Genomic DNA, 72,089 nt, shown 5'->3' on the forward strand with positions numbered 1-72,089 from the left:
CTTGGGGTTATGGAAGCTTTAAAATGACTGTCAAATATTTGATGACTCCATTAACGCCAAAGACAGTCAACTTATATGACTTTCCATGGATTTTCATAGTAAATATTTTCTTTATTATGATTTATTTACTTTTTCTTGAATAATGGTTTTGATTTATTAGCATTATTTTATAGGTTTGGGCATTTGAAATCATTCCTTATTTGAGACAAGAAGTGAACTACTAGGAAGAAGTGTTATTTCCAAGAATCCTGAGATGGTTGTTGGCCAAAACTGAAAAAAATGCAATATTTATTAATCTCTTCAACCCCCCAAAGGAAGCAGTAAGTCTAATTCTAATTAAATTTTTATTTTAATTAATAATTTTTTAAAATCGTTTAATCATCATTCTAATGTATGTACAGATTTATTTTAGATTGTGCATCCGTGACTTGTTCCGACCAATTGAGAGTTGAAGATGCCATTTTTTATTAATTTACAATCTGTGAAAACTCTATTGGACCCTAAGGTCATTGATAGAATTAAAAAGAAATTGTTTGGAGCAATAACCATCACAAAAAAAATAATAATTTTGGAGAGTGGGCTTGTTGTTGCTGATAGTGCTAGTGGTGATAGACCTATTGGTGGTGGTAGTGGTGCTGCTGCTGGGGTTAATGATGCTTCTCTTGCAGATTTTCCCCCTCTTAGTGGTGATAGAGCTATCTGGTTTTATAGATTTTCCCCCTCCTAGTGAATGTTCTGCATGCAAATATCAAGACTGTAAGGCAAAACTTGATGGAGTGATTAATGCTATTAATGCATTAACTACATTTGTAAGGGAATTGACATCTAAGAGAGGTGTCATTCTATCAAAGAGGATTTCATATCTATATACTCCATCAGAGATTAAGACGGCTAAGAGGAGAAGGAAAGATATTTTCAAGGCATCATCAAGCATCAAAAAAGCAAAATTGTAACTTCTCTATCTTTGTCTTGCACTTTTGATCAATGTACAAAGGCCACAAGAGAGCAACAAGAGCTGTAGAAGATGAATATATATCGTCTATCCCAACAAACAAGCAGACTACATATCTGTTTCAATAGATAAATCTGGTAAAAATTATCAAACATATATCGACATATGTTGCAACAGTTGACTAACATGTTGCATCAGACGCATTATCTACTGTAACATATATCTAATTTGTTTTAGCAAATCAAATAGGTCTTTCTCCTATTTTAATTTGTACCAACGGATGACCTATTAGATGCACCAGCTGGGGCATCTATTGGGAAAAATTAAATCAAGACTTCCTACTGTTTTAGTTTGTCCAAATAGATTAGTCATATGTTGCAACAGATGGGTCATCTGTTGGAAATTATCATACGAGTTTTCCTCCTATTTTAACTTATCTCAATAGATGATCCATCTGTTAAAACAGATAGGTAACATATTGGTACAATTTAAAATAGAAGGAAAACCTATTTGATTTGCTTAAACAAATGAGTTATCCTTTTTCATTTTTTGTATCTCTGTGATTAGCATTGTTAATTCTGGCTTTTCAGGTAGATGTCATAGTAGAAGCTACTACTAAATAACATGAAATCAAAATTGATAATCCATCAACTACCTCCAAAGACAAAGATCCACAATGACCAAACCAGAATTTCATAGCACCGGATGAAGAATAACTTGTCCATATTGAGTAGATCCTTACAGTGTGAGTCCGTTAAAGTAATTACCTCTCCTTAGGAATTGTTGGCACCAAAATTTAAATTGTTGATTTATTTGTTGAGATCTGTACCCATAACAATTTTTTCCATTTTATTTATTTGTTGATTTATTTCATATAATTTCTAAAGGCTTCGATTTATTTTATTTTGTCTATGTTATCCTTATATTTGAACTTATTAATTAAAATGGAATACTAGATTCAAATATTGAAAAAGATAATGTGTCTGTTGCAACAGATGACATATTTGTTAGAAATCATCAAATAGATTTAGACATATGTCACAACATATAGACCATCTATTAAAAATTATCAAACAGGTCTTACCACTGTTGCAATAGATAAACTTATATATAAACATCTGCATAAAGCAATAGATGACCAACCTATTGCAACAAATATCTGTTAGAAAAGATAGACTATCTGTTACACGAGTTAGACAATCTGTTGCATTATGAAAATTTCAATTTTCACCAAATATAAAAACTTGTCAAGAAATAAAATTGTCATGGTGTTTGTGTTTCTACATCTTTGTTTTTATACACAGACTCCAAGAATTTTGTTAGTACCCCATAGGACCAGACCTCTTGCGTATTTTCCATAGCGTTGTCACCTAGAAAGGCCATTGGCTCGATCATTTCTATTTCGGTCAGCAAACACTCAATGTGTGTAAGCACGTACGACCCACATGCTATACTAGTTTCTTTTTTTGGAAGGATCATTTCTTTCTTTCGACCTTCAAATTCTCATATTTCATGCAAAACTTTGACTGGAAAATAATCCATCAGTTTACTCTGCCTTAACAAGTTGGGGAACAACTCCAACAGTTGCTGCATGTAGGTGAAAAAAAGGGCCTCGTCGAAGATAGATAAATTGCAGTGATAAACCTTCATCTTTCCTTCACGGAGTAGTATCTCAAGAGCCAAAAAATGTTTGACCTCCTTGTTTATGACTGCAAGAATCCTCTTTACATTGGTCCAGTCCTTGCCATGTGGATATGAACTCTTCTGTCCTCCAAATTTAATCATATATTCATCCTATTCTAATGGAAAAACTAGCAAATCAAATCCCGCGCCATCGGGAGTTGACGCTTGCATAGTGAGCTTATCATACCTATACTTGAAATTATTGTAGAAGTTGAGATCCGTTATCCTATCGGCAGCATTATAAGAATTCAGTATGCTGATTTCCTGACCCTCATGAGGCAGAGAATTTCATAAACATATTGTGTTATAAGAAGACAATTTTTAAATAAGTTAGTAATTTTAATAAGGAAAAATAAAGTGGAAAGATGCAACGAGTGGACCTTCTGTTGTACAGGGTTCTTTGAATCAGTTAATAGATTAACCATCTAATGCAACTTATGGAATAAATTAGTAATCTATTGCATCAAAACCACCATCAGTTACACTAAAATAGCCAGCTATTGAAACAGATGACACATTTGTTGCGTAGCTTCTTCTACATAGAGTAGATTAGAACGCTAGGTTAGGAAAAGTAAACTTACCATATACACGTACCACAGGCACATATCTGTCATCTTTTTGATGTTGTGGGGGGAAAAGGTATTCATGGCGTAGGATTTTACGCATTTCCTGGACTTTATAGTTCTTCTCAAAACAACCTTCTATTTGGCATCATGTTCCAGATATATGTCCACCTTCTTCAACGGTCCCTAAACCTTAACAACTTTTGGAGGAGGAGGATTTGTAATTTTATTTAGTTTCATAATTGGCAGTATATGTCTAATTTCTCTCTTCTTCTTCCTAAACTGTACTATAGGAGTGTAGGGTTCACTCATCATCTTGGATGGTGTGACATGCCTCTTGAATTTTAATTCCTCAATAGCTTCAGCGATAATATCTATTTTCTCACAGAGTTTATCCTATCTGTCCTTGCACTCCTTGCATTTGCAATGAGAACATGAGGGTGAAGAGAGGTGAGAGGGACCACCATAAGGGAGAAAGGGATCGGTGTAAGAGTGAGATAGACCAGTGTAAGGGGTGATTTCAAACATATATATTTTTTCTTTAGCGTCAACATGCTCATCATCACGACTGGCATCAATATCAGTATCATTATGGTCACCACCAAACTCAACAACTCTACTAGCAACACCCCCATAAGAGGCACCTGGATTTGTTGTAGCAGGCTGGTCATGTAGCACCTCAACATTAGGCCCTTGCCTAATTGCTCTTCTTATGGATGTTGCTCTAGCTAATTCCTTCTTTATTAACTCCACTGTTGAGTCTTCTATTATATCAACAAGACCTAGAGTAATAAAAAAAGTCATCCCTATCTCTTGGTGAGTAGGTATGATCCATGGATGCACAATGTAAAAGAAAGGGTAGATACATTTAAATTAAATAATAATTTTCACTCAATTGGGAAATATGTCAACACAGACAACTTATGCAATAGATGATCATTACGGTGCAACATATGAATCATATGTGAAATACATTTACCATCTGTTGTATCAGATTACCCATTTGTTGCATAAGTTGTAGTGGATGGGTAATCTGTTAAAGTCAAGTTAACAGAACTAACGGAAAAAATGGGTAATCTATTGTTAAAAATGACTCATCTGTCGCAATAGATTACTAATCTATTCCACAAAATGGGAAATTTGTTAGGATAAATTACAACAGATTACCAATCTGTTGAAACTTATGAATCATCTGTTTTAATATCTTTAATTGAGTCAAATTATTTTACTTGAAAGAAGACTTACTGCATTATTCAGAGGGTTACAGTGATCAGCCTCCTTAATTCTCGTGTTGCTCTTTGAATCCAACCATCTAAGGATCCTTGGATGAGAAACCTCATACGGATAATTCTTGACCTGATTTCGGAGGGGAGGAATGGCTTTAAATGCCCAAGCCTAAAAAATGTAAAAAGGAAGCAAACAAAAAAAATCATAATAATTATTCAATATAAATTAATGCAAGAGTATATAAAAAGTGATTATATTTACCATAAAAGCACAAGAAAATCCATACAAGGTGATAGTCCTTGGGGATAGCTTTGTCAATAAACATTTGACAGTCAACTTGTAGCAGTCATATCCCCAAGGATAATTGTTGAATTTCTCAGGATCCTTGGCAAGTTCCAAAAAATCATCTTCTATGACTTCGTATATGTCTCTAGCCAATATAACGGAATGGGAAAACCAAACACATAATTTCTCCTTGTAATTCTTTAGTATGACTTTATCCTTGAGATCTTATAACAACTTCATGGCTCTGTAGCCACATCCAGCAATGTCCAACAACCTATCTATTTTTTTCTTGAGTTTGTTACTTTTGGTGGGTGGTCACTTAGATAATGCCTTGCCTTTATTTGATGGGGATGGTTTGGCTGTCCTACTTGCCTTGGACTTTTTGCGAAGTGTTTCCCTGATGAGAGGTTCTTTTGGATGATTGCATCTCAATCCTATCACTATGACAAACTCTTTCATGCCAAAACAAACTGGCATACTGATCTTGGGCGTATTTATAAGTCCAAACACCACTATTTACCCATATATTTACTTGTTTTGAGAATAAAAGTTATGTTAAATATTTTGAATTGTGAGTTAAATTATGTTTCGTGGCTAACCGATGTGATTAGAGATACAGGGTTAATTTTCTATGGATTTAGAAGAAAATGGGATACATATCATGAAGAGGCAAAAGACCATGTGGATTGAAGGCAAAAAACATATGGAGTATTGATGAGAAGAAAGAAGGAAACTGGAGAAAAAAACTAGTGACATGACACAATCTCAATGCATTGCATCAACTGGTTATGTATTGTGCCTTAGCCAGAAATTGAAGAATAAATGCTAGTGTATTGACGCGATGTCAATGCGTCGCGTCGATGTGTGATTTTTGTGCCTTAGAAGAAATTTAAAGAGTAACTTCCAGTGCATTTTTGTGCCTTAGAAGAAATTTAAAGAGTAACTTCCAGTGCATCGATGCGATGTTAACGCGTCGTGTCGATACATAAAGTTTTGACACTTAGCCAAATATTGAGGAGCAAATTCTAGCGACATGATGCAATGTCAACGCATCGCGTTGTGTGGTGAACAAATTTTCTTGATTTTCAAAGATGAATTCCAGTGTAACAATGCAATGTTCACGCGACGCATTGATTGGGTCAATGCAATCAGTGACGCGTCACGTCAAGGGTTCAAATCTAGTGAAATTTTCTCAAGTATAAAAGGAACACGTATTACAAGGACTTTTGGCAAGTATAGCAGCGGCAGAAACACATAAAATTATTTCTTTTAGGGTTCTTAAGATTTCTTTTGAACTTCTTTACTTTAACAATTATTTTGGGTATGATTAATTACTTATTTTTGATGTTTACTTCAAACAAGAGTTTCTAAACACCCTTGTTCTGGGGTTGAGGTCAAGAACATGATTATTCTTTGATATTCTTATTCATAATTTTTTTTGGGATTATCATCTGGGTTGTTCTTAATTTCTTGAGCTTACTATTTTGATGAGTGGCCGCCATTAGAATAAATCTATATTTCTATGTGCATCCTAGAGGAGAATCATAGGATAGAAGAAATTAAGGAGCAAGGTTCTTATCCTTTTATAAAACAAGGGGTTTGAATTAGCATCTAGGATAGGAATATATCTAGAAGACTTGTTTGGTTCAATTGCAACAAGATAAATTTATGAATCTAGAAGAATTATTGTAACTCTGCGGAGTTGTAGTTACAATATTCCATAGATAGAAGATTTGAGGTTGAGAGACCAAGATCGTCGTATAAACCTTACGAATCAACTACCCGATAACCAATTAAACTGTGATAAGAATAGAGAATTGTATGATTGTTCGAGATACCTCAACCCTAGCATCCTCATCCTAATTTATTACAACCGTTGCTTGCTTCTCTCTAGTCACAACTCATTAATTTTTGTTTATTAATTTACATTTTTATTCTTAAATTTACAATCATCTTGATACATTACAACACTCAATACCTAGTTGTCTAAAACTAAAAGTTGGTTAAATTTCTAGTTGTGTAGTCCTCGTGGGAATGATATCTGATTGTCTAAGTCTCAATACTACTTGTACGATCATATGCACTTGCGTGTGCATTTGAGAAGCCACAGTTTTTAGCGCCGTTGCCGGGGATTAGTAAATTGCTTAATTTTTGTTTTTTGATAATAAGTTTATGTGTTAACAACTTGATCTTAGCTGCTGAATTTTTGCTGGTTTAGCTGAATACTGGACTAGCTAGAGATAAAGAGTTGGTAGAGCCTTTTGCAGAACCAAAATTGACTATTCATCAATGGTGAAGAGCTTAATATTTTACTCAAATGGCTGAAATACGAGATCCTAATGTTCTTAATCCTAATGCTTCTATTGATTCAAATGCCAAAAATGTTCCCGCTCTGACTATTCCAGTTGTTCCTGCTCAACCAGCCACCAGACCTATTCGTGAGGTGGGAATCCCACTTACGAACCATGTGACTAATTTGAAAGCCCATGCCAGGAGGTCGATTTGAACGGAAGTAGAATATGATACAATTGTTGAATTCAGCAGGGCAATACCATGGTCTTTCACATGAAGACCTATAGCAGCACATTCAAACTTTCTTGGAAATAAGTGATATGTACATTTCTAAAGGGGTGAATGCTAATTATGTCAGATTGACACTCTTCTCTTTTACTCTAATGGGAGAAACAAAGAGATGGTTACATGCTAAACCACCATTCTCCATCACTTCATGGGAAGGTTACGCTCGAAAGTTCCTTATTTGATTCTTCCTATCGCAGAAGACTGTACATTTGAGGAGTAGGATCTTGAGTTTCAGACAAAAAGATGGAGAAAATCTCTACCAAGCTTGGGAGAGATTTAAAGGCATGCTCAAAAATTGTCCTCATCACCATCAATCGAATGATGTCTTGGTTCACACATTTATAGTAGGCCTTGAGTTTAATACAAAGATTTCCTTAGATTCAGAAGCAGGAGGCCAAGATTTGGAGAAAACTTATGAAGAATTGTATACATTATTGAATCAAATTTTAGAAGGGAATCCTGATTGGCATGCAGACTCAAGGAGCGCTCTCAAGAAGATTGCAGGGGTATTAGAGGTGGATATATTCACTGTATTACAGGCACAGATTGCAGCAATACAAAATCATATGACTACTTAGCTGAACAACCTAAAGTTAGGTGTGACACAACCAGCAGCCGTAATAAATGTAATTCAACAGGTAAATTCTTGGTGAGAAGTTTGCAAAAGTGGTGAGCACACAGTAGATGCATCTTCTATTAATCCAAATTCAGTCAACTATGTTGGGAATGCAAATTATCAAGGTCAACAGAATTTTGGCAACACGTATAATCCCAATTGGAGGAACCATCCCAATTTTTCAAGGGGTGAAAATTAGGTACAGAATGCAAATCAGTACAAGGGACCAGTGTAACCAAATCCATAGCCAGATTAGAACAATCAGGTGACCACTCAGACTAGCAATTTAGAGAAATTAATTAAGCAATTTATGGTTTAATAATCACAGTTTGCAGCAAACATAAAGAATCAACAGGCGTAGTTTGCAGCTGAGCTGAAGATTCAACAATTGCTTACAAGAAATCTAGAGTTGCAGTTGGGTTAAATTATAAGATCATAAAATACAAGGCCATAAGAAGCGTTACCTAGTGATACAGAGGCAAATCCTATGCAGATGAATACAGTTACAACAAAGAGTGGGCTGCAAACTAAGGAGACAATTCAGGAACAGGAAAATCCCATAGTCACGAATGACAATTTGAGAGACAAGGAAGAGAAGAAATTCAAAGAAAAAGAGGCAAATAATGAAATTAATATGGAAAAGAAGACTCTCCCCTTGCCCTTTTCCTCAAAGGGAAATGAGGTAGCAGGAGGAAGCAAGTTATAAGAAGTTCTTAGATCTTCTGAAGTAGGTTCAAGTAAATCTTCCTCTTCTAGACATTCTGCAGAGCGTGCCAAAATATGCGAAATACTTTAAGGATATAGTTGCCAATAACAACCAGTTGAACGAATATGCTACAGTTGCACTCACTCAAGAGTGCATCCAAGATTCAAAATAAATTTCCCATGAAGTTGAAGGATCCAGGTAGTTTCACCTTGCTGATTACCATTAGACAGACTATTTGTACACGTAGATTGTGTGACTTGGGAGCTAGCATACATCTTATGCCCATATCATGGTACCAGAAGATGGGTCTTGGGAGTACCAAACCTACAACTATTATCTTGTAGTTGGCAGATAGATACCTTGCTAGGCTAGATTGCATTATAGAAGATGTGTTAGTGCAAGTAGGATCTTTAAGCTTTTTGGTGGATTTTGTAATTCTAGACTTTGAGGCTGATCCTGTTGTTCCATTTATTTTGGGATGACCCTTCTTAGCAACAGGGCAGTAAATTATTGATGTAGTAGCTGGAAAAATAACAATGCGAGTGCATGATAAAGTAGAAATTTTTTATGTGTACAAAGCATTGAAACTGCTAGCCATATATTAGGAGTTGTCTATAATATTAGTTACTGATCTTGCATCGAATTGACATTTGCTGTTGTCTGATGATACATTAGAGCGAGCTTTGACGGGTTATGATCTTTATGGAGATGTTGAAGCATTTGAATTTGTCTAGGTTATGAATTTGGCAGTGGTTGAGACAAAGAAAGTGTCGTTCGAGCCTTTGAATAGGCCAATTGGTCCATCGCCCAAGGCCTCAATCGAAGAAGATCCTAACTTAGAGCTTAAGGTTCTCTCTCCTCACTTGCAATATGTTTTTCTTGGTGATCAAGATACGCTGCCTATTATTTTATCTGCAGGATTATCAGATGTACAGGTAAAGGAAGCTATAGAAGTTCTAAAGAGGAGAAGGAAGGCGATTGGTTGGCAGATGTCTGATATTATAGGAATTAATATAGCATTTTGCATGCACAACATCTACATAAAATAGGGTTACAGACCTAAAGTGTAGCAGTAAAGAAGGTTGAACCCTGTGATAAAAGAGGTGGTCAGAAAGAAAGTGATCAAGTGGGTAGATATAGGTATTGTCTATCCAATTTTTGATAGCAAATGGGTGAGTTTGGTGCACTGTGTAACAAATATGAGAGGAATGACTGTAGTGACTAATGATGATAATGACTTGATCCCCACATGCTCAGTGATCGGCTGGAGGATCTGTATTGATTATCGGATGTTAAATGAAGCAACTCGTAAAGATCACTATCCAATTCTATTCATTGACCAAATATTGGATTGATTGGTGGGGCAAGAGTATTATTGTTTTCTGGATGGGTACTCCAGCTATAATCAGATAATCATAGCACCGGAAGACTAGTAAAAGACAATTTTCACTTATCCATATAGTACATATGCATTTAGATGCATGCCATTCGGCTTATGCAATGCACTTTCTATATTTTAGAGATGTATGATGGTGATATTCTCCGACATGGTGGAAGAATTTTGTAGAGGTATTCATGGATGATTTCTCTGTGTATGGTAATTCTTTTGAAATGTACTTGCAGAATCTTGACAGAGTCCTAGCTCGATGCGAAGAAACAAACTTGGTGCTAAATTGAGAAAAGTGCCACTTTATGGTTAAGGAAGAAATTATCCTAGGCCATAAAGTTTCATGCAAAGGACTCGAAGTGGACAAGGAGAAGGTTGAAGTGATTGAAAAGTTGCCTCATCTAGTCATAGTCAAAAGAGTACAGAACTTTCTGGGACATCCAGGGTTCTTTAGACAATTCATTCAAGTATTCTCAAAGATTGCAATCCCTATATGCAAATTGTTAGAGAAAGAAGCCAAGTTCAAATTTGGGGCTGATTGCAATGCAGCTTTTGAAAAACTCAAGAAGAAGTTGACTGAGACACCTATTCTGATCGTACCAGATTGGGAGTTACCTTTTTAGCTGATATGTGATGCTAGTGATATTACTGTGGGAGTAGTTTTGGGTCATAGAAGAGATAAGGTATTTTGCTCGATCTACTATGCTAGCAAGGTGTTTAATAATGCTCAGGTTAACTATAAAGTGACAGAGAAAGAGATGTTAGTAGTGGTGTATGCAATTGACAATGTTTAGATCTTACTTTATTGGCACTAAGGTCATAATTCATACTGACCATGTTCCATTAAGTATCTAGTGAACAAAAAGGATGCAAAACCATAACTGATTAGGTGGATTCTGCTACTACAAGAATTCGATCTTAAGGTGCGAGATAGGAAAGGAGCTAAAAATCAAGTTGCTGTCTACTTATCATGGCTGGAAAATCGAGACCATATAGTTGATAACTCTCTTAGTAGTCAGGAAGAGTTCCCTGATGAAAAGTTGTTGTCTTTAGATGCAGTTGAGTTCCCATGGTATGCTGATATTTTGAATTTGATAGCTTGCCCTCCTAATTCCACCATACCACAAAAGAAGAAATTACTCTATGATTCTCGTGCCTACATTTGGGACAAACCGTATCTCTTCAAGCAGGGTCCAGATAGAGTCATTCGTAGGTGTATCCTAGAGGCTGAATTTTTAAAGGTACTACAATATTGCCACTCATCTCCATATGGTGGACATCATGGGGGTGTGAGGACTACGAGAAAAGTACTGCAATCAGGTTTTTTCTAGCCTACACTATTTATAGATGCAGTTTCTTTCGTAAAGAATTGTGATTAATGTCAAAGGTTGGGTACCATATCTAGGCGTCATGAAATTCTCCTCAATAATATTTTTAAAGTTAAAGTCTTTGATGTTTGGGGGATTGATTTCATGGTCCCATTTCCATCTTTAAAAGACAATTTGTACATTCTTGTAGCAGTTGACTATGTCTCTAAATGGGTGGAAGCTGTGGTGAGTCTGAATAATGATGCAAGAGTGGTTCTTTAATTTGTGAAGAAGAATATATTTTCCAGATTTGGTACATCAAGAGTAATAATCAGCAACGGAGGTACGCATTTCATTAACACTTTGTTCAAAAATCTTCTTGCTAAATATGGTGTTAGGCACAAGGTTGCCACTACATACTATCCCCAAACTTGTGGACAGGTTAAGGTGTCCAATCAGGAGATTAAGCAAATACTTCAGAAGACCATGAATGGGCAAAGAAAAGATTGGGCAGAGAAGCTAGATGATGCACTTTGGTCCTACCAAACAACTTACAAGATGCCCATTGGGACATCTCTATATCACTTAGTGTACGGTATTGGGCTGTGAGAAAGCTGAATTTTGAGATGAATGATGTGGGAGAGAAATAGTTATAACAGTTGAATGAGATTGATGAGTTTAGGATTCATGCCTACGAAAATGCCAAGTTATACAAGGAGAAGACCAAAAGATGGCATGATAAGCAAATTCAGGAGAGAGTATTTGAACCCGGACAACTTATTTTGTTGTTCAATTCAAGGCGTAAGTTGTTTCCAGGAAAATTGCGATCAAAATAGTCTAACCTTTTGAGGTGGGGCGTATGACACCCCATGGAGCTATGGAGTTGTGGAATAAAGAGAAGACTAAGAAGTTTCTGGTGAATGGATAGCGTGTAAAGCACTATTGGGTGGATCATCCGAATAAACACAAGGAATCTATCACTTTTGCTAATGAGTAATGATAAGCTGAGTCGTGCCACGACATAAAATATGGCGCTATGTGGGAGGCAACCCACAAATGTAACGTAATAGGCAGTTTAATTTTTAGTAGTTGAAGAAAATAAGAAAAATACAAAAAAATGAGTCGTGCCACGACCGAAAATAATGCATTTGGTGGGAGGCAACCCATTTTTGCTTACGTAATTTTGTTGCTTTTGATTGATGTGTAGGAATGAGAAATTTGGTGGAGATAGAGAAGAAGAGAAGATGGTGAACATGGGCCTTCGATTAAGTAAATAGCTATTAAGTGGTGAAAAAAGGTAAGGGGTAAGAAAAGATGCTTAAAAATTTGAGAAATTTGGCCTTAGAAAATTTTTTGGATGTAATTTCCAAAGAATCGACGCTAACTCGGTGCGTCGCATCAATGGGCATAAATTCCACACTTAGAAAAAATTTTCAAGGCTATTTCTAGAGAGTCGACGTGATTAGCGTCGCGCTGCATCGTTTGTCATGCAGTAAACACTTAGACTCAATATTTGATATAATTTCCAGAAAAGCGATGCATACTTGATGCGTCGCGCTGCCTGCAACCATCGGTAAAAAAATGTTAAACCTAATTTACCCCCCTATAAATACTACACATACCATTTTCAACCACCCCCTCACCTAACCCTAGTTACGCCGCCCTCTTTTCCCTAAAACCCTAAATTGCTCCCTTAGTCAATTCTTGTCAAACTATAATAAAGTTTCAACTTCATCTTCCTTTCTCAACCAAGAACAGGTAAGTTTTAATTATATTTTGAGTTTAAGTTTTATGAATCCATGTGCTTCAATATTGCTATAAGTTGTGTAATCTGAAACTTCGTATGAATTAAAATTTCAATCTTAAAAGTTCTTGTTTAGCTAAATTCAATCTACTTTGAATGTTAATTGTTAAAATTGGGTGAGAATATTTGGAGGTAAGGATGATATACTGTTGTTGTAGTTTGGTAGATTTGGGGAGTAAATGTGTACTGAAATGCAAATCATGGTTCAATTGACGTGGTACCTCTATGGGTGAGATGTAAATTAATTGTCTAATGAGTTGAATTTTAGGTTGAGTTTGATGCTCATTATATGATGGAATCTAAGTGTGGGGTGGATGTTGATCCAACACCACTTTAGTGGTAGCCATAATACACTAAATTGAGAGTAATTGACTGTGTTTAGGCTAGAACATATCGAAGGCAAGTTTGCACTAGAATTGAAGAGTGGTAATGTATAATGAAGGACGATGCATTCGTAGAACGACTTGTTTAGCCTTTAAGCCATGTAATGAAACTGTGCAACTCTAAGATGTCTATGTGTGTTAATGTTGGATAACTGATTGTTGGACTTGTGAAATAAATAGTGGAATTCTGAGTACCTTGATTCACCGATTTATAAACTTATGCTAGTAATTAAATGTGGGGTGAATTCCACACTTAATGGTTGCTAGTTTATAAGGTTTTGTTTTGATGAATTTTTAGGCTGATATGTTGAACAAGTAATATGTCTAGCAATGGAAAGAATATAGCTGGTATATCTGGGTCTATGCACAAGAGGAGCTGGCAAGCTGATCGTGCGCCTGTGACACCACTTGTTCCCAGGGGGCACCGTAGGTTCAGAACAAAAGTTATAGCAGAAGCGGGTAGAAAATGGTACTTACAGCACAAGGAATCCAAATATTCAGTGGATCCGTATATCAATAGGAGGGGTTTGATGAAGGAATATCCTTCAATGGTGAGAAAGATAGAGGCTCAAAACATTGATTTCTTATTTGAGCAGCCAAGAGAATGCAATTTGAGCCTGGTAAGGGAATTTTATGCTAACTAGAACCGAGAGAGTCTGAAGTTAAGGTGCGTGGTCAGACGATCACTTTTACGACAGACACTGTTAATGAGTTGTTAGGTGCATATGCACCCTATGATGATCTTGAACCACTGAAGAGGATGATAATCAAACCTCTATATTAACATAGACATCACCTTATGTGAGGCACTCAATTTATGATGAGGTGGATTCACCACAAAGAGGGAGGTATGCATGTTTCACTTCCATTTGCACATTTGAATAGAGGGCCCCATTTATAGGCTAGAATTATTTATGCTTATCTGATTCATGGGATGCATAAGAAGGAGGTAACCCATGATAGAGTATATTTAATTTATACCTTCATGCATGATGATGTGGACATCAATGTGGGTCCATTATTTTCTCAGCGATGAGGAAGGCCCGGTTCTTAGTGGGTCGTAGATATGGATTTGGTTGATTGCTGGCCAAATTTTTGAAGCAATAGGGTGTGCCTAAAGAGAATGTAGATTATTTACTGCCTGTGGGTGACATGACACTTGATATTTCTCGCACCAAAGGGCCTTTTCCTCATGGTACGAATTTGACTATGCTCGAGCATCAAGCTTGAAATGACGAAATTATGCCCAGGATGTACGGGTTTACTAGTTTGCTGCTGAGGACTTTGGGACGAGCAGTCACCCAATAGGAAATTTGTGTAGTAGAGCTGGAATATCCATTAGGGAGTCATGCGAAGACCATGTTGCGGATAGTTGATGATTTTGATGAGCCCATGGATGATGATGTCCATACCGATGAGGAGAAGTGCATAGCATATTCTGACGATGAGTCCGAGGAGGAGGAGCAATCTGATGATGATGACTTTGGTGGCAAGTTTGATGATGGAAATGATGCTGATGCCAATGACGTGATATCCATGGTGACATTTGATTATATAGGGAGTACTATGCCACTATGCCTTATTGCTAGCACTGGGATAGTGCTCGGCTTAAGTGTGGGGTGGTTGGTCTTTATTCATTTATATCTTCATCTCATCTCTTTTAATTTACCATCTTTGAACAATGTTGGTTTGTGGTTGTGTTGGACAAACAATTATCATCCCTTTTATGTTTTTGGAGAATTTGTAAGTTGACAAGTATTACCTATTTTGGCAAGATTTTATTTTTGTCTATGAGACTTACAATATTTTATTTTTTTTACCCTTTGTGGTATAATTTCAGATTATAGTAATTATGTGTTCCCTTTTTGGCAAATTTTGTTATGCAATCGTCTTAGTTAGTGCCTTCCCTTATGATTGATGGATGACAACCTTCTTAAGGGGAGTGCGTTGTTACAAGCTGAGAAAGTAGTAAGATCCCTATTGCAACCTTTAAGAAATGTTAGTGTTGGGAAACTTTTTTGTTTTTAAATATGAAAACTCAACAGTTTTAGTTGATTTGATTGACTTAATATTGAATTTGATAAGGTTCAAAAATCGGAGACCTTAAGGATCCCACTTGATTCTTAGCATGCACCGAGTGTATGAGAAATTGTTTATCGTCTGCATGTGTGGGAATGACTAGAACTTCTCCGGTGTGTTTACAAAGTGAAATAAAGGGTGTTGGGAGTAGGAAGTGATTTACGCATGTAAGATCCCATAAATTTTCATACTCGTTAGAGCTTTTAAAGTATGCCAAGAGAGGCTTAACACTTAGAAAATTTGGTTAAGTGTTGGAATTTCTTCATTACATAAGTGTAATACCCTATGTATTTCTAAGCTAGAAAATGAACCATTGTTCCTATGTATGAAACCTCCTATCCTGTGATTCATATTTGAGTACATGACTTACAATGAGTATCCTAGTAATAAGAGAGCTTGTGATGTATTAAGCGTGTTTATAAGAGTCACTTAGAGTAAGGCAAGCTAAGAGCTTTCGAATCCATCAAGTTTTAGTGTTTTATTTCACAAGGGTCATCTTTGAACAAGCATAACTTTCTGTATATGTGGTTTTACGGCAGATTAAACCCTCCAAATTGTGGAGAATCGAATTAGCTTTCCATTGATACCAATTTCTCCAAAATCCAACACCCGAGCAAGAAATTATGGCTTTGCAAAGTGAAGTGTGTCGCCTAACAAATCGCCTAAGGCTACTGGTTTAGGTATGCTATAAGGTGTCGACGCACAAACTAACTTATGCCATAAAGTGTGTGACGCACAACCTAATTTAGGTGATAAGGTGTACACCGCATAACCTAGCTTATATGATGAGGTGTGCGCCACATACCTTATGGTCCAAGTGACGTAAACACTTCATTTTGACCTAGATCAAGGGTGTTGAAGTCATTTCACACCCCTAAACCATCCCTAATCACTTCAAAAACATTTTGTGAGATATTAAATGAACAAAATCCTCTCTTTAAACCCTAAGTAATCAGTAACTCAAAATCTCTCCTCCGTTATCAAGAACAAGCCTAAGGATTTCTTCAAGAACCTTCAAGAAAGAGTCTTCTAGGTATGCAAATGTTGATTCTTGGGTTCTTTTCACCCAAGAATTTCAAGAATCCCTTTTTAAATTCAAAGATTATGATTTTTATGAGTTTTCATGATTTATGTGAATTGAATTTCATGTTCTAATTATTGTTGAGATATAATTTATGCTTTAAAATACAAGTTGCAAGCTTTGATCTTGATTCAAGTTGAATGGCATTATGTCCATGTTAAATCCCTAAAGGTGCATGTTGATTGATGTATTTATGATAATTTGGTGTAGAAATTGTTGAATAACCGAATCATGCACCTCATATGTTTGATAACATGCTTATGTGAAGGAATTAGAGCAATTATAGCATGTTGACTAGAAATCCCCAATTGTGTGTAAGTTCATGCGTGCCAAGTGTTTGTTGAAAAACCTTAGTGAATCAATTGTGACATGTTAGCATGAAATCCCCCAATTATGTTCTCTTCAATGCATGTTAAGTGTTTGTTGTAAGACCTTGTTGAATGGAGTATGAGCCAATAGCATGTCTCCCTAAACTATCACATGTTTATGATTTTTCAAGTGCTTGAAGAGATGCTTTAATGATTGTAATGGTAAATGAAAGTCCATGCTTATGATTATTTAAGATGGTTATATTTTACTTTTATGTTATCGAGTCTTGGGGGTATTTACACCCAAAAATCTAGCTGTAAGTTTAGAGCCCGTGTCAGTTTTCACGATAATCTCAGTCAAGGGACGATTCTTAGAACTCAGTCAGTTACAGAATTCAGTACTCTCAGATAGTTGCAGAACTTAAGAAATCTCAGTAATCTAAGAATCAATAGTATTCCAGCTTCAGTTCAGTACTTATCTCAGATCTTTGTAGTATTCAAGTATCCAGTTCAGACCTTAGTAGCATTAAAGTAATCAATTCAGAACTTAACAACATTCAGTTAGATAACAAACTTCAGTAGTATTTCGTCAGTCTCTGGAACCAAGTGAGATCAGCTAGATCAGTCAAGTAACATGATCAGTAACAGATTCAATTCAGTCAAGTACAGTTTAAAAAAAAGAATTAGTTTAGTGTCTTTCAGTTAGGAGTATGATTCAGCACCGAGCGAACCTAGGGATAGGGGCTCACTCGTTAGAGAGGACTAAGATCCCTAGGAGAAATCCCTAAGTTCTAGAACTATGTAGACAGTGTAGGTATGAGATGCCACCCATTAGATAGGATTGGCATACTCAGGGATCACCCGTTAGATAGGATGATCTCAGGGGTCACCCATTGCTAGGACTGACTCCACAAAAGTAAAGTTGTCTTTACCCGTGGAACGATACTGACACCCTTCCAGATGGGATTACAGGTTGGACACCATAAGTTAAGTTTCTAGGCATATCAGTTAGATGACTACTTACCACTATTTTAGTTTCAGAATCAGTCTCAGTAAAAAATTTTAGTTTGGTAGTACAGATTCAGTACTGTTAGATACAGTCGATCATTCTTAATATTAACAGATTCAGGGATCACCTGCTAGATAGGAATGATATATGATTTAGCCAAATAGTATCAGTATCATTAGATTTACAGATCACCCGCTAGATAGGACTGATCTTGGACTAAGTCAAATAATCTTCATTATCAGTATATTCAGAGATCACTCGCTAGATAGGACTGATCTCAAATTCAGTTAAAAATTCTCATTATAATAAAATTCAGAGATCACCCACTATATAAGATCGATCTCAACCTCAGTATTCAGTTATTAATATCAGTAGATTCAGTTATTCAGTATCTCAGTATTAGTAGTGAGTTCAAACATTAGTAAAGTAGTATCCGAGTCTCAGTATTCAGTGTCTCGATGATTTCAGTTATGGTTTGTGCATTCATGCATATGTTCTCATTCAGTATTCTCATGATTATTCAGTTAAGTAATTGTTCATGCATAAGCCCTTGCATTTAGCCTTACCGCATTTTGCATACATAGTGCATTCCCATGTACTAGCGCATTTGTGCTATGGTGTTTTACTTTACACCATAGGTTCAGAAGCACGAGATCTAGAGCACCCTTTGCAGCTCAGTTTCTGTCTGCAGCAGCAGACCTAGCGGTGAATCCTTATCATTCCAGGATGGTTCTTATTTTATTTTATTACCAATTTCAGTATTTCAGTAGTTGGAGTTTGTTGGGGACATATCCCATCAACTCCACAGTTCGGACAGTTTAGAAGCTTTCAGAATACAAAGTTTTCAGACTATTTATCCAGACAGATATTTAGTTTTGATATTGTTAAACTTTATTCAGTTGTATTTTAAGTATTTGAACCTTATGGAAAGTTTCCGCCAGTTTTCTGTATTTATTTTAGAATATTATGCAGTGCTCAGTTACAGATATCAAAAAGGGTTAGCTTGTGGTCCCTTGGGGTCATGATCACCGTGTAGTATCCAGGGCTCAGAATCCAGGGCGTTACAAGGCATTTGTTTGTTAACCAAATTTTAAGGACTATATTTGCCTACCCTTATGCATATTCATAGTCAGCCTCGTTGAGCCTATAGCCTGATTTTATTGGTAGCCTCATATGTAGCTGAATCCTTTTCTTTGATAAGACCTTAATTTGATCCATATTTCCTAAGCACTTTAATATTGAAATAAGGGGGAATTTGAAGTACAAAGAATGGAAAAGGGTGAAAGTGAAGCTCTAAGAGAAGTAATTTACACACTTAAATTCAAAGGTTAGGAGTTAGAAAATAATTTTTGATAAAAATTTCAGTTATTGTTACCCGGTTATTGCGTTACAATGAACCTGTTTTGGCCTTGGTCCGTTAAGGACAATGTGTACCTCAATTAAGGCAAATTACTTAGGTTGAGGGTGGCTAATATAAGGGTGCGTGATGAGAATTGGGATGTGAAGAAAATATGAAACGTGAAAGAAAATACTCCTACCAAAGTGTGATAATGTGCTTAGAAAGATCTGGGTGAACCAAGGGATGTGTAAAAAGAATGGGCAAGAAAAAAAGTTAGGTTGACAGAATATGATTTTGATTAAAGGGAGTTATGTATTTAAGTGATTAGGGAGATTAGTCACTATTTCCAAAATATTTCCTACTCATCCCTTAGCCTACATTACAACCATAAAAAGACCTATTTGATCCTACATTGTAACATTCGACTACTAGTGGAGTAATACACTAAGGGCAAGCCTATGGTTCATCTCCTAATATATATGAATTCTTCGTTGAGAGCTAGTGTTTGAATTTTCATATTCCTATTCTGATTAAGAGTGTTAAATTGTTAGTGATATGGAAAAATTTTCTTGTTCTGAGGGTGCACGCGGATGAAAGTTCAGATTACTAATTGAGTTTTCTGATTTCGTGCCTATATTAAATTTTCCAATAAATTGAATGTCACTTTTGGGATAGTAAGATGTGAAATAAAGGTTCATGTGCCCAACACTAGCATCATTCTTAGGTTTCAATTAAAGATTTGATGATTGTGTTGCTTGAAGTTGTTCGCGGACGAACAAGGTTTTAAGTGTGGGGTGGTGATCTTGGGTGTATTTATATGTCCAAACACCACTATTTACCCATATTTGGACTTGTTTTGAGAATAAAAAGTGTGCCAAATATATGGAATCATAAGTTAAATTATGTTTTGTGGCTAACTGATATGATTAGAGATACAGGGTTAATTTTCTACGAATTTAGAACAAAATGGGATACATATCATGAAGAGGCGAAAGACTATGTGGATTGAAGGCCAAAAACATATGGAGGATTGATCAGAAGAAAGAAAGAAATAGGAGAAAAATACTAGTGACACGAAGCAATCTCAACGCGCCGCATCGACTGGTGATATATTGTGCCTTAGCTAGAAATTGAAGAACAAATTCCAGTGCATCAACGGGATGTCAACGCGTCGCGTCGATGTGTGATTTTTGTGCCTTAGAAGAAATTTCAAGAGCAACTTCCAGTGCATCAACGTGATGTCAACGCATCGTGTCGATACTTAAAGTTTTGACACTTAGCCAAATGTTGAAGAGCAAATTCCAGTGACACGACATGATGTCAACGCGTCCCGTCGTGTGGTGAAGAAATTGACTTTTCTTGATTTTCAAAGATGAATTGTAGTGTAACAACGTGATGTTGACTCGATGTGTTGGTTGGTTCAATGCAATTAGTGACGCATCGCATCAAGGGTTCAGATCTGGTGATGTTTTCCCAAGTATAAAAGGAACACGTGAGCATAATTACAAGGACTTTTGGTAAGTATAGCAGCGGCGGAAAAGCATATAGTTCTCTCTTTTAGGGTTCTTAATATTTCTTTTGAACTTCTTTACTTCAACAATTATTTTGGGTATGATTAATTACTTATTTTTTTATGTTTACTTCAAACATGAGTTGCTAAACACCCTTGTTCTAGGGTTGAGGTCAAGAACATGATTATTCTTTGATATTCTTATTCATAATTTCTTTTTGGATTATCATCTGCGTTGTTCTTAATTTCTTGAGCTTACTATTTTGATGAGTGGCCACAATTAGAATAAATCTATATTTCTATGTGCATCCGGGAGGAGAATCTTAGGATAGAAAGAAGAAATTAAGGAGAAAGGTTCTTATCCTTTTATAAAACAAGGGGTTTGAATTAGCATCTAGGATAGGGATATACCTTAAAGCCTTGCTTGGTTCAATTGTAATAAGATAACTTTATGAATCTACAAGAATTGTTGTAATTCTGCAGAAGTTGTTGTTACAATATTCCATAGATAGAAGATTTGAGGTCGGGAGATCAAGATCGTGGTATAAACCTTGCGAATCAACAACCGAATAACCAATTAAACTGTTACAAGAATAGAGAATGTATGATTGTTCGAGATGCCTCTACCCTAGAATCCTAATCATAATTGATTACAGCCATTGCTTACTTCGCTCTAGTCTCAACTTGTTAATTTTTGTTTATTAATTTACATTTTTATTCTCAAATTTACAATCATCTTGATACGTTACAACACTTAATACCTAGTTGTCTGAAACTAAAAGTTGGTTAAATTTCTAGTTGTGTAGTCCTCGTGGGAACGATATCTGACTGTCTAAGTCTCTACACTACTTGTACGATCACGTGCACTTACTTTGAGACGCAACACATACCATAGTAGTTGATCCAGATTTCATCCATCTTTTTGCCCCTCTCCTTCAAATCTTTATCATCCCCCATGTACTTGATTCTGTGCTTGAGAAGACCATATACCACGCCTATTTTGAAATGGGCATTGTTGTCCTCAGGCAACTTAATAAAGCGTCCAAAACAACTCCTCTTACTAAATTCCTCTAGGTTTTCCTTCTTCATAGTATCCCTACATTCATCAAAAGGTTTCCCCAACTGAGGTTTCACAACAAGATCACCAGTTAGTTCTGTAGGGTCATCTATTGGCATCTCAACTTGAAACCTATCAATACTAATAGTTTTGACAGGATCATGCTTTGATTTCGATCTTAATTCATGCCCCATTGGTGATGCATTATCATCATGTTGATCTTCATTATCTTTCTCACTTTCTACTTTATACTTCCTCTTTTTCTTGTTTATCTTCTTCTTCTTCCTCTTCACTTTTATTTTCCTCACCAGCCTCTACATACCTTTCTCCACCTCCCTCAACATCATTTTCATAAATTTCCTTCGCTTTACTTTTCCCTGACTTAGATTGTTCAGGAAGTTCCTCCGGATCCATCTGTAATCTAGCCTTTTTTGTTACGTGGTCAGAAGTTAATCCACTTTCAGTTTCTTTTCTTTTGGAAAACTTCTTTTAACTACAAATAACAGAAAAACAAAAAATACATTACATTTGACATCTACATAATTTTTTAATAAAGGTAAGACAAATTTCAATAATTGTTTATACGCCATATTACAAAAAAATTCCAACATATAACGAATCAGTTGGAACAGATGAATCATCTGTTACGACAGATGCATAAGCTGTTGCAATAGATAAATTTTTAGATGGATGAGATCAAAACAGTCTTGCTACTGGTTTGTCTTATGCCAATAGCTGAAAATATTGTTCCAACAAATAGGGAATTTATTTGAAGACCTATGTTAATATCTCCCAACAGATGTTCTACCTGTTGCAACAGATGGACCAACAAAACCACCACCACCAATGCCACCAATACCAGCACCACCTTCAAGACCACCACTAAGACCACCACAAAGACCACTATCACCACCACTAAGACCACCAACACCACCAAAACCAAGACCACCACCAACACCACCACCATGACAACAAACACCACCAGCACCACCTATACTAACATCACCACTAACACCACCAATACCAACATCACCACCACTAACACCACTAATACAAATATCACCACCAACACTACCACCACCACCAACACCACCAACAAAACTACTAACACCACCAACATCACCAATACCACCACCACCACCACCACCATCACTACCACCACCGCCACCACCAATACTAACATAACCACTAAAACTACCACCAACTCCATCAATACCACTACCACTACAACCAACACCACCAATACAAACACCTAAACCAACACCACCACAAACACCATCCAACAATACACCGACAGTCAGCAAAATACTGTGATAAAATCTAGGGTTTTATTTTTTTTTATGATTTTATCATCAAAACTCAAAATTGTTAGCCCATTCTCATAGATAATGCAACTAAAAGTATCCTTTTTCATCATTAACTAAAAAGCCCTTATTTTCTGAAAAAAGAACAAATGTAGAACTCTTCTCTAACACTATTACCTGTGAAGATAGAAAAAATAATGGATACAAGCAAGAATGAAGTCAAAAATAACAATGATATGGTTAGAAATGAAAAGAAAAATGATCTGTTATGAATGGTTGAGCAATATGTAGAGTAGTATTTGTTTGTATTATTGAGAGAAATAAAAGAGCGAGAACTCGAGATTTGAAATGATGAAGCATTTTTGCCGCAAATAGATGATTTGTATGGGTTGATTTGTATTTTGAAAAAGAATGACACGTTATAAGAATATTAATTTGGTCTGAATTGATCCTAATTAATTTTTTAAAAGAGAAATTTTAACCGCTTCATCATAATAAATTGTATTAAGTTCAATTGGAACACTGAAAAATTTAATATTATCTTAATAATAAGCTAAATCAATTTAGGTATCTCAAATAATGAGTTAATATGAATTATTTCAATTCAGATTGATCAATTGACGGCTCGGGTCAGGAGGAACGCAATACCAACATCATGCAACTACAACGACTCAATTAAAATTGTAGTTGACCCACTATATCATCCATAATTTTAGATAAATTAATTTAGGTATCTCAAATAATGATTAAATATGAATCATTTCAACTCAGATTGATCGGTTGAAGGCAGGGGTTAGGGGAAATGCAATACCAACATCATGCATTTGCAGTGACTCAATTGAAACCTTATTTGAACCTGTGAACTCATCCATAAATCTAGCTAAATCCATTTAGGTATCTTAAATAATGAGTTAATATGAATTATTTCAACTCAGATTGATCGGTTGATGACTTAGGTAAGGAGAAATCCAATACCAATATCATGCAACTACAGCGACTCAATTGAAACTGTAGTTGACCCTATTAAATCATCCATAATTCTTGCTAAATTAGTTTAGGTGTCTTAAATAATGAGTTAATATGAATCTTTTCAACTTAGATTGTTCGGTTGACAGCTCGAGTTAGAAAGAATGCAATACCAACATCATGCAATTGCAACAACTCAATTGAAACTGTAGGTAACCCAATGAAATCATCCATAATTCTAGATATATTAATTTATTTATCTCAAATAATGAGTTAATAGGAATTATTTCAACTCAAATTGATTAATTGATGACTCGAGTTAGGGGGAACGCAACATCATACAACAGTAGGGACTAAATTAAAACTGTAGTTTACCATGTGAAATCATCCATAATTCTTGCTAAATTAATTTAGGTATCTCAAACAATGAGTTAATATGAATCATTTGAACTCAGATTGATCGACTGATGGCTCGGGTCAGGAGGAGCATAATACCAATATCATGCAACTGCAATGATTCAATTGAAACTGTAGTTGACCTTGTGACCTTAAACATAATTCTAGCAAATCAATTTAGGTATCTCAAATAATGAGTTAATATGAATCATTTCAATTTAGACTGTTCGATTGATGACTCAGGTGTAACACCCTAAATCTGGTACCCGAAACGCTACATGGGGCTCATGACCCTGAAAGACCACAAACTAACCCATGATTGATATTTGTTCCTGTATACTGTATGATATACTGTATAATGTGAAAAAATGAACTGAAAGGCCATAAGGTTCAAACTGTAACATGATATCTAATAAAATGTAACATCAGGGATGGGGTATAAATGCCTAAAACAAAACTGTCTAAATAACTGTAGTCTGAAAAGACTCTAAAATATAACTGTCTGAATAAGGAGATGATGGGATATATCCCTAACTAACTCCAACTAATAAACTAATTAATGAGATAATTAAGAAATGTTCATATCCTCAAAAGATGAAAACTCACTGCTAACTCTGACTGTGGAGACTAGAATGCTATTGATGCTCTAAAGCTTGTGCTTCTAAACCTATGGCGTAAGATACCATAGCGCAAATGTGTCAGTACTTTGAATGTACTAGTATTCATGTGAGGTAGGCTGAATGTAATGGGTTTACATGCATGATCTATACTAACTGACTGAATAATATGAACGTGCGAGTACATGCATGTATACATAATCACTGTAACTAGGGTCATGATAACATGATAACTGAGTCTTAGTACTGTTAACATGAGATACTGATAACTATATAACTGAAATAACTAATATTGAGTGACTGTATCTGACAGTCTAGCTTCTGATGGAACTAGCTGAGTTCCGTACTATTCTGAGTTAACTGTATCTGAAAGCCCTGAATTCTGTAGAACTATCCGAGTTTTATTATTGAGACTGAATGACTGTATCTCACATTCTTGATTCAGTAATTGAAACTATGGGAAGTAGTCATCTAACCGACATGCCCCTAATACACCATTATGGCTGAGTTGGGGTCCAATCATTAACCACAATTAGAAGGGTGTCAATACCGCACCATTGGTAAGGAAAATCTGTGAGTAACCCTCATATAACAGGTAAATTTAGTGAGAACGGTGGGAAACCTCATATAACTGGTTAAGCCACCTCATCTACCCTCATATAACAGGCTATGATGTCTCAACCAAACCTGGTTATGTAGTTTTGGAACGCAAGGATTGTTACTAAGAATCACACCCTCATATAACAGGTGAGTTTTCATCCTTGGGTTAACTCGATGCTAATTCCTACTCCCATCTGAATAGATACTGAACATGATTAATGGAATTGGACTAAACTAAATTCATGCAGTTCTGTTAGCTGATGAAATACTATTAAGATTACTAAATTACTGAGCTTTCCTGAGTCACATGACTGACTGAGTTCTATGGATCATGTCTTGACTGAGGATATCTTGAAAACATGACACGAACTCTAGGCACACAACTATATTTTTCGGGTACAAGTACCCCCCGGACTCTATGGAAGTAAACTGATAAGGCATGACATTATTGAATACATAACCAACATCAATAATACATAATACAATAGTTGGAGATATTTCATGGCCATTAAGTTATCATAGCTTGGTATGTGTATAAGATAACATGTATACAGAGTATAATTTCATAAGGCTAACTCATGAGCAATCCAACCAACAATTTCAATACATAAGAACAACATGGAAGTCATTTTGGGCCACAATTTAGCTATAGTGCATAATTTCTATCCTCCTAGGCATTTTATCAAATACCTTGCATGCAACCATAGGGAATAGATATAATCACAAAACTGACACATTATAAATAACTCAATTTATAGATTTCACTCACATGTTAATGTAGTTTCATGAAAAACACATAAATATTCCAACTTGGGAATCATATAACAAGATAAACATGGTTACAAATAACCTACAACATAAATATCATGATTCATAATTTAAAATAGGGTTCTTGAGCTTTATGGATAAAAGGAATCCATAAACCAACACAACGCATACCTTAGTTCTTGATTTAGCGAAGATTGATGGAGAGATTTTCTTGAAATTGAATCCCCAATTGAAACCCTAGTTTGTGCTTGAGAGAAAATTGAGAGAAACTAGTATATTTTATGAGAAGAATGACTAAATCACATGTTATTGGGTTTAAATAGGGATGAGAAATTTACCCTTTTAACCCTGGATACGTCTTTTAATTTTAGTGAAATTTTCCTGAATTGAACCCCTGGCGCGACGCAGCGCTATCACGTCGTGTCATTGGAATTTAACCACTGGGAAATTGAGGGATGGTGCAACATAGAGCCATTGTATTGCCATTTCATTTGCAACCTGGAAGTTTGGAGCAATGGGCCATTATCGAGGACCCCTACTGGAATTTGACAATTGTCATTTTCTCCTTTGGCGCAGTGCACCACTGACATAATATGGCACTGTTTTATGACGAAAACTTGAAATAGTCATAACTTCTTATCCGATTATTAGATTTAGGCAAATTTTATATCGATGGAAAGCTTATTGAATTTTCCACATGACGTAAAGTGAAAATCTTTAAAATTCCTAATGAAATAAATATTATTCAATTTAGAAGCTAACACTTGACATTCTTGAGACAAAAATTTAGTTAGGAAACTTTGAGGTATTACAATATCTCCCCCTTGGGAACATTGGTCCTTGAATAAGACTGACTGAGAGAGGGGAAACGATAATCCAAAGTACATACTGAACATGAACAATGAAACATGATAGACATAACTGACATTTTAGAGATTCCTACTAAGCATGCATATCTGATGCATGATTTCATGACTGAGTTGATATATGAATGCATAACTGAGAGTATTGATAAGCTGATCACACATATTTGATGTGTGAATACATGACGAAATTAATTACTTGACTAAGATTTTTAATAACTGAGTCTTCTTACAAGGACAATGGATGTTTGATGCATGAATACATGACCAATCTGATGCATTAACATATAATTGAATATGCAATGGTACTTAGTACCCAGTTTAAGAATGGAATCTTGAGCAGGAGGCTGATATCAAGTCGTAACTAAAATCTGGACATGAAAACTAAAAATTTTAAGGAGAATTATTACCTTGAGCTAGATTTGAGTTGGCAGAGATGAGGTGAGGATACTTGGTTCGCATATTTGCTTCTGCTTCCCAAGTAGCTCCCTCAACGAACTGATTTCGTCAAAGAACTTTGAGTAGAGAGATTTCTTTATTCCTCAGTCTAAGAGTCTGATAGTCTAGGATTTCGACTAGAATCTCTTCATAAGAGAGGTTGTTATGAACATCTATACTTTGAATAGGGACTACAACTACTGGGTCACCTATGCACTTCTTGAGCAAAGAGACATAGAAGACTGGATGAACGACGGCTAGATCTGAAGGGAATTCGAGCTCATAAGATACTTTACCAAAGTGACTAAGAATTTTGAAGGGACCGACATATCGGGGACTAAGCTTTCCCTTGTTGCCGAACCTCTTCAGTCCCTTCATGGGGGAGATATTTAGATAGACATAGTCACCAATCTCAAACTCGAGATCCTTTTTATGCATATCTGCATAAGACTTCTGTCAGCTCTAAGTAGCCTGGAGTCTTTCTCTGATCAACTGGACTTTCTCTGAGGCATCAAATATTAAGTCAGGCCCTATAATTGAGGCCTCACTAACTTCAAACCAACCGATTAGAGATTTGCACCTCCTACCATAAAAAGCTTCGAATGGAGCCATCCAAATACTGAAATGATAGTTATTGTTGTACGCAAACTCAATAAAAGGCAAGTGGTCATCCCAAATACCCTTGAAATCAATTGCACACTCCCTTAGCATATCTTTTAGGGTCTGAATGGTCCTTTCTGCTTGACTATCTGTCTGAGGATGAAAGGCTATACTGAGATGAATTTGGGGACCAAGACCCTTTTAGAATATTTTCCAGAAATTTAAGGCAAACTGGGTACCTCTGTCTGAGATGATAGATAACAGAACACCATGCAATTTAACCAACTCTCTAATGTATAGTTTGATATAATGCTTGGCTGAATAAGAAGTATGAACTGGGCGAAAATGAGCTGACTTGGTCATCCTATCTACAATGACCCAGACTAAATCATGCTAACAACGAGTATGAGGCAAACCCCTCACAAAGTCCATGTTCATTTCTACCCACTTCTAAGAAGGAATAATGAACTCCTGCATAGGTCCACTAGGCTTCTGATACTTTATCTTAACCTGCTAATATGTAGATCACTTAGCCACAAACTCTGCAACATCCGTCTTCATCCCACTCCACCAATAGATCTTTGTAAGTCGCGGTACATCTTTGTGGCCACTAGATGAATAGATTAGCGCGCACCATGCACTTCTGCAAGAATTCACTACCTTAAGTCATCTACATCTAGAACACACAAACGACCCTAAGAACACAGAACACCATCTCCCCCTTGGGAGAAAACCTTCACTTTCTGATTTTTAACTAAATCTTTCAACTTGACTAAACTAGGATCTCTATCTTTCTTATCTTACACCTTGGAAGCTAGAGATGATTCTGAACTACTCTGAACCCATATATCACCCTCCTCTGTATTGACTAAGCGAATGCCTAGTCTGGCAAGCTAATAGACTTCCTGAGCTAACTTCTTCTTACTGTCCTCAACATGATCAAAACTACACACAGATAGTCTACTGAGAGCATCGGCCATCATATTGGCCTTTCCTGGATGATAAAGGACACTCATGTCATAATCTTTCAAGAGCTCTAACCACTTTCTCTGATGAGGATTGAGATCATTTTTAGAAAAGATATAATGAAGGATCTTATGATCTAAGAACACATCTACATGAACTCCGTATAGATAATGCCTCTAAATCTTTAAGGCAAATACTATGGCTTCTAACTCAAGATCATGAGTAGGATAATTCTTCTCATGGGGTTTAAGCTGTCTGGAGGCGTAGGCTATGACCTTACCATGTTGTATGAGGACACAACCCAAACCTACTCTGGATGCATCACAATGCACTATAAAACCATCAGAACCATCTTAAAGAACTAGGACTGAAGCTGAGGTGAGTCGAGTCTTCAACTCCTGAAAACTCTTCTTGCAAGGATCTGACCACTAAAACTTGACATTCTTTTGAGTTAATCTAGACATAGGGGATGCAATAAAATAAAATCCCCAACAAACCACCTGTAATAGCCAGCCAAACCCAAGAAACTCCTGATATCCAATGAAGAGACAGGCCTGGGCTAGTTTCTTACTACTTTGGTCTTTTGAGGATCTACTCTAATGCCATTACCTGAAACGATATGGCCAAGGAATGCTACTAGCCTTAGCCAAAATTTACACTTACTAATTTTGGCAAAAAACTGATGATCTCTATGAGTTTGAAGTATGATTTTGTGATGGTCTGCATGATCATGCTCACTGCATGAATAGACCAGAATATCATCTATAAAGACTATGAAGAACATGTCTATGTATTGCTTGAACACACGGTTCATCAAGTCCATGCAAGCTGCTGGGGCATTGGTAAGACCAAAATACATTACTAGGAATTTGAAGTGACTATACCAAGTACAGAAGGCTATTTTTGGAATGTTATATTCTCTGAATCTGAGCTGATAATAAAAAGATCTAAGGTCTATCTTAGAGAAATAACTGGCACCCTAAAGTTGGTCAAATAAGTCATTGATTCTGGGATATGGATACTTGTTCTTGATCGTGACTTTATTGAGTTGACTGTAGTCTATGCACATTCTGAGAGAACTATCTTTCTTTCTCATGAATAAGACTAGTGCACCCTATGGGGACACACTGGGTCTGATGAATCCCTTATCTAAGAGATCATTCAACTTCTCTTTCAGTTCTTTGAGTTTTACAGGTGCCATTCCATATGGCGGAATAGATACAGGCTGAGTATCTGGAAAAAGGTCAATGTCGAAGTCTATTTCCCTTTCGGGAGGAATTCCTGAAAGATCTTTAGGAAAGACATATGAATATTCACTTACTACTGGGACTGATTCAAGACTGGGAGTTTCAGAACTAGCGTCCTTAACTCAAATAAGATGATAGACACATCCCTTAGATATCATTTTCCGTGCCTGAAGGTAGAAAACAAGCTGACATCTGAAAGTAAATAAATTACCCTTTAACTCTAGGATGGGTTTAATTGGAAACTGGAACTGGATTATTCTGTGTCTGCAGTCAACTATGGCATAGCAGGAATAAAGCCAATCCATGCTGAGAATGACATCAAAATCTATCATTTATAATTCGACTAAATTAGTTGAGGTAACTTTCTGAAATATCCTAACCGGACAGTTCCTGTATACCCATCGGGCTATAATGATTTTACCCACTGGGGTAGAGAATGAAAAGGGCCCTGCTAGAATTTTGGGACTGGCTCTGAAATCAACTGCTATATAGGGAGTAACAAAATAAAAAAAAACACCTGGATCTAGCAAAGCATAAACATGCATATGAAAGATCTATAACGTACCAGTAACCACATTAGGAGAATTTTTCTAATCTTACCGGGACTGGAGAGCATAGAGTCTATTTAGGCGCTGCCTACTAGTAGCACTGGAAGTGGCACCCTGCTGATTTGGGTGATCAGACTGAGCTTAGGAATGGTTTTGCTGACCCTAAGGCCTGGAAGGGGACAGTCTCTGACTCCGTGTCCTAGCTTGCCATATCCAAAACAAATACCACTGCCAGCTCTACAATACCCTGATAGTGCTTGCCACAAGTCTGGAAAAAAGGATAGGTGCGGGCACTGCTAATATTGCCCTAATACTTAGATCCTAGAGCTCTATCTTTATTACCATTCCTGAACTTAGGATCTAGAAAACTAGCTGAAGAAGTAGCTGTAACTGACGACTTAGAACAAAACTGAGAATAATTTTCTCCTTCTAATTTAGGCCGAGCAAAGTTGAAACTACCTGTCCTTGCTCTCTCATAAGCCTGGCTAAAGTCATGTCACTATTCAACATCACTGACCTACACTCATTGACCACACTATCATTCACCCTAGAAACAAACTTACTCATCTTGGCCCTGCTGTCTGCAACCACATGAGGGGCATATCTAGCTAATTGAGTAAACTTAAGAGACAATCTTTCACTGTCATATTTCCCTTCCTTAGGTTGATGAATTCTAATACCATAGCCTCTCTTAGCTCTAGGGGAAAGAACCTCTCTAAAAATACAGTGACAAACTCCTCCTACTCTATAGTTCCTGCATCAACCAAACTCTCTGACTTCCACTGCTAGTACCAAGTGTGAGTAAGATCCTACAACTAATATGCAGCTATCTCAGCACTCTCAATAGCTGAAACCCCCATAACATCAGTAACCTTCTAAACCTGATCGATGAATTCCAGAGGGTCCTCATCTATCTTAGACCCGAGAAAGGATGAAGGATTTATTCGTGTAAAGTCCCAAATCCTAGCTGCAGCTAAATTAGCCACTTGGTTGGCCAAAATGAAAGCTGGTCATTCATTCTAAGTGGCAACTGACTGAGCAAGAGTATTGACTTAAGATTATGCTCACTGGCATGACATGAAAACTGAAAGAAGGAAAACTGTTCCAAAAATATGTCATAGCCTCCTGTACATAATTGTGGCACGCAATACATCCACAAGACTCTACTAGATACCGCTTTTAGGCTTCCTAGGACACTATTGAACCTTAGGCTCAGATACCAAGTTGGTAATGCCACGAATATGGTACCCAAAATGCTACACGGTGCTCATGACCTCAAAATACCACAAGCTAATCCAGGACTAATATCTGTGACTGTATACTGCATTATATACTGTATAATGTGGAAACATGAACTGAAAGGCCATAAGGTTCAAACTGTAACATAATATTTGATAGAATATAACATTAGGGATGGGGTATAAATGCCCAAAACAAAACTGTCTAAACATACTGTAGTTTGAAAAGCCTTTAAAACATAACTATCTGAATAAGGAGATGATGGGACATGTCCCCAACTAATGAACTAATTAATGAGATAATTAAGAAATGATCATGTCCTCGAAAGATAAGGATTCACTGCTAAATATGACTATGGAGACTAGAATGGTACTGATGCTCTGGAGCACGTGCTTCTGAACCTATGGTATAAGATACCATAGCGCAAATGCGTCAGTACGTTGAATGTACTGGTATGCATGTGAGGTAGGCTAAATATGAAGGGTTTACATACATGATTTATACTAACTGAATAATATGAATGTGAGAATACATGCATAAATACATAATAAATGTAACTAGGGTTGTGATAACATGACTACTGAGTCTGAGTACTGATAACATAAGATACTGATAAATTTATAACTGAAATAACTAATACTGAGTGACTATATCTGACAGTTTAGTGTTTGATGGAACTAGATGAGTTCTGCACTATTTTGAGTTGATCGTATTTGACAGCCCTAAATTCTGTAGAACTATCTAAGTTCTATTACTAAGACTGAATGACTATATCTGACAGTACTGATTCTGTAATCAAAACTTTGGGAAGTAGTCATCTAACTGACATTCCCTTAATACACCATTATGGATAAGTTAGGGTCCAATCTGTAACCACAATTGGAAGGGTGTCAATACCGCACTACTAGTAAGGACAATCTGTGAGTAACCCTCATATAACAAGTAACTTTAGTGAGAATGGTGGGAACCCTCATATAACAGGCTATGATATCTCAACCTACACTGGGTATGTAGTTCTGGAATGTAAGGATTGCTTCTAAGAATCACACCCTCATATGACAGGTGAGTTTCCATCCTTGGGTTCACTCGGTGCTAATTCCTGCTCCCATCTAAATAGACACTAAACATGATTAACTAAACTAGACTAGACTGAATTCATGGAGTTCTGTTAGTAGACAGAATACTATTGAGATTACTGAATTACTGAGCTTTCCTGAGTCACATGACTGACTAAGTTTTATTGATCATGGCTTGACTGAGGGTATCGTGAAAACTTGACACGGACTCAAGGCAAACAACTATATTTTTTGGGTACAAGTACCCCCAGGACTCGATGGAAGAAAACTTACAAGGCATGACATTATTGAATCATTGACCAACATCAACAATCTATAATACAATATTTGGAGATATTTCATGGGCATTTGATTACCATAGCTTGGTATGTGAATAAGATAATATTTATACATAGTATAATTTCATAAGGCTTACTCATGAGCAATCCAACCAACAATTTCAATACATAAGAACAACATGGAAGTCATTTTGGGTCATAATTTAGCTATAGTGCATAATTTCTATCCTCCTAGGCATTTTATCAAACAACTTTCATGCACCCATAGGGCATAGGCATAATCATCAAATTGGCACATTATAAATAACACAATTTATGGATTTCACTCACTTGTTAATGTAGTTTCATGAAAAACACATAAATATTCCAACTTGGGAATCATATAACAAGATAAACATGGTTACAAACAATCCACAACATAAATGTCATGATTCATAATATAAAGTAAGATTCTTGAGCTTTATGGATGATAAGAATCCATAAATCAACATAACACATATCTTATTTCTTGATTTAGCAAAGATTCATGGAGAGATTTTCTTGAAATTGAATCCCCATTGAAACCCTAGTTTGTTCTTGAGAGAAAATTGAGATAAACTAGTATATTTTGGGTGAAGAATGGCTAAATCACGTGTTATTGGGTTTAAATAGGAGTGAGAAATTGACCCTTTTAACCTTGGATGAATCTTTTAATTTCAGGAAAATTTTCTCGAATTGGACCCCTGGCGCGACGCGGCGCTATCGCGCCGTGTCACTAAAATTTGACAACTAGGAAATTGAGGGATCGCGCGACGCGGAGCCATCGCGTTGCCACTTCATTTGTGGCCTGAAAGTTTGGTGCGATGCGCCACTATCGCGGACCCTACTGGAATTTGACAATTGCCATTTTCTCCTGTGGCGCGGCGCGCCATTGACTAATATGACGCTGTTTTACGATGGGAATTTGAAATAGTCATAACTTCTTACCTGGTTATTGGATTTAGGCAAATTTTATATCGATGGAAAGCATATTGAATTTTTCACATGACAAAAATTTAAAATCTTAAAAATTCCTTATGAAATAAACATCATTCAATTTAGAAGCTAACACTTGACATTCTTGGGACAAAAATTTAGTTAGGAAACTTTGAGGTATTATATCAGGCTAAGAAGTACGCAGTACCTACAACATGCAACTGTAGCGACTCAATTGAAAATGTAGTTGACTCTATGAACTCATCCATAATTGTAGATAAATTAATTAAAATTATAGTTGAACCTATGAATTCAATTGAAAATTGTATTAAAATAGATTTTCAACCTATTGCAACAGATAACTTATCTGGTGTAAATTGTCAAATAGACGTTACCATCTGTTGCAATAGATGACTGAGCTATTAAAAATTGACAAATAGATATTGACATTTGTTGCAACAGATCACTTACCTATTTTAAGTTCTTTTTTATTTTAAAGTAATTTTCTATTTGAAATAAAAAAGATATAATACCAAGATGGTAAAAAATAATTCTTGTTTAACTCAAAAGTCACCTCCTTGAGTTATCTTATCTTGTATTTTTAATATCACCGTCTCGTGCCCCTCAAAGTTATTAATGAATATTCAAACCCACTTCTAGAATTATATCTCCTTCAGCCATAAATTAATTCATCTTTCTTCTTGTAGCTAATCACAATCTTCTACTTTTTCTTCTTCTATTTTGTTTCCTCTTTTGCATGAGGATCCTTATAGATATCAACCAATATATATCTTTTCTCGAATGAAATTGGTGTTTTGATTCCTTTTGCTTTTGACATTGCAGGTATGGTTACTATTGCTCTTTCCTTCTCGTCTTCTTCTTTGCATGTTAGTTAAATTAGTTATTTACTCCTTCCGTTTCAAAAAGAATGACCAACTTTCCTTTTTAGTCAGTTTAAAAATGAATGACCCCTTTTCTTTTTAGCAACTTTTTAATTTTAACTTTCCACGTTACATGTTTAAGATTACAAGATTGAAGGACATTTTGGTATATTTGACATATCTTTAATTTAACAGCACAAGATTCAAAAGTTTTCTTTATTTTCTTAAACACCGTGCCAAGTCAAACTAGGTCATTTTTTTTGTAGAGAAGGGAGTACATCTTTTATTTTTATTTATTTACCCATTACCCGTATCCTGTTTTTTGAGGAAATTAAAAGAAAGGTGACTTTTAAGTCTTGAATGAACAAATGTTTTTATTAAATATAAGAAAAGTTATCTGTTGGAAAAACTTAAAAAGCCTTGTTGGCAGTATCATTTTTTGTCTGTATTTTATTGGTTTCTTTATTTTTTATGCTGGTGTTGGTGTTGTTGGAACATGTGGTGTTGGTGTTGTTGATGGTGTTGGAACATGTATTTTTTGTATTGCTGATGGTGTTGGAACATATGGTGTTGTTTCTTTGTTGTTGATGTTGTCTTTTGTGTTGGTGGTGTTGCAATAAATTCCCCAACAATTGCAACTGATAAATCAACTATTGGGCGAGACGGAGCAACTGTTGGAAGAAATCAAACCAGTAGCAAGGATTGTTTGATTTATTCCAACGGATGACCCATCTATTATAACATGTCAGCCATCTGTTTTCACAGATGCATCGCCTATTTCAATAGATTCTTTATCTGTTCAATAGATGAGTAATCTATTACAACAAATGGGTTATCTGTTGGAATGCATGTTGTAATATGTTGTATTCATTCAATTTTATGTTACCCTCTTTTAAAATTATGTAGACATCAATTGTAATGTTCTTTTTGTTCTTCTCTTGTTTGACATTATTTATTTTTCTCTATTTTGCAAATAAAAGAAAGTAAAAGTTAATCAACTTTTGTTCGACCAACATAAAAGGCTAGTGTAAAATGGGTTCGGAGGAATAAGCTACTTGCAGATGGAACCACTTCATATGTTTGAGGTATGTATTACTGATCATGTTATCTTGAAAACATACATAAAGTACACCAATTTTGTGAATGAAGTTTTTGTCGATTAGGCATTGATCATTCATACAAAATATCTATAATTTTACAGTTAAGTTTGATAGGTCCAAACTGATAAGGCTGAGGGACCTTGTAGATGGTGTCGATAACTTGTTACGGTTTAATGATGGTCTTGCACATGTTTATATGACAAGTTTGGTGAAGGGATCCAGTTTTGGAGGCATTGAAAAAAGATTCAATAGTGATTGGATTGATTATATGGGTTTAATAGACTTTTGAAAGGCCTCCAAAGTGTCACACTACTTTAATCAAGAACGAAAATCAATATAGTTATTGTCCTAGACCAAATTTATATAGTTGGGTTGGTCGGGGTGATAATTTTACAACAGAAGGTGCAGTAGGAGAATACCTTCGAGGGAAAGGGAGTTGATGAAGATTATATCATCTTAGACCTTATTAAAGAAGAAACATAGTGTACCCAAGAAAGTGTAGTGAATCTGGAAGATGAAATTGACATAAAACATGAGAAAGCTAAATTAGGTGTAAACATGAAAGTTTAACCAAAAATAAAAATCCATCAGGCTTCGCTCTCAAAATAAATATACTGTAGCTGGATACTTTTCTAGGGAAATGCGACTAGTTAGCGTGGTTAGAATGATCACATCTAGAGAAAATAACAAAACACCAAGAAGCAGCTTTTCGGGCACCTAGGGTTGAAATGATGTATAGTAAAAAAATGAAAACTTGTGCCAAGAACTTCTGAAATTTTGATAAGAAATCAAGATAAGACGATAATTTTAGAAGTTACACTTGCATCCTAGGACTTCAGTTTGTGTCTCTGGTCACGTCTGTCGCAGTAAAAACAAAAAGGCCTAGAAGTTCTACCCAACTTCATACCTTTTTATTTTCACTACTATTGACCTGATCAGAACATAAAAAAGGCATGGGATGTAAGTTAAAATTCAGAAATTTCTGCCTTGGCTTGATTCCTTATTTTAACTTCAAAACTTCTTGGCGCAAGTTTTCTTTCTTTAATGTACATCATTTCAACCTTTGGTGCCTGACAAACTGCTTTCTTGGTGTTTTTTTATTTTCTCTAGAGGTGATCATTCCGACTACGCTGACTAGTTGTGGTTCCCTAGCAATGTGTCCATCTGTAGTATTTTTCTTTGGGAGAGACAACTGATAAATTTTCATTTTTGGTTACACTTTCATATTTGCACTTGATTCAGATTTCTCATATTTTAAGTCAATTTCATCGGCCAGATTTGCTAGAATTTCCTTGCTTTCTACTTTATGTTTCCCCTTCAATTAGGTCTCAGATGATACAGTCTTTCATCAAATCCATTTCCCTCATCGGTATTCTCCTACGACTCTTTCTGGTTTATAATCATCTTTTCGAACAACCCATTTACATAAATTTGGGCCAGGAGAATTTTTGTTGGTTTTATGTTATTGTTTGCTGCAGAGAGAGGCTTCGAAGGACTTATGAAAGTCCAGTGTACCCTTAAAGTCAGTCCAATCATTATTGGATCTCTACAATGCCACCAAATATTGATCCCTTCTCAAAACTTGACACTCATAAATATGAGCAACAACCATCATTAAATCGTAACAGGGTATCAGCACCATCTTCATGGTCACTTGGCCTTATTAATTTAAATAAATCAAACTTTAACTGTATAATGCAGGATATTATTTGAATGATCAATGCATAATCGGTTAAAAACTGCATTCACAAAATCATTGTACTTTAGGTGTGTTGTCACTATGACCTTATCAGTAATACATAACTACCACACATGAATGTGGATCCATCCATCTGCACACACCTTATTCTTCTTACCTCATCTATGGCTTAATTTGAATAAACAGATTACTAACCTGTTGCAACAGACTGTTAAAATTATCAAACAATTATAGACATCTATTACAACACATGATCAAGTTGTTGCAATAAACGACTTATCTTTTGGAATTAATCTAACAAATATATACATCTATTGCAATAGATTGCCAATATATTGTAAATTATCAAACAGAAAGAATATATTTTGCAACAGATTACCCATCTATTGGATTTATTTTAAAGCAATTTTCTTTTCAAAATATAATAAAGATAAAATGTTGTATTAAAATCTATTTTTTAATAAAGATAAATAACTGAACAGTCGTGGCTTTTTTACTAACCAATTCAAATTTAATCCTCTATAAATAGGTCTCTCCTTACTCCTTCAATCTACTCCACTTATATATATGGCTGATCAGAATTTGTATAAGGTGATTATGTGCATCTCCTTATGGGAACTTGAAAGGAAGATTCATGAACTCCGGTGGGAGTTGGGCTCCATTAGAGAAAGACCGAGGAGGGCTTTGTTGCTGGTGGATGACAATTTGCCAGTTAAGAATAATAATAATAATAATAATAATAATGAAGATGATAATAATAATGATGATGATGATGATAATGATGATGTTAATAATAATAATAAAGATGATAGTAATAATTAGGTTGTGTTTTTATTTTAGCATATGCATTTTGTTTTATTATATCGGATCTACCTAAAGGAGGAACTTAATGTATGTTTTATTTTTTATTGTATATTTGTATGTAATGGATTAAAAAATCTATGTCTGTTTGGTCGACTTTGATTTTTTAATTCTTATTTATTTTTCATTCTGTCTATTCCTGATTCTCAATATGTCAACTGTTGGGGGTAAGAATTGAGCGTTTGTTGCAATGGATGAATTTTATTTTACAATAGATGGTTAATCTGTTGTGACAGATGTACTATTTATTGCGACAGATGGTTAATCTATTACGACAGATGGACCATATGTTGCAATGAATGGATGCAAGAGTTGCAACAATTCAATAAAAATGGTTATATTATTGAAAAGCTTAAAAAACATGACATTTCACAATAATAAAAAAGTCAAAAGTCAGATTTAATTATGATTTTCACAATAATTGAAACATTACTAGTTAGGTTTAATGAAGGATGTGAATAGTCATGACTTTTTACCTACCATATTAAGATTCAATCCTTTATAAATAGGTCCCTCCATACTTGTTCATTCCACTCCATTTTATTTATTTCTTGCATTTTATTTTTTTATTACATTTTCACCCACTTCTTTTCAAAGACCAGATTTCTTTCTTGTTTAGGTAAGTTCTTTTTGTGTAACTCTACCAGTTGGTATTATACGCTGTAATACATTTGGACTCCTTTCGTTACTTTTGTGCTTATGTTTTTTGTCAATTCATGCGTGTTCTAGATATGGCTGATCCTATTTAGGACATTGCTATTCTGTGTAACACTATGTGAGAACTTCAAAGGCAGGTTAATGAACTCCAGCAGGAGTTGGCCCCATGAGAGCAAAGATGCTCTGAGAGATTCGCAGGCTGAGAAGTGCCTTGCTGCTGCCGGTTGAAGATTGGCCGACTGAGAATAATAATTACAATAATAATAATAATAATAATAATAATAATAATAATAATAATAATAATTTGGTGATGTTTTTTCTTTTAACATATGTCTTTTTATTTTTCTATATTGGATCCACCTACCTAATGTATTTTGTTTTTGTTTGATGAAAAATTTATGTTTAGTCGAGTTTAAATTTTTAATTCTTATTTAGTTTTCATTCTGTCTATTTATTCTTCTCAACAAACATGTCATGGTACGACGTAAAGAATAATTTTAAATCCAGTAACAAGCAAGAGTTTAGAGTTCTTTCAACGGATGAACTATCCGTTTAAACAGATTGGTCATCTATTAGGTTTGTGGCAGGAACTGTATTGTGTTTCTCCAATAGATTATCCATCTTTTATAATAGATTGGTCATATGTTGGAGGAACACATTCCAATTTGATGAACTGTATTATGTTCCTCTAGCAAATCTCCATCTGCTGCAACAGATGGGTAGTTTGCTGAAAATAATTTTGTGGTCTATTGTATTTAGTTTTTGTTTTACCTCTTTTTATTGATGCACAAGTTAATAAAAATGATATTTTATATACTAAATAATAATATTTATGTTCACAACAATGAGTTAAAAATATCAAAGTTCATAAAAAACAACAACAGAAGTTTTGCTATTACATCTTGTGGTACCTAAATAAAGATATTTGTTGTTGATCCCTCCATTAGTGGTACCTAAATAAAGATGTTTTTATTGATTACTCAATTAGTGGTACCTAAATAAAGACATATTTTAAAAAAAAAAAAGTTAATCATGGCATGTTACAATAGGTTAGTTATATGTTACAACAGATAAATCACCTATTGGTAATTCATGTTACAGTACAATAGAACTTGAAGTTGATTCTAACAGATGAGTTATCTGTTGGAAAAGTCAACTCCTATATTACAACAGATTATACATCTGTTGCAACAGATGAATCTCCTATTAGAATGTACTACAAAATCTTTGAAGCTGATTCTAACATATGAGTGACATGTAACAACAGATAAATAACCTTTTGCAATATATTAGTTACCTGTTGCAACAGATGACTCATCTGTTGAAATTGAGCTTAGGTTCTATTACAACATATGAGTAATCTTTGTTAATAGATGACTCATCTAATGCAAAAGATAACTCGTATGTTGCAACAGATGACCCATCTGTTTGATTCATGTTAAAGTACTATATAACCATAAATATGAATCCAACATATGAGTCTTCCGTTGCAACAGATGACTCATCTGTCGCAACAGATGACTCATATATTGTAACAAATGAATATTTTATTGGATTTATATTTAAGATTTTATCCATTATTTTAAAAACATCAATAGTAGTGTACCCAGATGAGAAATTCAACTAAAAATCTTAATTATACCTACCAACGTCTCCTATGAAGTAATGCCAAAGTGATGTACGAAACTAAATTTGACCAAAAAAAATTGGTCAAGTAGCAGCAGTAGCAGTAACAACAACAATGGTAAACAAGAAGAAGATGACGATGATAATGAAGAAGAAGATGATGATAATGAAGCACAAGATGATGAATAAAGCAGCAACAACAATGAACAATAAAAATGGCAAGAAAGAGGAAACAACAATAATGAGAAGATAGAGAAAACACGTGTTTTTATTCCCTCCGTTTCTAGTTATTTTAGGTAACATTTGGATCAAAGTATAAATTAAAAACTTGTGGACAATTCTCAAACTTTCCCAACTTTCTTAATCACTAATAAAATAATTGTCACATACACTCAATTATTAAAAGTTGAGTTACCTACATCTCATTTTCAAACTCTTTTGTCACTTTTAGCTAAATTGCCCAAGTTTTATTCTACATACATTTAAAATTTTTGTTAGCCTAATTCTTCCTTCAACCTGACAAGTTAATAGCCATGACCTAAAAAGTATTACTAGTTCAAAATATTTGTTCATGACTTGAACTAATATTTTGACACCCTTTTGGAAAAATCCTAATTCCACCTTCGTCTTCTAAATGTCATCGGGACATTGGGAAACAACAAAACCATTATCTTTGGTTTGGCATGGATATCATGAGAACACTTAATTTCATGCATATAGCCAAAGATGAACGAGGGCCTAACTAATTGTGTGTTTGGTATGGCAGAAAACATTTTCTAAAAAATATTTTCCATGTTTGGTCAGTCAAATGTTTTGAAAAATACTTTTTCTACAAATACAATTTTCTTAAAAATGAAAAAACTAACGTCCCTAGAGGAAGTAGCGAAAACAAGCTCCATAAATGACATTCAAAGTTCATTATCTCCTTCCCACCGACCTAATGCCCCCCAACATTCTCCCCTTAACTAAGCATACGAGGTTTTAATCTTCAATATTTAGCGTCTAAGTATTTATTATCTAGTAAACTTACCGCGCCTAATCTACACCCCTCTACAAATGGTGTCAGAGCCTTGTTATTTTAAAAAAACGGAAGTAGTATATATATGGATTTATTTAATTAATTCATTAATTATGATGAGATTTAGATATTCCCAAAAATATTATTTAAATGAATAACGTACAAAAATATAAAGAATTAAAACAAATAATATCTGAAAAACGTAAAGAATTAAAAATAAGGTTAGAAAGACTACGGTATAATATAATTGCCGGAGTTAGTAAAAACTCAATAAATACACAAAAAAAAGAAATATCAAATTTAGAATCAATAATAGATAGTCTAGAATATACATACCAACATAATCTATTAACAATTAAATAAAAAATGAACGAAGAAGAATTTATAATAGATAGAAAAAAGGAAATAGAAAAAATAAAACAACAAACTACAGAAGAAATACGAAAATTAGAAGAAACTAAAAATAGTAGCATTGCTGAATTAGAAAAAGAACTACAAATGCTAAAGGATTTGTATGAAAAAAGACAGAAAGAAAAAGAAGAAAAAGATAAAGAACAAAAATTATTAAATGAGATAAATCAATTTAAAGAAAAATTAGAAATAAAAAATAAAGAAATAGAAACCAAGGAATTAGAAATTAATACAATAGATATTGAAGAAATAAATAATTATGATTCGAAAGATGGTGAAACATATACAGAAAACTTAACAAATACAAAAAATTTAGAAATCAATGAAAAACAAGAAGTAATTAATGAAGAAAACTTAGAAAATATAAACAAGGAAATAAACACTCTTGATAAAAAAGAAGATGAAAATATAAAAATATAATACCCAGAACATCAGAAATAAGAAAACCTACATATTATAAGAATAAGTTTAAAAGATATAATCTAAAGAATGAATATGACAAATGGACACCAAAACAAATAGTTAATAAAAATTATAACTTTTTAGACTTAGATTATGTAATAAATACAGAAAAACAATACAATTATGGATAAGATATATGACAAAGCAATTATTAGATAATAATATAAATATAACAGATGCACCAGAATATATAGAAAGAATAGTAATAGGAACAGTGAAATTATGGTTTTTAAATCTAACTGAAAATAGTAAAAGGGTATTAAGAACTGATAAACCTACAGAAGAAACATCATCAACAACAACAACTAAATTAACACCTATGGAATTATTAAAAAAATATAAAACAACTATAAAATACGAATTTAGTAGCATGACAACAACATAAGAAGAACAAAATGAAGAGAAAAATACAAATAGAAATTTAATGTTAATATTAACAATATGTAATATGTGCTATGTAGATGAATATACTTGCGCATTTAAAGAATATTATTAGAAAGGAGCATATAATACAGAAGAAAGTAAAGAAATAAGAAAATTATATTTTAGTAAATTACATGAACCATTTAGTTCAAAAATAATAAAAAGTTAGGATGAAGCAAAAATAGTAGATACTCTAGGAGCAAGAATAAAATTTTTACAAAAATGGTATAGAAACCTATGTGAAAAATATAGAGAAGAAATAAAAATGGAAAAAACATTAATAATAAATTTAGCATGTTGCAAAAATAAAATAGCACCTCAATTTGGATGCGAAGAAAGATATTGTACGAAAAGAAAAAGACATAAGAAATATAAGAAATACAAGAAATCAAAATATAAATATAAAAAACCAAGAAAAAGATATTATGTAAAAAATTATAAACATAAAAGACCATATAGGAAAAAGAAATCTATAAAAGAATGTACTTGTTATAATTACGAAAAATTAGGACATTTAGCTAGAGATTGTAAATTACCTAAAAACCCAAAAAATAAACAAATATCAGAAATAAAAATAGAAAATACAGAATATATGCAGATAGATCATATAGATTACGAATTAGAAAGTGAAGACAGTATATATGAAATTTTAGAAAATGAACAGATAATGAAATAGAAGATAATGAAATAGATAGTGAATTAGATGAATTAAATGACTGAAGAAGATATACAAATAAACCAAATAACTGAAGAAGATATAAAAATAATAACAAAAGAAGAATATTTTAATGACGAAGGAACAGATCAAAAAATAATATTTGATAATAATATATTTGATGAAATAAAAGGAAAAGATTTAGATTTAAATGTAGAAAAAATATTTAAAATACCAAAAATAAAAAACATATTTACTAGGAAAAAGGAAGAATATTACATAGTAAGTCAAAAGGAACATGTAATAAACTATAGATATGCAAAAGGTAAAGCTAGTGTACCACTAGTAACAAAAATGATAATTAATAAAGAAATAAACGATATAAAAAAGTAGAGACCCAATAAAATATGTACACCTTGGAGGTACAGAGATATTAATAAAAGCATGTTTAAGAGAAGGAATAGATACACCAATAGAATTATATTTAGTAGATGATAGAATTATAAAACCTATAGAGAAAAGTATAATAACTTCCATAAAAGAAAATTTAATATACCAAAAATTTAAATTTATAATAAGTGCGAACTATTCAGTAGCAATAACAGATAAAAATATAGATAAATCTTTAGTATTATATTAGAAAATATCAGGAATAGAATTAACCCCAGGAAGTAAAATATTTATAGCAAGATGTAAAAATCTATATGTATTAACAACAAAACATAAAATAATGGGAAAAAATAAAATTAATAAAATACAAATAGAAAGCCTTTTTGAACAATTCGTAAAAACAATTGATAATAATGATTATAGTTACAGAAATATAGACATAAAAGAAGATTTAGAAATAGTAAATGATAGAATAAGTACAACAAAAAGAATAGCTTATTAAAAACCAGAATCATCAAGTTCATCAAAAAGAACAAGTTATGAAACAAGTTCAATAGTTAATTTAAATCAATATTACATAACAGGAACAAAAAATGAAAAAGAATATTTAATACTCTTAAATACAGGACAAGAAGAAAATTATATAGCAAAATATCTAGTAAAAAATAAGGAAATAAAATCTGATAATAATATGTGCCCAGATCTACCAAGAAGCTTAATAAACGCTAAAAATATAGCAGAAAAAAAATAACAATAGGAGTTAGAAAAATGAAAATAGAATTTGAAATAAAGGAAGAAATGCAAAAAATAGACATAATATTACGAATAAAATGGTTAGAACAAGTAAAACCATATAATATAAAGCATACACAATTATCTATACCATATAACAAAGAGAAATTATTCTTAAGAAGAGTTTTAACATGATATGAAAATATATGTATTAATGAAGATAGTAGTAGAAGGATATTACAGTAGATATTATACACCTATGGTAGATACAGGAGCAGAAGCTAATTTATGTAGATATAATTATTTACCATAAAGTGAATGGGATAAATTAAAAACACCAATAATAGTTAAAGGATTTAATAACAAAGGGAGCTTAATTACTTATAAAGCTAAGAATGTAAAAACACAAGTATAAGATAAAATATTAACAATAGAAGAAATCTATAATTATGAGCTAACATCAAAAGATATACTTTTAGGAATGCCGTTTTTCGATAAATTATACCCACATATAATAACTAGAACAGATTAATGGTTTACAACACCATGTAAACAGTAAGTAAGAGCAAAAAGAATTACTAATAAAATAAGAAAGAAAACTGATTGGATAGAAGGAAGTGAAAAAATTACACAAAAATTAAAAAATGTTGAACATACAATAGAACTGGTCGTATTTTCAATAAATAAAAAGGAAATAACTACATTTTCAATAAAAAAGATAGAAATAATTAAGAAAAAATTAGAATAATTATATAGTGAAGATCCATTAAAAGGGTGGGAAAAATATAAAAGCACTATAAAAATTGATAATAACCCAAAAACCATTAACATATAATTTTGATGATTTAAAAGAATTTAAAATGCATATAGAAGAATTATTAGAAAAACAATATGTACAAAAAAGTAATAGTAAACATAATAGTCCAGCATTTATAGTAAATAAAAATAGTGAACAAAAAAGAGGAAAAAGCAGGATGGTTATTGATTATATAAATTTAAATGCAAAAACTATGACTTATAATTACCCAATACCAAACAAGATATTAAAAATAAGACAAATACAAGGATATAATTATTTTAGTAAATTTGATTGTAAATCAGGATTTTACCATTTAAAGTTAGAAGAAGGATCTAAGGAATTAACCGCATTTACGGTACCACAAGGATTTTATGAATGGAATGTACTACCATTTGGATATAAAAATACACCAGGTAGATATCAACATTTTATGGATAGTTATTTTAAACAATTACCTAATTGTATAGTATACATAGATTATATACTATTATATACAAACACTAAAGAAGAACATTTAAAATTATTAGAACAATTTACAGATATAATAGAAAAATCGAGAATAAGTTTAAGTGAGAAGAAAGCAGAAATTATGAAAAATCAGATAGAATTTTTAGGAATACAAATAGGTAAAACTGGAGTCAAAATGCAACAACATATAGTCCAAAAAATAATAAATTCAGAAGAAGAATTAGATACAAAAAAGAAATTACAATCATTTTTAGGATTAGTAAACCAAGTACGAGAATATATTTCAAAATTAGCAGAAAACTTAAAACCATTACAGAAAAAATTTAAAAAGGATGTAGAATATAGATATAATGAAGAAGACAAAAAACAGGTATAGAAAATAAAATTACTTTGTAAAGAATTACCAAAATTACAATTTCCAGATGAAAATGAAAAATTTACATATATAGTAAAAGCTGATGCAAGTGAATATAGTTATGGAGGAGTACTCAAATATAGATATGAAGAAGAAAAATTAGAACATCATTGTAGATATTATTCAGGAACATTTAACAAAATAGAAATAAAATGGGAAATAAATAGAAAAGAATTATGTTCTTTATATAAATGTTTAATAGCATTTGAACCATATATCGTGTATAACAAGTTTATTGTTAGAACAGATAATACACAGGTAAGATGGTGGCTAACAAGAAAAATACAAAACTCAGTTATGACAAAGGAAATTCGGAGACTAGTATTAAATATACTGAATTTTACATTTACAATCGAAGTAATCAATACTAACAAAAATATCATTGCAGATTACTTATCAAGACAAAGCTACTCAAACTGATTTACCAATAGAAGAGGCTGATGCCAAAGATACTCAGACTGACTTATTACCCCAAATGTTTAAACAAATGTAGTTATTACAAGAACGAGTTATTACACTAACTACTGAAGTTACAAATGTAAAAGTGCAAGTCGAGCACTATAAAAAATAAGATATTGTGCAAGAAGAGCACATTAAAAAACTAGACCTAGAAGGTGACGATGAGAAACACTTTAAAACTCAAATTACTGACGTAACTTCAATTACAGCTGCAGGTACATCTAAAGGGAAAAATATAGTCACTAAAAATAGACTTGAAATACCAAAGAAGAAGAATTATAACCTCAGCCAAATATTTTCAAAACCATATACACCAAATATACAAAATTTAGAAGCATTTGCACCTCCCCAGATACATACATATTCTGAATCACTTAACCAAGAAAAATAGATATACAACTATTCTTCTCGTAAATACATTGACAACATACACACCTTACAAAACTTATTAAATACCAAACCTATTCAAAGTGAAGAGCTAGCTGCACAACAAAAAGGATATATTACCCAGAAATGCTAAAATTACAATAAACTTATTACCTTACCAGGTACAAGCCCAAATTTTATTAATTCATGTTACTATTATGGATTATTATCTATGGTTTACACAATTGATGGAGAAGATTTAGCAGGAATCCCAGAAATTCCCAAAGAATTTATGACTTACAAGAGAATTACCAATGGACAATTATTTTATGTTCGATTTTATTTCGCACCAGCAGAAATATTATTCGACGAAATTAAACAGACTATTAATGTAGTCAAAATGGGTATGACCAGAGATTATATTATTCTGGAAGAAATATGTGCACAGACCGAGATACCAAAAATGCAGATACCGACATTTTACCGCAACAAAAGAGTTATTGGAATAAGCAATATATTATCAGAGTTACTTAATAATTATTCAAATAAAAAATCAATTTGGATATATAATTCAAGGAATCAAGCATTGATTTATTTAACTTGCAAAGAAGTTAGAGACCATGACACGGAAGAACTTAGAAAATGGGGATTAACACTCCTCAGACCATAAGAACAACCGTTAACAAGATCTATCAGTAAGGGAATTATTTCAGAAGAAGCTATGGACCAATTTTGTGAAAAAGTTGGCCAAAAATACAAAGACCACATATGTAGCAGATGTAGTGGCAAGCACAACTTTATTCCAGATGTGATGCTACACTAAAAAGAAGATAGAAAAACAGCAGATACGACAAAAAAGAAAGCAACAAAGCAAAATAATGGAGATAAAAGACAAGATATTAAATTGTGAAAGCGACATATAACAAACTTTCACAATTTTCTTTACGTAAATTATTAGAAACTATTGTATAGTTTGACTATTATTAGTCTAAAACATTAATAGTTTTTGTCTTTTTAAAGACTTTTGTATAGTAAAGTAGGTTAGGTAGAAGACTTTTTGTAAAACGTTTTAGGAACGTGTAAAATTAGAGATACTTTTGTAAAATTTCAGATCATAAATAGAAGGCATCGGAGGCAGAATGAAGGTAAGCCTTCATGCGTTGAAGCAAAAAATTCTCTCTCTTGTCTACAACAAATATTTTGATTATTTATTAAAAATAGGTTTATTTCAATGGAAAAATCAAAGGAGGAACAAAACTTAGAATTATCAAACCTACCAGAACGGGCATATTCATTTACTATTATGAATAGCTAAATTCATAATTCCTAATAATCATGATATGATAAAATAAGTTCCATGTTAGTTACTTTATAATAGAATTATTCAAAGAATAACATGTTAAGAAGTTTATTAGCAAAATGGAAACGGAGAAAAATCCCTAAGAACTATGCCATCCTAAAGGTGAAACCAATGAGGCAAGAAACCATGGTGGGGAGTAGCTAGAGTTGAGGCGTTGTTTAAGCGAAAAGTATCTGGATTACCATGCTAATTGTGACCAACGAACATGCTATTTAAGAATAATCTAGTATATAGTAATCTAATATGATCATATTTTGTTATATGTATGATTGAGGGAAATATTTTGAAAATAGCAATTTTATGAAAAATGTATAATTATTTATCTGACGAAATGGTAGATAAATTTAAAATACTTATTTTATATGCACTTAAGCATATAGAAGTAGTAGATATAAGAAAAATCATATTAGAAAAAACATTTGGTAAATATTATATGACTAGAATAAATTACATACGACAAATACCTAATTACACTTATAAACACATATATACCAAACCTACATGTCAACCATGATAAATTACATATATTTAGAATTTTGGAAATAAATTAATGAATCAATTAAATAAATTCATATATATACTACTTTCGTATTTTTTAAATAATAAGGCTCTGATACCATTTGCAGGGGGGTGCGGATTAGGCGCGATAAGTTTACTAGATAATAAATACTTATGTATTTATTTTTATATAATGTATTTTGTGAATATTATTGATTGGAATAATTTTCATTTTTATCATCTTGACTTAAGATGTTTTATTAATTCATCTTCTAGATTAGATATTATAGTAATTAAATTATCTAGTATCTTAGGATCCTCGTTAGTATTATATAACCTTTGGTATTCTAGGTATAAACTATATAGTTAGGTTTCGATTTCTTTTAATGATTTATTCTTTTCATAAGATGTATCCATTAATTTATGTAATTGTTAAATTCTTTGTAGTAATATTCATTAGCTATTTTTCTTCGTTCTTGTATTTTTTATTTTCATATATTTTATTAATATATTCAATTTTACTGATATTCATATTTTTGGGGTGATTAAATGGTAGTTGATTAAATGCTTTGCTATAATATTCTTTAGTTTTTTCTCTTAGTTTTTGTAAATCTTCTATATTATTTTTAAAGATATTTTAAATATTCTATATCTTTTGTTTTAAAGTATTCAATTAAATTTGTTTTTATAAGGTTTTCTGTTAATCTTATTTCTTTTATTTTTTGTTTCCAATATTTTAGATATTCGTAGTTTATCATTTTATTCTAAAGTAAATGTATTATAATCTATTCTATTTGTACTATATGTAATATCTTGTTTGAGGTTATTTATGCTACTAACTATTTCTTTTTGTTCTCTTTTTAATGAATTTTTTAAACTATCTAAACTTTTATCTTTGCTTTTTTCTAGATTTTTTAAGGTTTCGTCTATCCATTTTAATTTTTCTATTAGATTTTTCATTATTTCTCTAATTTGTTTTCTGTAATAAATTTCTTTATATAGGTCTTCTTGGTTTGCTCTAATTTTCTTAATATATCCTGACATTTTTAGTCTGTATAATATCAATCTGAATCTAAATAATATTGATGTTCATAATATATGCGTAAGTTTTCTATACTGTTTAATAATTCTTCCTTTTCATAATCTTGTAATTTTTCCTATATTATTTTCTTTATGTCTATAATTTCTATATCTCTAAGTATATATAAAACAAGTATTTTAATATCAATTGTCATTTAGCCTTGATTAAATGCTTTTTCATAATATTTTTCAATTGTTTGTTTTAGTCTAAGTAATTCTTGCATATTTTCACTAAGGAATTCTATATATTTTATATCTTTAATTTTCATGTATTTGTCTAAATTTGTTTTCATTGGTTTTTCTACTAATTGTATGTTTCTCATATTGTTTTTTTGTTTTGAAGTACAATGCTTCTATACTAATACTGCTACATAGCTTGTGTTTCATTTTTTCAGGGGATGTAATGCACTAAGAATCTTTACGAAGTTCTTTTGCTCAAATGAACTGTAAGGCTGTTTGGGAACTGTAATATATTCCATTAGCCAAAATGAAAAAGAATATGAAGCCACTCTTTTTGCAAATATTTTGCGCAAATGCTATATGTCTATTCATTGCAATCGATTCTAACGATTGACAGAAATTAGAGGTTAAGTTTATTTTGCTTCTTCTAGTTGAAAGTAAATCTTCCATGAGCTTGTAACCCCATTGCGAATCTACCCTCGGGTCGAGCGTGAGCTAATGGAGCTTCACCAACACCAACTAAGTTTCTAACAAAAGCTTTCTTCCTTTCACCATTAGCTCTATATTATTACTGTAGTTACTTGAATATCCATCTTAATGAGCCCTTATTCCCTCTATTTTATAATACGAAAGTATAACTTTCTCCATTATAGGCGGGAAGCTCCAACCTTTCCCCATGCCTCACCGTCTACATATATAAAAATAATGTCTTGTCAGGCCCATCTCGACAATGAGAAACCATAGCATGTGTGTCAAACTGTTGGACATTGTTTTTTGTAGTGGATTAACTATTTTTTCCTTAACTATTTTTGTAAAAAGAAAAATAGATAAAGGAAAACGTAGCTATTGCACCTAGTTCTTCTTCAACTATTAATATCTTGAAAGATCAAACAGAAAGTATTTGCCACTCTATTAAGAAACAAATTCACTACAGTGGGAAACTTCCTGTTTGAAATACTATGACAAAAATTCACTTTTATGTTCAGTATAAAAGAGCAGACATGATCCCAATAGACAAAACTTCACACCGATATCCAGTTAGAATCCAATGTTCGCAAGTGTTCCAATCATAGCAACTTGTGTGAGACTTGATAAATTCAGCGCTACAAACTCAGGCTACAAACCATCCAAGTCCGGTTCATCATAAAGTAAAGACTTTATTATTAGCTGATAAACTCATATGAGACTTGATAAACTCAGGGCCAAACTAAAGCAAGTCAAGGTTTCATAACAGACCTGAGTCACTAGAGAGAAATAAACTAACATTTGCAGTTTTCATATTGATCATATAATATAGGTTTTGTTTGTATTTTCATTAGTTAATCACTTCGAGGAGAAAGTCGAGTTACTAATCTTCTGACCCTGGAATTTTAATTATCTGCGGAATAATAAAATGATAACTAAACAACGGAATTGATGTGCTGAATTTTATACATAGCAACTAAAATGTTATGTATCATTATGTTTTTCTTCATTGTAAGAAGAGCGGATTAATGAACATATTTGATTCTTTAAGTGGAAAACATGATATCAAACTTGGAAAAAGGAATCATTTTTATATCAAATCAAAATAACCTTTCATGATCTCTAATCCCACAATGAAGATTCAGCCGCACTGATAAATTCATGAAAACCAATTTCCAAAACTTATAATCCATGTAACAACTAGATTCAGCTTAATGAAATAAAATTGGAAACTCTAAACTAATGCTCCAAGAAACTATTTAAAATGCTGCTACGAAGATTTCGACCTTGCAAATCAAGAATTGATCAACAACTCCAATTTCATCTTGCGGTTCATCAACTGATGATAATCACCGAAATTAACCCCATAAAGCCATACACAAGAAGAAGATTTGTTGAGTAATAGGGTGTCTTATCTCTGGGCGTACGTGCTGCCATATTCATAACAGTTAAGGAATGTTGCTCTAATGTAATGATCTTAGTTTCCAATGCTTGGCCACGACATTTCAAGTCGGGGAATTGAAGTTTTGATGTAATCAATAATTTTCTCTGAATAAGGAGGATATGGAACTACCCCATGATTGGAGTGGTAATGATGAATAGACTTCAAGATTGCTAAATCTTGATTATAGTCATAGTCATCTTCGTTTTTCAATTCATTTTCTAATGTTCCTCCTTGTTCGAAGTTGGAAAATATAGGCACATTAATGGGCTTCAATTCATATGATTCGGACATTGGACGCTTTCCTTTTACGTTAACTTTTGGAAATATATGCTAAATCTTACATCATATTATCACACATTTATATCAATTTATGATTAGATTAGGGTGAATTAATTGAGGATCGAATCATTAAAGTTGAATGAATTGTTAATCACCATATGTTTAAATCTTAACAGAGGATATAAATGCTAAACTGTTCGTTTTTAATCGATGAGAGCATAAAAAACTTTCAACCGAAACAAAGCCGGTCATATTAGGTGAAACGATCAATAGTGATGTAAATTCATTCTTATCAGCTATCACTCTTGGTGAAAATTTCAAAGAAAAATAAAATACGATCTCCTTTATATTTTCTACACATTATATAGCAATAGAAAAAGAAATAAATATATGCCCCTCTATTATTGTGATTTCAAGTGGATATATCACTCATTTAATCAAATGATGCAGATAAACTCCAGAAGTTTATCAAATAGTGTACATATATCCTCGCCATCTACCAAGTTAAAATTAATTCTTTTTAATTTCAAACAATACGACATGGCTTTAAAAATTATCTCATCCCTTTTATTTACCTCTCGAGACTGAACCTAACTAAAAAAAAATAATTCATTTTTTATTCAGACCTGACACAATTTAATTATTGATTGTGTAGATGAATTGGAATTTTTTTCAGTTGGATAGGGTGTGGAGGGGTAAAATGTGAGGTAATTTTTGTAAAGCCACATGATATTCTTGGAATTAAAAAAAAGTCAAATTTAGAATTTTTCTTAATTCAATAAATGTGTCTTTCAACAAAAATGATAAATATGCAAAATTTGTTAGACGATGGCGTATGTATGCATAACTTTTTCTAACGAGGCATATTAACTCTAAATCACAAAATTGACGGATATATTTAGACCTTTTTCCAATAGCAATTGTTAATTATGCATAATTTGTTATTAAATAATTATTAAGTGATATGCATTCTTACATCTACTTATGATTAATCATGGTAAAATATTGCGCTGTGTCTACTACTCTTTTCAGTTCAAGAATAATGGGATCAGATAACATGCAAAGAGTATATTTTCTTCAACAACTTAATAATATGTTCGATAACAAACATTTAAATTAGTGTTTGTATCATGACCCGAGCCGGTGCCCTGGCTGCGATGGGCATCCCTAGCCATGGAGGCTCGAGAGACCCCATAACATGCTATAATGAAGATAATTCATATGAAATAAAGGTGAGGTATAATGAAATTCAATTTGATCTAAGAATCAAAATATATCAATAAAGTAATGACAATATAATACTCAAATTCCGTCTACTAAACCTCCACCGAATACTAACTGTCTAGGCCGGGAAAAGGCCCCGAGATGGACTATAATCTGAAAGTGTCAACATATGAATAAATTTCCCTCCAAAATAGGAATGGCTTACCAACCTTTGTCATTATCACGGTTGTTCTACTGATGTAATGGACCACGGGACTGTGCCTTAGAGCCTATATTATAAGGGTCAATACTTGGAAAGTACTGGTATGTAGAACAATCGAAAATATTGTATAATTCAGATAAAATATTAGAGAGCAGTTCGAAATCAATTTAGCATAATATAGGTAAAATACATGGGCATAATTCAAAGGCTTCAAAATATTCTTGTAAACAATGGACTCAACTCTCTTTAATTTTAATTCTGAGCTAGATGGTACACCCTACAACTTAGTACCCACGGACTATATGAGTCTGCCATTAACTCATCGGCCAAGCCTCCAACCTAAGTTTGCCATAAAAATTGTTGTATCAGTAAGGAAGATACGCAAGATCACAAAATAGGGTGCCATAGTCCCCAATCAAGTCAACATATCATGGTAGTGCACAAGATCACAAAGCAGGGCTCGTAACTATAGTCCCAAATTGGGATGACATGAATCAAAAGTACACAAGATCACAAAGCAGGGTACCATAATTCTATGCTGGCAAAACACGGTTTCCAGCTATGAGTATTTCAACTCGTGCTTTCTTCGGGTAACCATCTAACTCTCTTTAATCCCAATTTTTAGTCTCTTAAAACCATGATTCAAGCTCAAAATATTCATTTCTTTCATAATAAGGCCACTCCATAATAGGTATCGTCATAGATAAACATGAAAGTGATCTCATATTATGTCATATCCTATTATGTCCATAGCCCTTTTTATTAAAAAACATGTTAATGACCACCAAAATATTTATACATCACATGAGAGTTTTTATTTCAAAAGCACACGAAAACTTATTCAAAACACTCTCTTTTTAAGTCATTAATGCACGGTGGCCAATTCTTTCATTAATCACATGGAATTTCTTCATTAAGACACAAGGGCCTTTAGAATGAGTAGTACCTCTTCGAAAACATGCAAAATAACAATGAATAATAGTTAAAGAGGCATTTAAAATTAAAGAATTTTCATCATTCATAAAACAGCCCCAACGTTAGTCATATATAAATCTCATGATCGAAAAAAGGACTTATAATTTGACATGACCCGATCCGAGGCCTTGTCGTAATGGGCATTCCAAGTCCGATCGGAACAGGAGACCACCCCCGCTATCCAACCCAACCTCCATTTGTCTGCCCTAAGTTGGATGAATTTTGAGCATATAATAAAATACCATAACATCTCACATTCAGACTCTGGGATAGGATCACGATCGTGACCGACCCAACCTAGTCCAACCGTTCCATACCAACCGTCCAACCATGCCAAACCAAACTGAAACCATAAATTTGACCATAACCAAATAAGTTCCATGAATAATTGAATAATCCCAAAATGAAATACGATGGAACAGTGATAAATTTTGTCCAGTGAGGTTAGCCTCAATACTAATGCCAATACTAAGGCTAATATTAATACCAATCTCTCCCATACCAACACATAATAGTTCCACAAAATCCTCTAACCAAAAGAATAAAAATATCTGGTTGGGACATGCCCCTAACCATAGCCAAAACTAATATCCATAAATAATCTAAAGTATGAAATAACATTCATCAAATAGAACCTCCCGAATAGATGGAAGCTCACCACTTCAATCCAAAGCTGACCCCTGAATGTTTGAATGGTTAGTAGGAAGAGTAGAATGGCCGGTTCCTGCATCACGTGGGGATACATCCACTCGAAGATGGGTTAGCGGGTGAACGCTAGCATGAACTCAGGATAAGGATAAAATAATGCCAATTATAAAATCAAGTAAAACCATCCATATGCACATAAAACATACAAATATATATAGGTTCAGCTTCCCCTGCTGAATGGTCCTCAATGCATGACACCACACGACTAGAGAAAAGACCTTGGGATGACTAGTACATCCCCAAAAATATAATGTGTGATATTATGCATGTGGTTACTAGGACCTAATCTCACTTCGACAAATATGAGTTTCCAGTTCTGGTCCCCCCGGACCTCCCCCTTTCATGACTTTGCTACACCCCCCTTTAAGCCTAATTAAAACCATTACTAAACAACCAAACCATTATCCATTAAGGCCATTAGTAGTGGTATCACCATACTAAATATAACTTGCAAGTATTGTCCTTAACCAAATCTTTTTGAGATCAAGGGATTCCCATTTACCCATAGATCATCTTATCAAATTAACTAGGGGGATTTCCATGTACCCCACAAGTATGTTTATTAAGCCAAACCATTCCAAAACCATTTAAACAATTCATACCATATAGGGTTCTGTTACCAAGTTTAAATCATGCATAAATTCCATTGAAAAACCAATATTATAGTGAAAGCATTGTTATAGGTGTTTTATCAAACATATTGGGGCATAGTATTTTCAAAACCGAAGTCCATTACAAAATAACCATAACCAATTTCCCATGAATGCAACCTATTATCCAAAACCACCATTAAAGCATATAAAAGCATAATTAAAATATGGAAAAATCATAACCAAGCATTTATAACCAAAACTCCTAAATCATATTTGAAAATCCAAAATCATGCAATGTTAAAATCATGAAAATATTGTATAATACCATGCCTTTAGTTGGAACTAACAATGAGGGAAGAGAACATGCCTTAATCCAAGATGATGATGGAGAAATCACCAAGAAAATCCCTGTTTACTCCTTAAGATGAAATCCTAACTTTTTTTCCCAAGAACTCTAAAGAGGATTTAAGAGTGTTTTCCAAGTGTTTAAGAATAGAATAGTAGGGCAAATAACCTCCCAATAGGAATATGAGTCGCGGGGACTCATTAGGTTAAGTGGAGAAATATCCAGATTTCCCTCACTTAAACTACATTTAATTCCCGTCAAAGGGTACGACTGACCCTTACGAGTCATACCTATCCTGTTCGAGTGGTACCCATCTCTCGTACCCTAGGATTTCCCCTTGGATCCAACACTGTCCAATGTACAACACACCCAAACCCAACTCATATTCGAGTATATGACTAGTACTTATAAATTGTACCCCTGGCAGAATAGAATCCCAGGAGGTTGGAACATTGTCCACTGTATGAGTCCATGGTACGACTCATACTCTGGCTTACGACTCATGGTGACCCACACGTACTTATATCCAACTTAAGTTATCAAGTCTAAGATTAAGTGAAGTAACCAAACAACCCGTACTACCCAAATCGTACCCATTCCAATAACTAAATCCATCCCACCAACCAACACTGGTTAGCAAACGACTGAATCATAACACCCATACCCAATTGTATGACTCATTCCCCTAAATTGTAAATCGCCCAAAAACTAGAAATCAAGGAAATTTTCTAAGGTCCTAACACCAGGGTTTTTCATAATTCATGCTCTCAAACCTATTTCACAATTTATAACATGTTAAGACAATAAATTTCATCATACGAAGAGGATTTCGTAAATCATGCTCTTAAATCACTTTTCAAAACTCGTAGCATATGTAAGCATGATTATAACTCAAGTTCATCGAAACTCCCCTAGTAATTTCATAATTTCATCAAACATGGGGTCATGATGCATGCTCTTCAAATAATTTTCAAAACTCATTACATATACATACATATATATTTTTAAAATTTGTTAATAACATTGAACTTACGCCCATAAGATTTAGAATAGTCCAACATACATTTTTTGATGAACAAACTTTAAGATATCTTGAATCTAACCCTTCTAAGTATGAGTTCTGAAAGAAACCCTAACTTTTTTCTCTCTTAAGAGTGAAGAGGAGAATGAGTAATGAGAAAATGACATATAACAGGCAAATAATGTTTAAAATATGTTTTAAATCATGGGGGTAGGGTTTGAGGTAAGGAAAAGACAAAAATATCCCTAAAAATTGAATAAAAATTGTAGAAATTTTTAGCTGATGACTTAGTTGATAGATTATCAACTAGTTGATGGCTTATCAACTTAGTCATCCACCTCTAGCTGGGCTCGGACACTTTTTGGTTATGGTTGATGACTTAGTTGATAGCTTGTCAACTAGTTGATGGCTTATCAACATAGTCATCACCTTGTCTAAGTAATTTATGGTGTTTTTTGGTTAAGGCTGAGGACGAGGTTGATAGCTTGTCACTTAGCTGACAAGTTATCATTCAAGTCATCACATTGTTGATAGACAGACACTCAAGAGTAAAATGAGCATAACTTTCTATTTCGATATCGGATTAAAGTAAAACCAAATGTGTTGGAAAGAAGACTCGAAGATATTTCATTTTGTATTTAGTAGAACACCTAAATCATTATATTCTAGAAGTAATGGTCGTTGGAAGTTGACCCAAGTAAAGATGTTCGCTAAAACACTATCGATAGAAAAGTCCTCCACTTGTCTTTAAGTTAGGAGATTTTTATGATCTCACTCGACCTCCAAAGATGTTACCACACTTTAGATTTGATCATCACACTTATATTGACATAGAATCATTGGGATCGGGTCTATCCATGTAGAAACAATGGTTCAAATTCTAGCCCGAAAATGTGGGGTGTTATTGTTTAGTCTATATTAGAATGTATACTATGCTTGAGGACATTCCTATATGTTGTAGTTTTCCATATAAGCCAAGTTTTGCCAACCATAAATCATGAAAGATCAGTACACGCCTTACTCGAAAGGTCATTTAATATCTGGTCAACAAAGTAATATAGTGTGAACATTATACATAAGAGTTATGGACAGTAATCTCCAGTGAGATTTAGTACAATTAATATTTTAATAATTTTAGTGTAATTAATTAGCTGTAAATGTAGCAATAGAAAGGACCATCTCCACATTCTCATCAAAAAAATCTTCTTTCTTTCTTTATCAGCTCCAACATTTTCAAAAGAATCACCATGCCCCAAATGATATCTTCAGGAGAAAATTAAAAATCTGAAATTGAAGCAGTTTTATCAACTCCTTCACGTGAAGAATCAATCATCTCTAAACCTGCAAAAGAAACAGGAAAAAGAAAGCTCCCAACATCTGAAGTGTATCAATTGAAGCGCGTGTTTGCGAAAATTAAAGATAAAGGAAAGCTTCCCATGTCTGACTCATATTAATTGAAGCCAATTAATGTGCCTACATTTTCCAATCTTGAAAGCGGAGAAACATCTGAAAGTAAACTGAAAAAGAAGACTATTATGATTATAATCTCAACTTAGCAATCTTGAAGGCTATCTATCATTACTACTTCAATTATGGGGTAATTCCATATCCTCCTTATTCAAAGAATTTTATCGACTACATCGAGGCTGACAATTCCTAATGTGAAGGCATTGGCGAATAAGATTGTTATGTTAGAGCACCATTTCTCAAAAGTTATGAAATGGCTGCACGTGTAGGATATTACCCTGAAATTGTCCACCCTATTTGTCATAAAATTTTCAACTTGTCTATGGGTCTATGGGGTGAATTTTGGAGACTATCATCCAATTTGCAAAGAGCAAGATAAAATTGGAGTTGTTCATGCATTCTTGATTTTCAAGGTTGATGTCTTCATAGCAGCATTTTAAATTATTTCTTGGAGCATTAGTATAAAGTTCCTAATTTTCTTTCATCAAGCTGAATCTAGTTATTGTGTGAATTGTTAATTTTGATATTGGTTTGATCGACATTTTCAGTTCGGCTCAAAATTTATTTGATATAACATGTTTCCTTTTTCCAAGTTTGATATCTTGTCTTCAACTTAAAGAATCAGATATGTTAATTGTTCCCTCTTCTTTTGAGGAAGGAAAAAAATAATGATGAAATTACATGATTTAACATAGAACAAAATCTGGAGATACCAAAAATAAATTGAGTGAAACTTGAAAGCTTAGAAATGAAGAGCAACACCACTCCTCCAAGTTAATAGAAAGTTAGCAAAATCAAATGAACATCATCATTTGTTTGGGGAATCAGTAGCTACGGTTAAGTATGGAAAGGATACATCGTACATTTTTGTATAGAGAAGTATCACTTAAATGCATAAATTTATGCTTCAGTACCGAAAACACAACATAGAGTCATGCTTCAGTTTCCAATGTGCTATACATTTAGGAAACTGTGACACGGGAGCAAATTTATTTACCTAAAACTGCTGGGTCTGAATGTGGTAAAGATTTTAGGTAATTGTTGGATGAGAGTATGAACTTAAATTGGTAAGGAAAATCAATGAACTTATTTTTTATCCTTTATTTAGTGTAGCTGCAGAATCTATAGGAAATAACCTCTATACCCCACCTTTAAGGTGGTGGTATGGACTATGAACACTCTACCCATGTTTCCTTCACCTTTTCGGATTATCGATATGAAATTTCATAGTAATTAATATGGTTATTATGTTTTCGCTTGTATAATTGCAGTGCAAGGGGATCAAAAATTGTAAACTTCATATCGGATATAAGTTGGCAAAAATTAAAAAATCAATGAAGGTATTTCATATCTTTTCTTCCTCGGGTTAGGTAGATGTGCAAGTTGAAAGAAAGTCCTTTTCACTATTTCACAGCTCCTTTCAGTTCTCCCTTGTCATATCTTTTTTATCAGATTATTCCTTTAACATCAACTAGCTAGTGAATAATCATTTTAGTCTACTGAATAATATAAGCCTATAATAACACAGTTGCAATAATCATAATAATTGCCGCCTTGAATCTTGTAGCGTCCCTTGTTCATTTTATGAAAGCGGACAGACTAGGGTTGGAAAGAATTCCGTCAAAAGACTATAATCAAATTCATTAATATGTGAATAGTTGCTTACGTTATCCTTTGGATTGTATATCATGATAGTATCATGAAATATAAGCAAAAATTCACCTATTTTTGACAGAGAAAAAGAGTGAGAAAATAAATAATGCACGGGATATAGAGAGTAATTGATAGTAAAATTCTTTCTCCAAGATTCTTTATTCTCATACTTCTTCATAACCCACACATCCACGTGAGTAGTCGAATTATTATAAATTATAGATAGATTACTTTCCAACACTCCCAACAAAAGAAATTTATCCCCTTCTCCATAATAAAGTTGCTCTACCTTTCTCCAGTTCTCATTACTCAAATGAAAAGAGGTTATGCTCCAACCACTTTTTATATCAATACTAGTAGCCCAATAAAGCTTCCCATTCACAAATTTACCTGAACCAATTAACTGCGTCACTCTCTCAGAACAATGTATTGTTCGCCAAGAATCGTCCTTTAGGCTATAGATATTTATCTCTTGAAAGTTATGTAGATAGCGAGTAATTGAAAAAATACACACTACCTTATAATCATCATGAATATCATCATATGTAAAACCATATGTGCATTGACCATCATCCTTCAATTTAGTTGTAAAATCAGGAAGCTTCTTTTACTTTCTTACTGCTGGGTTCCATAGGAACAATTCCTTTGCCTCATTTACAAGACAAATCAATCCATTGACCGAAACCTCAATCACACAAGATATACCAAAGTTTTTTAAGTGATAATCCAAGTTATTTTCCTCCATGACAAGAATTTCCTCAAGGTTGAGTTTTGGTTAGGCTATCCTCTACATAACACTATGGTTGGTGTAGTCTTTGTTATTATTAGCTAATAAACATTGATGATATTTGGTAAACTCAGGGCTACTAATCAAAGAATTCCACGATTTTAAAACAGACTTGAATCGTAAGAGAGATTTAAATGGAAGCCTTGACAGAATTTCAGTGACTATTTCAGTTGGCCAATAAAGGTTTGTGGAGTTTCTTTGATTTGGGTGAAGATGGGAGGCTTCATCAAATACTGGGTATTTTCTTAACAAGTCGGAAACCTCAGTTTCAGAACTTGTTTGTTCTTCTAGTTTCATCTTTTCCATGTCTTTCTTGATTGATTAATCCGTTATCTTGTTCATCAGATTCTGAATTTTCTTGCTTTACTCCATTATTCTCTCCATCTAGTTTTTTCTGTAGGTAGCATTTGGATCTTTTTAAAAGTTGGAGCCGATAAAGAGAGAAAGAAAGAAAGAAAGAAAGAAAGAAGACCTTTTACTTGCTTTGGAGTAAACTGAAGATGATGAGATGTTCCTTCTATTGCTAGAATTTATAACTTGATCATATCACTAGAATAAGTAATGTGTTATACTAAATCTTACATCATATTATCACTCATTTATGTCAATTTATGATTAGATTATGGTGAATTAATTGAGGATGGAATTAATGAAGTAGAATGAACAGTTAATCACCAAATGTTTAAATCTTAACAGAGGATATAAATGCTAAACGATTCTTTTTTCATGATGAGAGTGTCAAAAACTTTCAACATTGACAAAGACAGCCTTGTTAGGTGAAATGGTCAACAATGCTATAAATTCATTCATATCCTCTATTACTCTTGGTGAAAATTTTAAAGAAACATAAAATTCGACCTCCTCCACATTTTCTACATATTATGTAACAATAGAAAAAGAGATAAATATATGCCCTTTTATTTTTGCGATTTCAAGCAGATATATCACTCGTTGAAAAAAATGATGCACATATTTTCTTGTAATTTAAAAAATGGTGTATATACACCCTCGCCATCTAACAAGTTAAATTAGTTCTTTTTAATTTCAAACAATACGACATGGCAGAAATTATCTTACCCACTTCATTTACCTTTCTAGACCGAACCTAGCTTAAATAAAACCAATTCCTCATTTAAATTTCATTTATTGATGTTGTAGATAGATTGGGTTTTTTTCAGTTGGATAGGGTTTGGAGGGGTAAAATGTGAGGTGATTTTTTTAAAGCCGCATGATCTTCTTGAAATTAAAAATAAACAGTTTTAGATTTTTTTTAATTCAATAAATATAAGTCTTTCAACAAAAAATGGTAAATATGCCCAATTTGTTAGACGATAGTGCATATATGTATAGCTTTTTCTAATGAGACATATATTCGCTCTAAATCACAAAATTGACGGGTATATTTGCCTTTTTTTCCCGTATAACAATAGTTAATTATGCATAGTTTGTTATCAAATAATTATCATGTAATATGCATTCTTACATCGACTTATTATTAATCATGGTAAAATATCGTGCTATGTTTACATAAGTTATTTTTGTTTTTGTTAAATCAGTTTGCTCTTTTTAGGGTTTGGTTATTATTTTTATTTGTTATATCCATATCAAATTTAATTTTTTACTTTATTTGAAAATTAACATTTGGCCCTAAAAATTTTAAATTCAACTTGAAGTTATATGACAAATTTGTGAAACAAACTTATGACTTGGTCTCCAACTCCATCTTCATAATTCCAAATAAATATGCTCTCTTCATATATTTGTTAAAAGTATAATCAAACACAACTCTCTATCTTCAAACTTCACCAATTTCAAATAAAATGAATAATACTTGATTTCTACAGCCAATCACCTGCCTAGAATAATGACATTATAAGAAAGTTTAGCTATAGTAACTTTTTACCCTCTTTTACTAATTATTGAATTCAAAAAAGGAGAAAATGCAATTAATGGCCTTTTCTATTTGACAAACTTAATCTGGAAAATTTATATTATGATTTCAACCTTATAAATTTATCTGGAAATTAATTTTTAAAATTACACAAAAACTTTCAAGACTTTTGTTTGTGCCAATGTTTCAAAAATATCAGTGATGTTTGGTCCAAATTATAGTTTAGTTTTTAGAAATTAATGTTTTGTGAAATATATTGACTGAATAGATCAAAAACCCTTTAATTTGGCGAGTTTTATTCAACATACATTTAAATTTTTTGTTAATCTAATTATCTCTTCAACTTGACAATTTAATAGTCACGACCTAAAAAGTATTACCAGTTCAAAATATTTGTTGAAGATTTGACCTAATATTTTGACACCCTTTCGTAAATATTCTAGTTCCACCACAATTTTCTAAATGTCATGGTGATGTTGGGAAACAACTAAACCATTGTCTTTGATTTTGTTGAAGATTTGACCTAATATTTTGACACCCTTTCGTAAATATTCTTGTTCCACCATAATTTTCTAAATGTCAAGGTGATGTCGGAAACCAACTAAACCATTGTCTTTGATTTGGCGCGGATATCATGAGAACACTTAATTTGGGAAGTCAAAATGTATCAAAGGTTTTTTTTCTTATTTATATATGAGCGAAGAGCACTAAGGGTGTGTCTGGTATGATGAAAATTATTTTTTGAAAAACATTTTTCATGTTTGGTCGATTAAATATTTTGGAAAAATACTAACAAAGGGTGTGTCTGGTATGATGAAAAATATTTTATGAAAAATATTTTTCTTGTTTGATCGATCAAATATTTTGGAAAACATTTTTCCTTGAAAAACAAATTCCTTTAAAATAAGAAAAATAACATCCCTAATGGAAGTAGCGAAAACAAGCTCCATAGTGACATTCAAAGTTTATTATCTCCTTCCTACTGATTCAATGCCCTCCCCCCCTCCCCCTAGTGGATGTAATGCACTACGAATCCTTACGAAGTTCGATAGCTCGGATGAACTCTAACAAGGGGCTTTATTTTAGTAAATAACACAAAGTTATTATATATATATATATATATATCCAAAGATGAGCAAAGAGGACTAACTAAGGGTGTGTCTGGTGTGATGAAAAATATTTTTTGAAAAACATTTTTCATGTTCGGTTGATTAAATATTTTGAAAAAATACTAACTAAGTGTGTGCCTGGTATGATGGAAAATATTTTATGAAAAATATTTTTCTTGTTTGATCGATCAAATATTTTGGAAAATATTTTTCCTTGAAAAGCAAATTCCTTTAAAATAAGAAAAATAACATCCCTAATGGAAGTAGCGAAAACAAGCTCCATAGTGACATTCAAAGTTTATTATCTCCTTCCCACTGATTCAATGCCCTCCCCCCGGGATGTAATGCACTAAGAATCTTTACGAAGTTCTATAGCTCGAATGAACTCTAACAAGGGGCTTTATTTTAGTAAAGAACACAAAGTTATTTTTTCATTTGCACCAAAAATACTTTTAAAGACAACAAGATTTATTTTAATAAAACAAGCCACAATTTTTCTCCAATAAATATATCTAATTTGCTTGTATAACCTGCTTAAGTATTTTTACACAATTTTTTAGGCCTAGTACGACTAGCTACATATCTCATATTTTAGTAGGTTAGTAAACTCCTTTTTTTTTCCTCACACAACTTTCACATATTTAAATCAAAAGGAGTTGCATGACTCATACAATCAATAAAATATATTTCACAATTTTTTTTCACCATAATATCACATGTCGAGGAAGAGTTCATGATATGATTTATTAGGCCTTTTTCATTCCTAGAATAAAGTTTATCTCACCCAAATATTTAATTTCAAATGGATACTCAACATTTTTTATAATTTATTTGATAATATATTAGAGCCAAATTTAAAGACATCAAGTCACATACAAATATAGTAAGATGTAATTTATTCTAAGACTAATTTATGCACTTGTAACATTTGTCCAAAGTATTCTCAAAATTGCAAAAATCACAATTTTCATGGTAATTTTTTCACATTTCATTAGCCTCCACTATTTTGAGTCCTTAAGAAAATAAATTTTCATGAAAAGCGTCATTTTATTCATGAAAAATAATAGGTAATTTTTTACCTTTCCTCTGCAATAAGTAAAAAAGTTTCTACATTTTCTCCGCTTGAGTAGAGAAGTAGAAAAATATCTCTTGCCACCCATCTTTTGAGATCTCTCATCATGATATTCACGATTTTTGAAACTGTAACAAAACATGAATCTCCTTAAAATTATTGGTGTAATATACCACAATATTTAAATTACAGTTGAAAATACAAAATGAGTAAAAAATGAAGAAAATAAAAATAATCTTATTCTTGGATAAGGTGCGGATATCTCACTTTCTTTAAGGAGATTGAAGCCCACTGCGGCATAATCTACACCGATCCAGTAGTATATCTCATGACTTGTTCCCTCCACGATACAACAACCCATCAACGATGTACAACTCAAGCAACTCCAGATTATTTGAAGAGTCCAAAGCTCCACCATAAGAACACCTTCCTTCAGCATATATTATTTATTCTCTTTGTATAGTGAATATAGGTAAAGACTTAGAATATTTTCTTTGTCTCAACTCTTTCTTTTACTAATATAATAACTCTCTTTTTTGGTATAATGAATATAGTTGTGGACTTAGAATATTTTCTTTGTCTCAACTCTCTCTTTTACTACTACATACTATAATCTTTTTCACACTTATCATATTTTCTTATACATACAGTAACATGCAAGACCACCTCTATTTATAGGTGAGGTATTCATCTTTGTATTAAATATGAAGAATAAACAGGAGCGGTAAAGTGGAAAGATCAATAATATTTAGGTTACAAGAGTTACAAGAAACTGTTGACACTAATATCCATGAGAGTTACAACAAAATAATGAGAGAAGTTCCAAATTACTAAATGCCACATGCTACCATCGTTAGCAATTAGAGTAATGTGGGTAGATAAATAGTGTTGTTGTTACATATGTTACATGCAACTAATGATCATGGAGTTACAACAACTAATGTTCATATGAGGTATAAGACATAATGTGGTAGATTATGGACAAATAAAGTGTTAGAAGTTACAAGAGTTATCAAAATATAATGACACAACTTTCTCCACTTTATGTCCATAAATTATTATGCAAATTAAGATTTTAAAATTAAAATGCATGATAACACCACTAGTTTCTAGTTAGAAATAATTGCGAATGATATTTTCTTAGTGTGGCAATAGCTTTGGAGAGGAATATAACTCTCAAATATCCCCTAACTCAGAAAGTTAAGTTGAGCACTTTCCTATCTATTGACTTTAAGTTGATAATTTTATTTGGATAAACTTCCAACGACCATTTCTACTAGGATGCAAAGATTTATGTGTCCTATATATCTAATTAAATTCCTTTGAGTCTTTTTTCCAACGCCACCGACCATTCGTCAATCCGAGTCCAGAGTCAAAAGTTATGATTTTTTGTTTGAGGCATTGTCCAGGGTCTACGAAGGCCCTGTGCCGCAAAGAAATCCCCTAATCACACTTCCTAAGTTATGATTTGTCCATGTGATGCAAACCCTAAAATTTGCTTTGGCCATGCGATGTAATGCCTTTCTGGGGCGTCAAAACGTGTTCCGTTTGATTTATTTTAAGGGCATAAAGGTATTTTATCATCCCATAACCATTCTCAACCCTCTTTAGACAAATATTAATCCTTAAATATGTTATTTTCACCTGACAAAACCCCTAATCATCTACCCTTCAATAAGAGAGGAGAAACCACCTAGGGTTTGAGGATTTTGATCTCCAAGGGCAAATCTCCCTACGTTACTTTTGATTTTTCTCCATCAAAAGGTATGTGGAACTATTCCAAATATCATAGGAGTAAGTTTTATGTTCTTAACAAGCTTTAAAGTAATATAGGTATCTATATGTAATGAGTTTTGAGAAGTAGTTTTAATAACATGCATTATGAACCTAATTTGATGAAAATATGTATTTGTCATGGGGTTTTCCCACTAGGTTGATTTATAATCATGTGAATACATGATATGAGTACTGAAAAGTGATTTATTAGCTTGATTTGTGAAATTCCCTTCCCCATGGTGAAATTAATTATCTTAACATATTACAAATTGCGATATGAGTTTGAGAGCATGAATTATAAGTCCATATTTTAATCATGAGATTTATGTATGTCTAATGTTGGGGATATTTATGATTGATGATCAGTCTTGAGTTAAAATGCCTCTTGATTATTATACTTGGTCGTTTGATACATTTTCCAAGAGGTGATTTCTATTCTAAATGCTATGATTTTCTAATGAAGAAATTGCATGTGATTAGTGAAAGAATTGACCACCATGTGTGAAAGTCTTGAAAAGAGAGTGTTTTTGCATAAGTTTCATACGCTTTTGAAATAAGAACTATAATTTGATTTGATGAATCCTTCTAGGTGCTCATTAATGTGCTTTTGACTAAAAAGGGCTATGGATATGATATGATAAGATATGAATAACTTGAAAATCTGGGTATCACGATACCCTGTTATGATATGCCCTTAACAGAATGAGCAGTGGATATTTTTTTAGCATGAAGAATGATTTTAAAGGAGTAAAATTAGGCTTAAACAGAGTTAGATGGTTACCCAAAGAAGGCATTTGAGTGAAAGGGCTCAATGCTAGAAATTGTGTTTTGCCAATGCGGGCCCTATGATATGTTATCCTACATAGGAGGATAGCTAGGACATATCACATGGGGGGTTCCTACAGTATGCTCACATGAGGGGTATTATCAATTTATGAAAAATCCACTCCTTGTGGCAAACTTGGATTGAGGGTTTGTCCACGAGTCAAAGGTGGATTTCATATAGCCCATGAGATTATAGAAATATAGGGTGTACCATCTAGATCAGGAATAATACAAAGAGTTGAGTCATTAGTACAATAAAAGGTTTTGATGCTCATCAAATTATGACTGTGTGCTTTTATTTACCTTATGCTAAGTTGCTTTAGGAAATGCTCTCTCATATGTTGTATAAAAATATATGTTATTTTTGGATAGTTCTACTTACCAGCACTTTCGAGTATTGACTCCCTTTATTTTAGGTTCTAAGGCACAGTCCTGTGGTCCCGCTAACCAGTAGGTTATTTTTAGATATCCAGAGTTGGTAAGCCTCCCTTACTTCTGAATGCATCTTTTATATGTGTTGATTTCTTTTTAATTTATGGTCCGATCGGGGGCCTTGTCCCAGTTTTAGATAGACTAGTATACTTAGATCAGTAGAGGCTTCGTAGAATGTTCTAGATTGGATTTGGATTTTCTATGGTTTGATGTTATGAAGTTTTACATTTTTTTATGGGAATATCATATTTTCAGTCTATCTTCCGCACATTTAAACATATGAGTTATGCATATGATTATATGCTAAGGGGTTTCTTAGGCCTTCATGGTTTGGGATATCTATCGCGGCCAGGGTCTTGGTTCAAGTTGTGACAAACTTGGTATCAGAGAACAATTTAAAGTTCCAGGGTATCTACGAAGCCGTGTCTAATAGAGTCTTTTTTTATTAGTGGGTTGTGTACTACACTTATAATCACGAGGTTACTGGGCGTTTAGGAGTTTTTTCTCTTTCTTTTAAACTCTAGTTCGTGCTATAGAGTCGTCCATATGAAAGTTATCCAAATTTCTTTAGTGCTTTAGTTTTATAGGCCATGCCTCATTATTGAGGCGATAGAAGTTCAAGAATTTAGATTTTGTAATGACGATGTCCTTTCTGATTGAGTTATCCATAAAGTTATGAGATAACATAAGGACTTGTGAGAAGCTAGTTAGTGCTTTAGAGTGTGTTGATTCAAGTGTATACCTCTATCTACATCAATCGTGCATTTGAGCCTGAGGTATGGAGTATATTTTGTCTTTTCAAAACCCTTGATGCATATATTATTCTTAAGGGTAATGATATGTGTTAAAATATTGGAATAGTATTTCCACCTGAGTAGCATTAAAGTGATAAGGTGTCATAAACTATGAGTAGTAGGATGGTTCCAAAGTTAGTTCTATAGAGCCATGATTTTAGAAGTTAGAAATGAGGGTTACTCTTGAGTGAAAAAGGTAGATGTAGTTGTGTGACCTTTAAGTAGAGGGTCGTGTGCCCTTTCATTGTGATTGGATGATACTATAGCAAGGTTAGTAGACTGTGTGGTAGCTCATGGAGGGAGTGATTAGCTATGATTATTATTTATTTAGATAGGGAAGAAGCTTAGAGTGGATAGTTATGAGGGTTGTAGAAATTATATATAAGAGGTAAATAGAAATGGGTGGATTAGTCAATATGTTATGGGTAGAGACTCATTGGTATTTATGGAAAATAAAGATAGTGGGAATATATGTATGGGTAAGTTAAATATAATGTGAGAAAGTAGAATATGTTGACAAGATCATAATGGGTTACATTATAAGATTAAGATCGACTACCCTTATTATGTGACTTTACCTCCTTGAGCGTATTTTCTCTAGTATTTGTAAACTATTATTACACATGAGAACATGGAGGGGATATGATTGTAGGTAGTAGTAAAGTGAAATGACGTATTTTGGTTGATTTCCCAAATTGATGGATTAGTATAGTATGTGGCATGGTTCATTGGTGGTACATGATTGATGCTAGACTATAGGCTTGAACTTTAGATGTTGAGTTTGGTGGTAAGAATAGTAGCTTAAGATTAATGATGCATGTTTTGTGGAAATGAATTAGTAGGCTTAATGTGATATGTGAAAGATCCTAGGTTGATAACTTATGAAATTTGAGTGGATAATTGTGATGTACATATATACATAAGGAGTAGTGTTCTTATGAAGAATTGCGGCTAAGTCAATAGGTGGATAAGAGTATTAGATTTTATAAGAATAAGATGAATCCCAAGTAGCATGTGGTTAGATAAGGTTTCATGTGTATACGTTCCAATTTTACCTAGTTCACGTTCTTGAATTTTGTAGAATAGGGAAGTGTAGGGAGTTTTTGTATAGTGTTCTTTAGAGCCAAATTAGATAAAAAAATACATAGATAATGTGAGCTATTGGTCTAGTTTGAAGAAAAAATTTGTTAAGTTGTGAGTTTTACGATTTAAGGTTTAATGCTAGTATATTAAGGAGAGGAGAATGGATTATTATGTGTTAAGGAGTGTGGATGTGGATGCTCATGAGATTGGGAGTCGTAGGGTGATCGCTAGAGAGGCTAGTGAAAGTTAAGGGTAGCATTTCCAGAAAGCAAAGACTTCAATGTATAGTTTATTAGGGGGAGTTTAGCGTTTATGTGTATGATGATACCCATTTTTATGTTGAGAATTGTGGCTATAGATTTGATGTTAGTTATGACTGCAAGTCTAGGATTGTGACTTTGATCTAAGGGTGAGATGATGGACTAAGGTAGGTCTTGAATTTTATCATGGAGAAAAGTTTAAGGGAAGAGTCATGGAAAATATATTCCTATTCAAGCAAGCTCCTCCTACTTCAATTTAAGATGTCATTCTACCAATGCCTTATGTATTCAAGTCATGCCTATACCTAAGATTCGAATTATCTATGCAACTTATGTCCATGTTCTGTCCTTCAAACTAAAAGAAATAATGTCCCCCAATAATCCAAGCTTTCAAGTATTCAAGCTCT

General features: G+C 33.3%; 1 protein-coding gene and 1 non-coding gene across 2 annotated transcripts; both read right to left on the minus strand.

The window, feature by feature from the left end:
• Nucleotides 1-7,496: 7,496 nt before the first annotated feature.
• On the minus strand, nt 7,497-7,603 carry LOC124892703. Its single transcript, XR_007050390.1, has one exon. It is a non-coding gene; the product is annotated as a small nucleolar RNA R71 (small nucleolar RNA).
• Nucleotides 7,604-21,268: 13,665 nt separating this feature from the next.
• Nucleotides 21,269-24,538, minus strand: LOC107862128 (glycine-rich cell wall structural protein 1-like). Its single transcript, XM_016707590.2, has 3 exons — nt 24,522-24,538; nt 22,823-23,100; nt 21,269-21,369 (listed from the first exon to the last, which is right to left on the minus strand). Exons 1-3 carry the CDS (start codon nt 24,536-24,538, stop codon nt 21,269-21,271), a joined length of 396 nt encoding a protein of 131 aa, XP_016563076.2.
• Nucleotides 24,539-72,089: the final 47,551 nt, after the last annotated feature.

Source organism: Capsicum annuum, chromosome 1 (genome assembly GCF_002878395.1).
Source record: "Capsicum annuum cultivar UCD-10X-F1 chromosome 1, UCD10Xv1.1, whole genome shotgun sequence".
Lineage (NCBI taxonomy): Eukaryota > Viridiplantae > Streptophyta > Magnoliopsida > Solanales > Solanaceae > Capsicum > Capsicum annuum.

Excerpts from the sequence above, each read along its gene's own strand:
- LOC107862128 (XM_016707590.2), bottom strand. Across the intron at positions 21,370-22,822 it reads TGGTGGTGGTGTTGGTGGTG|GTTTATACCACGATCTTGAT; the intron begins GTCTTGGTTTTG and ends TTGATTCGCAAG.